At 46.1% G+C, this 60,948-nt stretch overlaps 4 protein-coding genes across 6 annotated transcripts; all 4 read right to left on the bottom strand.

Annotated features, from left to right (window-relative positions):
• Positions 1-712: 712 nt before the first annotated feature.
• On the bottom strand, positions 713-4,437 carry si:dkey-21e13.3 (uncharacterized protein LOC100150043 homolog). Of its 2 annotated transcripts, XM_068305798.1 has the most exons (5): positions 4,225-4,437; positions 2,995-3,102; positions 2,330-2,452; positions 2,128-2,253; positions 713-2,046 (listed from the first exon to the last, which is right to left on the bottom strand). In XM_068305798.1, the coding sequence occupies exons 1-5, from the start codon at positions 4,316-4,318 to the stop codon at positions 1,586-1,588; spliced, it is 912 nt and encodes a 303-aa protein (XP_068161899.1). In that variant the 5' UTR covers positions 4,319-4,437; the 3' UTR covers positions 713-1,585. The 2 variants fall into 2 exon arrangements, with proteins under 2 accessions (XP_068161899.1, XP_068161898.1); XM_068305797.1 differs by having other exon boundaries at positions 2,330-3,102; positions 4,225-4,265.
• A 422-nt stretch (positions 4,438-4,859) lies between these two features.
• On the bottom strand, positions 4,860-20,720 carry kif19 (kinesin family member 19). The gene is made up of 20 exons (XM_068305599.1): positions 20,424-20,720; positions 19,567-19,647; positions 11,400-11,510; positions 11,226-11,313; positions 10,984-11,120; positions 9,831-9,956; positions 9,553-9,747; positions 8,320-8,466; positions 8,111-8,233; positions 7,873-8,020; positions 7,613-7,787; positions 7,312-7,510; positions 6,977-7,232; positions 6,772-6,896; positions 6,539-6,702; positions 6,357-6,462; positions 6,098-6,221; positions 5,621-6,009; positions 5,367-5,532; positions 4,860-5,281 (listed from the first exon to the last, which is right to left on the bottom strand). Exons 1-20 carry the CDS (start codon positions 20,460-20,462, stop codon positions 5,160-5,162), a joined length of 3,021 nt encoding a protein of 1,006 aa, XP_068161700.1. The 5' UTR covers positions 20,463-20,720; the 3' UTR covers positions 4,860-5,159.
• A 1,042-nt stretch (positions 20,721-21,762) lies between these two features.
• Positions 21,763-24,927, bottom strand: si:ch73-127m5.2 (uncharacterized protein LOC561202 homolog). The gene is made up of 5 exons (XM_068305555.1): positions 24,801-24,927; positions 23,527-24,066; positions 23,143-23,343; positions 22,934-23,063; positions 21,763-22,861 (listed from the first exon to the last, which is right to left on the bottom strand). The coding sequence occupies exons 2-5, from the start codon at positions 23,921-23,923 to the stop codon at positions 22,405-22,407; spliced, it is 1,185 nt and encodes a 394-aa protein (XP_068161656.1). The 5' UTR covers positions 23,924-24,066; positions 24,801-24,927; the 3' UTR covers positions 21,763-22,404.
• Positions 24,928-25,745: 818 nt separating this feature from the next.
• Positions 25,746-59,092, bottom strand: ttyh2 (tweety family member 2). Of its 2 annotated transcripts, XM_068306008.1 has the most exons (15): positions 58,645-59,092; positions 51,060-51,235; positions 45,137-45,248; positions 38,745-38,965; positions 37,683-37,778; positions 34,388-34,460; positions 31,571-31,640; positions 31,422-31,477; positions 30,300-30,392; positions 30,106-30,198; positions 29,763-29,905; positions 28,647-28,832; positions 28,481-28,559; positions 27,502-27,528; positions 25,746-26,706 (listed from the first exon to the last, which is right to left on the bottom strand). In XM_068306008.1, the coding sequence occupies exons 1-15, from the start codon at positions 58,771-58,773 to the stop codon at positions 26,626-26,628; spliced, it is 1,635 nt and encodes a 544-aa protein (XP_068162109.1). In that variant the 5' UTR covers positions 58,774-59,092; the 3' UTR covers positions 25,746-26,625. The 2 variants fall into 2 exon arrangements, with proteins under 2 accessions (XP_068162109.1, XP_068162110.1); XM_068306009.1 differs by lacking the exon at positions 27,502-27,528 and having other exon boundaries at positions 58,645-59,091.
• Positions 59,093-60,948: the final 1,856 nt, after the last annotated feature.

Below are 60,948 nucleotides of genomic sequence, written 5' to 3'. Positions count from 1 at the left end.
AAGCTCCGACTTCTCCGTTGTCCCCGGCAACAATGGGCCTCGACATAGTCGAGTGGCACTCAGGTCCCGAAATCTTGTCTGGCTCTTGACAGAGGCATCGATTGGCCGATGCTAATCCACAGTCTCTGATGACGGGAGTTGCCATCGACCTGTCAGAGAGCTTTATCATCTTTCCGGCAGTCAATATTTAAGCCGAGAAGACGAAACGAAACCCCCCCCCACCTGACGACTCATCCGTTCACTATTGTTGGTCTATCTGAACGACGCTTCAGGCCTTACGACGGAGGCAGCGATTAAGATTCCAGCGCCGCTAAACCTTAATGCAATTACATGGAGGGTTTTTTGTTGTTTTTTTTTCTGCAGAAAACAACAAGAGGATTAAAGTTGAAATAACTCATTTGCAAAAGACAAGCAATAAAATAGTCCGCAGTCGTATTATCTGGGTTTGAGGGCATAAATGCAAAGTTCATCATGCATTATTAATGAGGCTTATATTAAAACATATGCGGGCTCCCTGCGTTTCCTGCCACTGATTTAACGTTTGCGTCTCATGTTTTGTCACGTCAGCGGTTTTCATCCTGCATCCTGTCAAGTAACGAAACAAAACAACAAACAGAACAACAAACAAAAGGTGAAGCAATTCAGAAGATGGAGAAAACATTGCATTTGTATTCAGAGACTTTTATTTCACTTCAATCTTGATTTTTTTGGGCTCATTTTTCCTGACAGTGATGTCACCGCAGCCCCTCACTTTTCATCCAATCAGATTCATTTCCTCTTTTAAGCGAGCTGTACCTTAGCTTCTATGTTCATGCCCACACTTCACACTTCTGGTCTAATTTACAAGCATGTGGATAATAAGCCAGTTATTATATGGAGCCTGCTGGAATGCCTTTGGTGCTTCCGTCAAAGTCCAAAATCTGCCACCTGAGGACAGTTAAGTCAAGAATAGCTCCATCTTGTCCGCCTGTAAATAATTCCAGAGCCTCATCTGTGTGGCATCAAATATTTAAGCGGCTCCAGGAGTAATGAAGTTGGGATTGATTGGAGAACTTGCCCAGTTTGTACGCCTGCAGGTAAAAGAAACCAATCAGAGAGGTAATTATAGGAAGAGAAACGAAGGAGAGACTGTCCTGGTGTTAGCGTCGGTGTTTAGCGGACAAAGTCAAAGGTCAAGTGCTGGAGGAAAGTCAGGATGTAAATCCCTCAGAAGATCCACTTACATGTAGATAATAGTTTCTTTAACGTTGCATGGTGGACGGGTTTCTATGAAGCGCATGTGCGCCACCTAGTGGTGAGTGCCAATAATTCTCATTTAGGGTCTACAGATGGGCATGAAATTAAAAATGTGTTGAGGAAAACTTTTGAATCAGTCATTTCTGTGCATGAATTAAAAATTACTATAAATTTACATGAAAATAATAGCAATAATAATCGTTTCAAGTGTAGTCTGGAATGTTTGAAGGTCACCCAACAAATTAAAAGTTCATGATGCTAAATTACGGTCCTGCCCAGGAAGGAAATTCCAAGTATTCCAAGCCCTTGCATCTTTAGATGCTTCTCTTGTGAGCATGCTCAGATCGGATCAGAGGAAGGTGTGGAACATGCGAGTCTTCAGGCTTTTGGTTCTGGGAATGTTCCTCTTGGAGAACTTGCACAGATTGGAACAACTTCCCACGCTGGGGAGCGGGAACCAGCGAGCCGTTTGTTTCCGATGGAGGCTCCAGAAAGAGGAGGAGCATCGTTGGACCACCTCGATGCTGACGGCGTACTGACCCGGCGCCCACTGACATACTCGCACCAGGGTCACGGAGGAGGTGAATCCACAGGTGTGAGGAGAGACACCGTGAAAAACCGATTCCCCCGGCCTCACAGATGCACCCCTCTCCCAGGTCACGCCGGCCTCCTCTGACACTCCCATCCCGCTGAGGTTACACAACCCCAGCAGGCACGCCTCCTCCAGGGCCTCCTTATCGGGGAAGCGGAACAGGATGGCGACGAGGCGAGGAACCGCCCCTCGGCGGAGCAACAGTTCTTGCAGCTTAGCTAAAAATGGCAGAAATCAGATGGTTGGACTGAAACATGTAAGTCCAACACAGATTTATCAGCGTTTTTTTTTTGACCTACGGCTGTCGTAGGACATGCATGAGACGGATCTGACCACGTGGAGGAGCAGTTCCTGGTCTGGACTGGTCAGCACGCTTAGCAGAGCCGTGACCAGACCCGCATCGCCGAAACCTTTACGGACCACAGCTGACAGGAAAGAAGATTGCTCTGATGAGCTCAATGAAGAAACGACAGACGGACCAACTTTTCTTGAATCACTCACATTCCTTGGCGAGTTCGGCCACTAATTTTGCAGTGATCAGCCTGAGAGCACCTGTGTGTCTGAGACACAGGGACAGAATCGGGAGGATGCCGCTGATCACGACCTGCTCGGCAGCACCTTTGTCTGCAAGAAACCGTAGATGAAAATGTGAATAATGTGAACAAATAGCAGTAAAATATGCAAGTATGGACGACTCCTGATCTCTTTGACCCTTCTTTGGCTCCTCTTGCCTCGCTATCCTCGTGTTGCAGGAGACACAAATACAGCTTAGTGTCTCGCGAGGACTTACGACTGTCATCCACCTGATCCCTCCAGAGACTCTCAGCCCCCGGCCCCCCCATCCCTCACCAAGTCTCCCACTGGTGTTATCCTTCCAAATATGGAGGCTGAGTGGGAGGCATGATGTCTGAGGGTATACTTTATGACAAGACATGAATATGTACGTGGCATGTGGCTGCGTGACATTCAGTATTTTCCAATTCAAATGGCGTCAGATGAAAGGCGACAGAAACAGAAGCGTGAAGCCCTCGCTTTGCATGAAGCCACCACATGTTGACATGTGTTTAACGCTGTCAGGCAGATAGGAGGAGGAGACTTTGGGGCGTCGTAGTTGATAACGCATACTAATTCAAGATATCATAATGCACTGACAGGATTGAACTCACTCCTGTCCTTGATGCTGATGAGCACCGTGTTCAGATGTGGCACCAGTTCATCCGCAATCAGCTCCAAACCGAGGACTCTGATGGCGCCCAACGCGTTGTTCAGGTTGTCTGGATGGATAAAACATGTATGTTTAGCAGCATCAACACGGCTAGAGGACCTTCAACCCAAACCTGTATGCAGTATTAATATATTACATATTATTTATATTAGTTATGATTTATAGATAGTACAGATTTAATTATATTTCCTCAAAGGTACATATTTGACAGGTATCTAGTGCATATCTGCAAGGACACACTTTCCAGAACATATTATATTTATAGACTATATTAGATGCATCATGAAGACAATATAGTTAACATATGATAGTATAAACTTTATGGATCATGTATATTGTGTATTTGATACAATTTACTGAACAATATGTACTTAATATTACGTACATTACAAATACAAATATAAACTGTGTAATGAGTATAAATTTTATAGAGACCATACTTGACAGTATGTTTCAGATATTGAATACTTGGCATTTGATACTGTCATGGGTGAGGTTAGGAACCATAAGCAGAACACCTGAGGGGAAGTTCTCATTCATATTTTAACTAGAAAAGCAAAATACAGGAAACACAAAAAATCTGGAAAAGTCCAACAATCCTACAGTGTAAAGGTAGAAACCAAGCTAGCACAGAAGCAACGGAAAAGCTGGCTTAAGAAGCCTCAGGCTAATTAGCCTGATGAGGTACAGGTGTGGAGATGAGGCACAGGTGTGTAGACGAGGCTCTACCCACAGGTTTGGCCCCGCCTCCTGCCACGGTCCGGCAGGGCAACACAAACACAGATACGTTGTCATGATCTCCGATAATATGTGCTATCAAGTATGCTATTGAATATGTACATAATAGTGCATGCTTGATAATGTGTACTTGATAGGATGTACTTTTATTTTACATACTACCAAATATGTACTCGATATGACCAAGTACATACTATCAAGTATATAATATCAATGACATATTTGCTAATACTATCAGATCGTTTCATCATGATTGTAAGTCTAGTATGTACTATATAGTATATATATACTATATAGTATATACTACAGTATCAACTACATGTTTGATAGTATTAAACTAGATAGTACACACTTCTCTAGTCATGGTTGTTGATTACGTGCTTGATAATATGTAGTATAGCATCTACTTGACAGTATGTACTACTCTACTCACCGTTGGTTGTGTAGGGCTGCAGTCGTCTGGATCTGTGTTTATCCCTTGGGGGCCGTGTGTACCTGTGCATCAGTGGAATGTTGGGGTGTCCCATTCTGCTTCGTTCACTGGACAGATGGCGTTGGGGTTTTTTCAGGTTGAAGTCTTGTTGTGTGGCGTTGCTGCAGGACACAACTGTTGTCCATGTTGTGGTCTGGTCCGTCTTCCTTGTGCTCCAGCCGTCTCGTCTCAGAGTTAATACATAGCAAATCCTCACTAAAGCTTCTCTCTCCCCTCCCCAGGGGGTGTGTGCGCAAGGGGGAGAGAACATTAGCACTTGGCTGACTCTGCTTGGTATGTTTCTATCACCTTAAATTTCCCACAATGCCTTTCAGCATCTAGCAAATATAAAACGACAGACAAGTGTGTGGCTGGAATTGTGTTTTAAATACATGAATGTCGATAAAAACCAGCATAGAGACAATAAATCCTTGTTTTCCTCAATTTATCAGCTCACGATCACTTTTTGTTTGCATTTCCAGACTTTCTAGACATCTTGTGAACTACGTGTGGCCTTCAGCTACACAGGGGGTTGCCATGGGAGCCATTTTTAACTGGGTTTACACAGAACACCAAACATTGAGCACATTTCCTCAAATTTTATTTTGTGTCTTTTCACATGAGAACAAAGTCATGAAAGTTTATTACAAATAGAAAGAAGGAACTACATTTTTGAAAACTTTTAAATCAGTCAGATTCGAGTTGAGAGTTGAGACCCTGGTCCGTCCTGGGAGCAGAAACATAGGTTTGATATTCTTCAGAGTACTACGTTGGATTCAAAGTGAACTCGACACCATCCTGACTGGATGTCGACCCAACCAGCTGACTTCAAACCGGTGATGTCACTGAGGTCTGGTGTTTCAGTCTCTCAGTCTGTGTTGTGTTGGGGGGTAACTTCAATGCCGCCGTGGGCGCTGGCCTCCAGCGACGGCGGTGGTGACGTAGAAGGGGGGCTGCTGCAGTTGGGTTGCCCGTCTCGGGTTGTTCGCATGAACTGTGGAGGACTCTGCTGTCGAGCCTGTAGGGAGAGAAAACAAAGTCGACGTTAGGATGATGACGCAAGACGGAGACTCTATCTCCATGGACGGCGAGAGCGGTTTCACCTGTTTGCTGTCTGTTGGGGTGCGGCCTGGGTTTGTTGAGAGGGGGGACCCCTCTGTGCTGGGGGCGGAGCGTGGGCGCCTGCGGCTGGTTGTTATGCAGATGAGTGTCTGATGTGCTGTCCAGAGGACGTAACCTCAAAGCGGCGGTCGCTTTGGCTTGGAGGACCTGCGAGTGAGAAGAGGAAGGGATTGTGAGACCGGAAAGCTTTTCCAAAACCCAAAGACAAACAGAGGTGCCGTGATTTCATACTGACTGCATGACCGGTGACCTCGAAAGAGTGCGAGCGCCTCTTCTTGTGGTGAACCTCAAAGCCCACGTCTCGGGGAGTTTGGTTTTTGGTGGCGACCTGTCGATTTCGCACTCGAGTCCAGGTCGATTGCTGGTTGGGCCCCTCGGTCGTGCTGCAGGACAGGTTATCATCCGAGGTGGCGTGTCGAAGCTCTAGGTTTGGCTGCCTTCCACGTGGCATCGGTAAACCTCTGGGGGGGCCCTCGTTCTGAGAGAAGCCGCTCTTTTGCTTCTTGTGGTCCAGAGGAGACGGGGGGGCCGGTAGCCTCAAGGCATCCTGCTCCATGGCTCTAGAGCGGAGACAGGCCGCTTTGACCGCGATGTTCTGGACTCCCTTCAGGATCTGCTGCTGCTCTGTGGGGACAAAGGACACCCACGTTCTTCACTCACCCAGGAACTTAGACGGTCCCACCGCCAAAACCGTCCCTGCTTAGAGACTCACCCCTTCGTGACAGGGGGGCATCTGCCCCGGCTTCGCTGCTGTCTGACGACGAGTTGAGGCGGCTGCTGACGCTGTGGCTGAGGAGGCTGCAGCTCAGAGAGCTCTCAGTGGTGGGGGGCTGCAGCTGCAAACACAAGATGTAGAGCTGCATCTGCATCACTGCCGTCTCCCCAGAAACAACCCCACCCCCCAATGCTTAAAGTGAAAACCAAGAGCATCTCTCCAGGATAGCTAGACTGCCCATTGGACATGTCCTCACCTCTCTGTTGCCCTTCCCGTTAATGTGGATGGGGGGTGGTGTCATCACAGCCAAGTTTTTCATTTGTCTGGTCAGAGGACTATTCTTGAATACTCTGTCATCGTCCCTGACAGGGAGGAAACAGACAGTGTTAGGGTAAGTGAATCCAAGTCTGAACTGCAGACAGAAGGAGACGTCCTTACAGGTCGGGCTCGGGCAGAATGGGGGGTAAGATTTGCTTGCAGTTCTTGACTTGACTCCGTCGGTTATCGGAGCCCATGTTGCGGACGCTCTCCTGGTCGGAGTCCGTGTCCTGCATGCTGTCTTGAAACTGATTGCGAAGGGTGATCTTGGGTAGAGAGCCCTCCTGGAGATAAGAGCACGTTAATAACAGCTAAAAACATCCACCCAGACCACCTTATGAAGCTCCACCCACCTTGATGGCGTGTCTGTTGGTCACCTTTTCCAGGACCATTGGCCTGTCCGCCTTCCTCTCGTCCAGCTCCCTGCTGTAGGTCTCATAGAGCTCCTGGAGGTGTGGAGGAACCAGCAGACTGTGGTCTGGAAGGACAAACATCCAGGTTAACCCTGAGAACATGACGACAACGGAACTATCAGTGCCGTGGTTCTGACGGACTCACTGTCGATGAACTGTCTCTGCTGCTGTATGATCGCGTCACACAGGTGCCGGTGCTGCTTGAATCGCTGCACCACCACGTTCTTCTGCAGGATGACGTTGTCCTTCAGCATCTCCGCGTTGGTGATCTCCAGCTCGTGGAACTTGCAGAGGAGGTCGAGGACCTCGCGTTGCTGTTCTGAGCTGACCCGCTGGGGCAGCAGCTGCTCCAGGTGGCGCGTCCTGTCCCGAATCTCCAGAAATCTGCGCTCCAGGAACGTCTTGAAGATAAGCGGGAACAAGAATTCAATAAGAAGCATAAGAAAAGCAACGACTTCCTTCTTGATTCTAAGATCTCACCTTCTTTTTGTGGATCTTCTTCTGTTTATACATAAGCGTGTCCAGACTTTCTCTGGCCGACGCGACTTCCTGGCTCTCTGTGCTTTCTGGAGGACAATCGAGGGCGTCTGAGTCCAGCTCACTTTCGTCTTTATTCAGACTTTCCTTCATGTTTTCCGCCCGCCACTTCTTTCTACGTTTGTTCTGCTCCTGCTCCCAGCTGGGAGGAGAACGAGGAAATGAAAGCGATAAAATTACGACATGTTGTTTAGATCTGAATCAAGGTCATTGCGTTTTAAGAAAAAAAAACTCAGTCACTTACTCGACAATGGTCAGCAGGTGTTTGGATGTGTTGATTTCGATCTTCATGTTGCTGTTTTCCAGCTCCACCAGATTCTTCCTGATTTCCATCTGTTGGCGAAAGGCGTCCATCAGCTGCTTCTTCAGCTGGTCCATCTCCTCCCGGGTCTGCTGAGTGGAGTGGGCCTGGACCTCCGCTGGAATAGTCGAAAAACAGATGTCAAGAAATAGAGGAACAAGTTGTCGTTGCATTGGATGAGGCAACGTGAGCTCAAACGTTACCCTGGACGTGTCGGATGTCGGCCCGATCTGCGTGACCGGCCTGGTCTGCGATCTTCTTCTTGAGTCGTGCATTCTCGCAGCGCAGGTCTGAGATGATGTTGGTGTACTGAGCTATGTGGTGTGTCACATTGACCATGTTCTTCCTCACCTGAGGCGCAAAGAAAACAATGCTCAGATTTCCAGTGCTTAGCACCCAGGACGGGACGCTAATTACAAGCTGACGGCCTTCAGGACTTACCCGTGTTCGGATGTTTTTGGCACGTTCAGCATACGTCAGCGTGTTACGGGACTCCTCGAAAGCAGTGGAGGCGGGGCTGATGTGGGCTATCATTACTGTCCGGCTGTTGCCGCACAACGAGTCCTGACAGAAACAAAGGTAATAAATCACGTGAATGGAACGCCAGGACCGCTTCACGCGGCGCTGAGCAAACCTGAGAACGGCTGTACCTTCAGTAGTCGAGTCAACTTGCTGTCTCGAAAGTTCACATACTTTGCGCCATGCTTGTCACTCAGAGCGTTGATGCAGTTTCCCAAAGCCAGGAGGGACAGATTGATGTGGGCCCCCTCTTTCAGACGCTGACCCCTGTTCTGGGTCTGGAACCAAAGACACATTGAGGTGTGTTTTAATGCTTTGACTGCAAACTTAAAAGACAGCTAAGAGAACGAGAATGAGGAAGCTTTTACTATTAGTTTAACTCCACCTGGACATTTTTGATGTGATTTATTTATTACTATTTAGTTATTTTATTTCTGTTTTGTATTCTCTGAAGTGTCAGTGAACATAAACGACTAATTTTCATGGAGGTCCCATCCCGTCCTGCTCATACAGGCAGTTACTTCCCTCTGTGCTTCCACTCCCGTCCAGCAGATGGTGTTACCTCCCCGATGGTGAAATCTCTCCCTGTCGAGTATCTCTCACCGACTCATGGACAACTCCACGGGCTTTCCATCAGAACCACGGCTGTGAACCTTTCACACAGCCTCCGTGGTGAACTAGAGCTCCAGGAGTGTCATTGTTAGAATGCGTGGTAACGACTAGTCCTTCATGATAAAAAACTGACTGAACTTGAGCAAACACTTTACAACAGCCTCACTTCACTGGTAAAAAAGAGAAGGTCTGATATTTATCAGCCAGGATTTATAAGATTAAAACGTCCTAATAGGATAACGTCGGTATTCCACATCGTGTTTAAGTACAACAACGACAATGTCTCTAGACTATAGTGGTGACAGTCAGAAACTCAACCCCGTGAACTAATGTCTCCATTTAAGTTGAGGTAACAGACCGTCTAAGCTCTAAACATTAACATCATTATATTGTGATGTTATTTTCAGGTTTTGCTGACTCCTAACCGCGGCCCTCAGGTAAATGTAGAAGGAAGTCTGGAAATATCTACCAGACGACCATTTTAACTTTGAAAAGGTTGGTGTAAGACTTATAAACTACATGGGGCCATAATGACACACATAAAGAGGCTTTCATTAAAGACTCCTGAGGTTTATGGGAACCTAAATCCTCTGGACTGCTGGAAAGACTCTCTGCCAAACATCCCCAGTGAGCAGACTGGACTTCAGAGACGTTCACAGAGCAGACCCTTGGACGTTTGACGCTAACAAGCTACCAGACATCAGCTAAACTGTAGAACTTCAGGTGATCAGGACAGATATGGATCCACACACCTGCGCTGCTCGCTCCGAGCCAGCCAGATCGATCATGAAGAGGCGCGCGAAGCGGACTTCATGTTCGATGTCTCGACATCGGTTCTGCTGCTTGACGGTCACCTGCAGCACGGCGTGGGAGCGAGACGACGTCTGATTGGCTGCTGTGGGCTCTTGGGTGCGCTCCTTGTTGCCCCTCTTCATCAGTTCCATGATCTGAGGACACAGGTAGAGACTTTATCCATGTGGAGCCCAGGAAAAGAGAATAAGGGTATGAATTGTTGGGGGGTTTGTCTAACCGCCTGTGCGTTGATAGTGGACACCTCTGTGATGCCGGCCACCTGAATCACTCCTTTACCGTCTTCTCTCAGGTCCAAGAAACCCGACGATGGATTCAGCAGGTCGAGGATCATCTCGTTGTAGATCTGAAAGGATAAAGAGAAAAACGTTTCACCCTCACCTTCATTTTCCAGGATGCTTGAGTTTCTTTTATGTTTTAGACGTAATTCGAAAGGATAGGCTGTTTGGAAAAGGCCACATCCAGACCCGCTAAGAAAACATTACATGCTGTATTTTCAGAATCCTCAACTTGCTGGGTGGCGAGCTGTCGTTGACGCTGGCGTCACTGCTTCTCTTTCACAAAGACAAAAATCTCCGGACGACCACTGATGGCGCAACGAAAAAGCAGCGAACCGTCGTGGAAGAAGCTCAGGGCAGGAAGCGACACCCTGGAAAGTGACCGCTGGATGACAAACCACCAGGAGGCTGGAGCTGCAAACACAGCTCTTATTTAACGTCAGAGAGGTGGGGGCTTTAATTGAGGCTGACAGCTGGATGTTTGGCCTCTTATTCTTAACATCAGGGTTTTTCCACGTCTTGCGATGCCATCCTGTTGGTACAACGAGCTCTGAGCCCATATAAAAGGTGAAAGTAGCTAATAAAGGGTTTTTCTTTCCAGTCTTAAATGAGACAGAAGATGAGCAACCAATGAGCACGCGAGAGGAAGAGGAGGAGGAGGAGGGGGCAGCGCTTCAGCAATTCAGGTCGGAGAACATCCAGACGCCAACTTTTCTGTAGCTTTTAAATCCATTCTGAGTGATGATGTCATCACATCCATTCACAGATGACTCAAACTAAAAGCAACCAGGACTGAAGTGAAAACAGACGGAGTTAGATTTAAAGCCTCACACCTATTTAAAGTCTGTGCGGCTTCATTTCAGCTTCTAAAGTCTTGCGGACCGTTCTATTTGTTCTGCATCGACAGTTCGATCTGTTCCCGTTCTATTTAGTGTCTCCAGTGAGGTGAACGAAACACAACAGGCTGCCGTAATGTCCGCTCCGAACAAAAACTGAGTCTGACGTTCCTGTTTTTTCTACATCTGGAAAAGGAAATGAAGGGAAACTGCTTTTTATAGATGTTTTATAGAGAACTTGTGAAGAAAAGTTCCTGACCTCCAGATAGGACATGGAGATGCTGTACAGCATGTCGTCACTCGTCTCCTCCACGGCAAGGAACAGGTCGTTCAGCATCCGGACGTAGATGCCCGGCTCCTCGTCGGTCCCCAACATGGTGTATGTCTTCCCACATCCTGAAACCGGAAAGAAACGCTCAGAAAAACACACGTTTGTGCGTCTACGGCTGAAGATCAAACTCCTACAGCTCGCCGCGTTGTTGTGGGACACAAACACACAACCTGTGGGTCCGTATGCGAAGACGGTGGCGTTGTAGCCTGAGATGAGGCCCTCGATCAGGCCTTTGGTCGTGGCTCGGTACACCTCCTCCTGCAGGAGAAGAAGAAGAGGAAGAGACGTGAGCGTTTTGGAGTAGAACACATCTCCACACGTCCGAACTTCTACGTTTGACTGACTTGACTCGCTGCTTCGTCCAGCGCCACGTCAAACGTGAATATCTTCTCCCTGTTGCGGTTGGCACGCAGGATGTTGGCCGGGTCTTCCATGGGGTCCATAAGAACGATCATCTGTGTGAAGAGGAGGACAAAAAAAGCACATAGTTGCCTTGGGTGTTAAATGTCTATGACGTGAGAATACAAAAATACAACCTGACACAATTCTGCTAGAGTTTTACGGAAGTATTGTTAACATTTATAAAGTAAAAACAGAGATGGGGCGAACAGGAAGTTCCGACGGTGCAAACTATCTGGAAATTTTGTTCAATATCACTTCTGATTTTCTTCTTCTCTTGTCTGAGCATCAGCACCAATATAATGTCTGTATTCTAATCCCACTCAGAGCAAGAGGAGCTAAAAGACGGGATTAACACAGGCAGTAATGACCACCAGGTCCACGGACCCTTCAGTTCCCTCCACACATGAAGTGGGGCGGCGACCCGTCGGCCGGGGCGATCAGCTGATTGCCGGCGTTCGCCGCCGGACCTGGGGAGTCCTCACAGGCCCCTGGAGCTTTTTGATGAGCCCCTCGACCAATGAGCCGCTCACTTTGATGCCCTTGATTTGAAATTCAAGAGGGAGGGATGGTGAGACAGAGGAGGGACTGAGAGGAGGTGGGGGGGGATGAAGGCAACACCGCTTCTTCCTCCGCTTTGAGTTTATTATTATGTTATATTATTATATATTATTGAGCTCAGGAGCTGATTTTCAAATACGGTTGCAGGATTGAAGATGTGAAAGGAGAGATTCTCTCTTAAGAGTCTGAGGTACTTTGAGCTAATCTGCGCTGTTTATCACCTCTGAAGCGAGTGACGTCAAACACACACGTTCACACTGTCGACGGGACATCGGATCTGGATTCCTGATCACCACCCGTGAGGTATTCTGCCCAGCTGAGTGTGAACGTTATCTGCCGCTCCACGCTGCTGCGTGAATGCGTAATTGTGTCCTTGATAAGGCTGATGGGCCGTCGACAATGCTCTCTGTTAGTAATGTTGCACTCTGGGTAATCATAAAAGCTAAAGGGTGTGGATGACACCTCTGGTGCCATCTGTCGCCTTCCTTACGTTACACTATCTTCCTCTCAGCATCCTCACCCGGCAGCTGCTGCGCCGCTTAATGTTCAAGTCTTCTGATGAGGTGATAAACAACACGCCGTCTGCACCTGTGCCTCAGGGTACTGGCGCCGTGACGCCGTTGTAAACTCCAGGTAACCCTCCTGAGGCGGGATTGCCCCGCTGTAGTCAGCGGCCCTCTGAGATCCGATTAGAACGCGGTCAGACGCGCCGGTCAGTCTGAGACGACCGCTGGTGACACCTGATGCACGGAACCGGTTCAGGAGCGTTTGGAAACACGGCGCCGCCGTGGAAACCGCCGTCCTCTCCTGTTCTCACACAGTGACATGGAAACATGTCGTCATGAGCGCAGAGAGGCCAACAGGTAGGCATTCTAGATCCAAGAGTGGCCGGTTCAGGACCGACCACCTGAGTGTGTTCAGGTGTGTGTGTGTGTGTGTGGGGGGGGGGGGGGGTCGTGTGTTTGTGCATCATTCAAAAAAAGAACTCACCTGTTGCTACTCTCATCTACAAGTGTTCACGGACACGTGGCAGCAAAACCGTGTTCGAATAAAGTTTATTGATCACTTCATTGATCTACATTTTTTACTCTTGTAATAAAGGATTATTGATTGAAAAAAACAGCAAAACAACCCGTGTTTGTTAATGTTTTCTTAGCATTTTATGCTGGATTGATATTTCACACAACAGATTATTCAGTATCTAAAACACACACACACACACACACACACATCAGCTGATCGGACTCAGCTGTACACTCGACGGATCCATCCGTCTTATTTGCTGTTCCTGAATGCTGCATTGAACATAAAGCGAAGCGGCAGCTGCACGGCAACCGCTCTGCAAACACAACGGTACAGCAAACAGAGGAGCCGATAACGTTACCAGTGGCGTCCGACTGGTTTCTGGCGTCTCTGACCAGCTGTGAAAACGATCAGGACTTCAGATTCAGGAATCATTTAAACAATTATTTCCTTTTAATAAAGTCAGAATCTGTCTGAACTGTTAGAAAAGATCATAATGAAGCTTCAGCTTAGAATTCTCTCTTCTCTGGTCCGGTTCTTGTTTTACAGTCCAGTTCTGCCCCCCCCCCCCCCTTCATAGTGGACTGATTCATGGTCTGGTTTGACACCAGCAGGCCAGAAAACCTGCAAAACCACTAAAAGAAAACCAATTTCCTGGTCCACAGCCTTTGGACACCCAGTGTCAGTTTTAGCGGTTTTAATCACGCTGTCTCTTTTTACAATGGACGTCACAAGACGTGTCCACTTTCCTTCTGTATGCATGGACATAAATCAATTTAATATGACCTCAAATGGTCTGGACATAAATTTACACGCTGTTGCTATGAAAGAAAGAGCTCCTAAAATATTAATTTCCTCCCAGAGATCAGCCAGAGTCAAACAACAGCTTGCTGATGCAGGGACATGAAACCAATTAGTGTGATGGAGTCATTTAAATGCCATATAAAGCAGTAGATGGGGGGGTGGGGTGGGACAAAGCCCTGGCCCACACCTTTTGTGGCTGATGGATCTTGTAATCAGGAGACCTGTAGCTGGGCTTGTGAAAACAGCGGGGCCAACTTGTTTGGCAGTTTTACTGATGAAGGCGACGCCCCCCACCCCCGTAAATGGAAACACAATCCTGTGCCAAGGGGGCAATGCTGCCAAGACGCCTAGCAAAAGTCAGTAGTCGTCGTTTCGCTGGAGAAAAACCCAAAGAGGTGTTTTGAAGGAGAAGGAAAAGAGTTGATCGCTCAATAGAAGAGAAATAAATAATCAATGATCATAAAGGAAGAGCTGGAGGGAGCAGATGGATGGAGGGAGGTGCTAAAACAACACCCTGAAGGTGGGCGGGGGTGTGGATGAGAGTGATAGGGCCGGAACACGTCACCTGAACACATGCGGCATTTTTATGGCCTGGGTTCAAAGGTCACGAGGGTTTTATGGGGGTCTTTTATCTGTGGGTCATGTATCAGTGAGTCATGTCTGAATGACATATCAGTCTATGCAGGATGTCTGCTTTCCCTTTCACCCGTGGTCAAGGGTCAGGGGTCAGCCTGAGGGTTTTGTTTAACAAAACTAAAGGGAGAATTAAACCTCAAATTTAAACAGGAAGAAGAAACACTTTAATATCCTTTCGGGGTTTTTTTTGTGCGTGTGTGGTTGCACATGTGTGTGTATGAATGCGTGTGTGTGTGTGTGTGTGTGTTTGTGTACATGAGGGCTGGCCTCTCTCTCCATCATTCCCTCATCCCTCCCATCCTTTGCTTTAAACTGGTCCATACCCATAAAGAGGTTAACCAAACACGAGTGTGAACCCAATCCACATCCGGATTCCGATCCGGATCCACCCTGACCTGGAGACGACCTTTCAGGCGACCTTTGAAGCTGATCTTTCACAAAAAGGCAATCGAAGCTCTGGAAAGTCCAGCAGACACAACTGTGACTGTTATCTGATAGAAACCTCTCTGCCGCCTCAGATCCTGTTTCAGGGGCTCCTGGGTAATGGGCGGCGCTTGGCGGATTGGTGGTGGTGGTGGTGGTGATGGTGGTGGGTGGGGGGCACCTGATACGGACTGACGGATAGTGGAGGCGTGTCTTCATCTGAGGTTACATCAGAGCGATTGTAGTCGAGTTCAGCCAAAGTCACGTTGCTGCCGCCATGACTCACACACTCATTCATGAACACGGGTAATGCTGTTACCTGTTACACAACACGCTGCCATCACACTTACATCAACATCTGTGGGTTCGCCAACTCATGTCCTTATTGGTTCACTGTTCAAACAGTAGTGAGTCTTCATCAAAGTCAAAGCTTTGTTTCTGCTGTTCAAGCGATTCAAGTTCAATCTAGATTAATCTATTGATCTGGTAAGAAAGTAGCATCCAGACTATCAAAGTTCTTTTTTGTTTGTCTCTCAGTGAAGCTTTTATGACGTCTGTGATGTCAGAACAGTGTTGGATCTTTGTTTGGTCATGACGATCCTCTGAGAGGATCTTTTTAGGAGGCAGCGGTGTCACGTTGACTTCACACGTGAAGCAACACGCTAGCAGAATGCTGCTAAACAACACGCTATTTTCAGACATTCTGCTTCCATTAGACATGGAGTGTGAGACCTGTTCTGTGTGGCTCACGATGCATCATGGTCCTAACCAGGAGCTTCACAACACAGAGTCCAAAATAACCAAACTGTTAGATTAATGATCCCCTCCCCATCAGAATGTAAAGGTCCTCACACAGAAATGATAATAATAGTACTAACAGTGATAAATATAATAACAATATATTTGTCACTTTAATTACTATAGTAATAACGATAGTAATTATGATAATAAAGATAATAATAATATTTATGATACTGTACAGTTTATAATTAAAACTAAGAGTAACAACAATAACAACAACAGGAATAATAATCATAGTAATAATAATGGTAGTAAGAATTATTATAATACATATGGTGATATTATTATCAATAATAACTATTTGTATTAATATAATTTTTATAATATTAATAATACTGATAGTAACTATAATAATAATATTTATTATTATAATAATTATAAGAGTAATAGTAGCTGTAATAGTAATAATAATAACTATCATAGTAATAATAATAATGGTAACCATAATAACAGCAATAGTAGAAGTAGTAATATAATAATAACGTATACTACTACTGCTACTACTTCTACTAGTACTATCATGTATTAGAAGTCATTTCTTGCTACTCACATGACCTGTGTCATGTCGACTTCTACCGGACTGGATGTTGTTGTGGATCAGGTGTTACACCTGAGAGACTTTCTCCCTGTGGTGTCAAAAAAAGAAAACAAGACATGTGGGGGATGTCTTGTTTGACGCCCTTCATGTGCTGCTGCCTCCCTCTACATTTTTATTATGTTCTAACTCCGAGTCGACCTGGACAGGTCGACCTGTCAGCGATGCCAGAACAGACCGATCAGAGGATAGAAGCCCGATAAAGACGGTGAACTGACAGCCCTACGGCTGTCCTGCACTTCCTGCTGGTGTAGGAGGTATTAGGTAGCCGCGGGGCAAACAAGGGAGCGCTGCACTCCTGATTCTGTTACACAAACACACACGACAGCACAAGCGCCCGTCACCAAGGGAGGCGTTTTCACCACAGATTTGCTTTTCTTAAAATGGAAAAGCTTGTCTATCCTGTCGCGCTGCGAGTTGACGGGGTAACGCTAACATCCCCTTAGCAGGTGCCGGCTTTTGTCACCTGGTGCCGGACTACAGAATGACCCAAGTCTAAGGACACAAAATGGGGTTTAGGACTCAGACCTCAGGTTCTTCATTATGAAACACCCTGATTGCATAAACTGTTTTAAAATCCAATTGTGTAACGAGGTCACGATGATTCCTCGGTGGCGGAGCAGCCGTCTGTTTGCTTTAGCGCTAAAAGAGCTAACAACATGGCCTCCTGGTGTCTCGTCTCCTCCAGAGACTCCTGGTGGTGAGCTGCCAATCCCTGACCTCTCATTGAGATGGAGGGCATCAAGAGGGCTCGAGTACGACACACACACACACGCACACACACACACACACACACACACACACACACACACACACACACACACACATAGACATAGAGAGAGAGGAGGTCCAGAAGGTGAAGGGGGGAAATGAGGAGAGTGAGGATAATCCCCTTCCTGTGGTCAGACGCAAGTTTGTGTTGACACCTTAACACACCTGTATGTGTGTGTGTGCGTGTGTGTGTGTGTGTGTGTGTGTGTGTTTTGGGAAATGTCAAGCGAAATGACACTGGTCCGGTCGTCTACGACCGACTGCAGCCCGAGTGGCTCTTTGTGAGACGCTCCCACCACAAAGGAAGAACTCCTTCCTGTTTTCAGACCGGTTCCTGACTGTTAAATGAGTGCTTTGACCTTGACAAACAAACTGTTTGTCTGCCTGTTGACACTCTCCCGGGGTTATGAAAAAACTGCATCAAAACCGTGTTTGCAAGAGAAAATTCATGCAGCTACAGGGAGAGAAAAGAAGAGAAGGCGCTTCACCCCTCGCAGCGTTGCTCTGGTCTCACATATGGGACCGTGAGGACCAGAGATTGAAAAAACAACAACACAAAAACAAACAATGACCCTGACCTTGTCTACCTGTCACCATGGAGACGGGGACTCACTATAAAGAACTCCCCACTGTGTGCTCCTGACAGGCGTGCCCGGCCAAAGACGAGCCCAGCAGGTCTGAATGCTTAGCTCCAATGCTAACCTGAGATTAGCATGAAAGGACCACCTCACCAACACACTGGTGCTAAGCATCTAATTACATTATATATAATATATAGATAAAACATTTCAATATTTTTGACTGTTTTATGATATCAACTTCTATAATAAACAGCGATAAACTTTTCCTATGAACCTGAAACAGACGTGATCTCCATGACAACAGCAGCAAAGAGATGAAACAGTCATCTCAGCGTCTCATTCATGAGGCCGAGCAGCTTAAGGCAGGATGACATCACCCCTCCTGGGCTCACGCTCCGGTGGGGGCTGGATGGCAGACTTTAAGGAAAATATGACCCAGTTATCAACCCTTAAATCTGAGATAAAATAAAATAAATAAATAAATCAGCACCTGTTGGATTCTGGTATCTCAGGTAAACGTCTGTTGGTTCCGTGGCTAAACTTTTAAGTTTATTTCACATCTCATTCATAGATCTCGTCACTCAAGGACAACTCATCGCCTGACCAGCGACAGGTGGTCCACAAGGGGCGGGGCTTGATCCCCCTGCAGCTAATGCCAGGGAGACGGAGGAGGGGCAGGTGGCCAGGGGGTAAAACCATCCAATCAGCTCATCCCTGCAGGCACGGCTCAGCCTCAACTCGTCTGCTTTCTACCAGGAAAGCCTGATCTGGGTTCTCCCGCTGAGTCGGCCAAGTCAGCCACCAGAACTGGCTAATCCGTCTGAGCGTCTGCCTCCTGGACATATGGTCGCTGCCCATTGGTCTGCCTTATAAACAACACAACAACCACACGTATATGTGGTACAGCACACACGTGGAGGGACTCAGGTGATGATAAAACTAGTTTTTACTCAGGAATAGACGGGACACACGACAGGAGACTTCTGTTTGCTGTGTCAGCACCGCATCTCCCTGCCGGCTGCGACGCTCTAATCTCCTGTGTACTTTAATGATGTCATAGCAGGAAGAAGTGCTGATGTCGTGCTCAAGACTTGGTGTAATTGAATTACTTCTTACAAGCAGAGGACAGACAAACAAGTGGCGTTGAGGATTATCCGTCTGCAGCAGTGTTCTGGTGCTACAATCCCTCAGGCGGCGAACAAACAAACACACACGTCTGATCGCTTCCTTTCGTTTCCATACATTAACACCAATTAATGTGGAAGCAAAGTTGGTTACCCCCACCCCCACCCCCCTCCCGCGATCGGCTCCATCGGCATACGGCGAGCGAGGAGATGCCGGAGCAGAGCGGCAGCCGTGATGCTCATTTGCGCCAGTTCCTTCATCATCATCCTCACACTCGCTGCTGGTGCTGCTAAACGGTCTCCACCAGGGACCGGTTCAAACGTCTACTGGTAAACAACAGCATCATTACCTGGAGCTCACATTGGCGGCGCACTAAGACTGCAACCCCCCACCCCCACCCACCCCTCGCTGTGTGAAGCCAATCAGAACCCAGAACCCTCTGGTGTCGTTATTCTATCAATCCGCGTAATGGATCCATTCCAAACTATTTATCAGGTTGGTTCACGCCAGGAGAAAAAACACAAGACAGGTGTATGATGTCAGCAGAACCTTTGGGGTTTCTGATGCATTGTGGGAAATTTATATAGCAAGTTTTGACTAAGGATGCATGGAATATAAAGGAAATGGATCGAATCCTTGAAGCTGATTTCTCTTGGAGGCAAGTAAAGGTCACGACCTTCACTCCAGGTCTGACCCATCAATTAACAAAAATTAACCACTGTCAAGGCAAACATTATCTACACACACACACACACACACACACACACACACACGACGGGGGGCTCGTCTCACCTGGTCGTCCATCCTGAAGGCCACGGTGGCGGCCCCTTCCTCCTGCTCAGCCTTGCTGAGGGGGCGGATCCTCAAAGCCACCTGTGTGTGTGTGTGTGGGGGGGGGGGGGAGTTAATAAACATCCTGTCAGGATTAATGTTTTAATTACTTCACTGTCTAATTCTTGTGTATTTGTGCAGGAAAACATCACACAATCACACACATATAAATATGATGATGTTTTCTCCACTGTAAAGAACCACCTGCAGCATCGGGGGCTGATTTTACATTTTAAAAGTCTAATCAGAGGATTTTTAAGATGTTAAACTCCACTGATTAGCCTGCAGTGTGAAGACACACCAGGATGAATTATTGATCGCTTGATTTCATGCATATTTAAAGAGTATTTTGACATCACGACACAAAGGAGGCGTCTGGAGGGCCACAGTGAACCTTCAGGTGAGTTGGCTGGGCTTTGTGCAGGTGGTTATAGCGTCTCTTATGAACACTCTTATGAACACGCTCACACCACACTGTAACACCGTCACTTAAGATGAAAACAGAGGAACGTCTTATGATGGTTAAAGGGATGGAAACCCACGACCCACAGGGAGATGGGTGATGACAACCAGCCTACTGATGCACTTCCTGTTTGTCCAAAGAGAACCAGGGAGCAACTAAGGGGGGCAACAGGGTAACCCAACCCACTGGGGTAGGTGGACTTCAGGTGGGACGCAGCTCCTGGTGCCTTTTACACCCAGCTGTAACGTCAGTGACGTCACACTTTCAGGTGGACCTCAGGTGTTCCTCCCACACATACAGCTTCTAAATAAGTTGGCGTTAAAATAACGCGTCATCAGGTGGGGGTTCAACTCACCGTCAGCTGGTGGTCCTTTAACTCCCCCGTGTCCTTCATGGTCTCTTCCCGTCCGAGCGATGAGCGTCAGCGGCAGCTGGGACATGGGAGCGGGCTCCTCCGTGGGGGTACCTGCATGCCACCTCCTCCTCCTCCTCCGAGGAAGCCGTTATCCTCCCGCGGTCTCCGGCCACCGAACTCCGGTTGGCTCCACCGAAACCTCCTTCGTCTTCTCCCTCCTCTCCAGTTAGAAACACGGAGCGCTGCCGGAGGGGTGACGCCAGCCTCAGCGTGTCGCTCCTTCTTCTCCTCCCTGTCGTCCTCGCTCCCTCCGCGCGCTCGACCCGAGCTCGGCGTGCACGCGCGCGTCGCGTTGCCCCTGGAGACGGAGCACCTGTCAAGCTGCACCGGGAAACCAGAGAGGCGATGCTAAAGGTAGCGATGCTACCTGCGTTTCATGAATTAAATGTGATTTTACAAAATAAGTACAACCGGGAAACTTTTAGAATTTTATTTTATTCCCTACATTCTTATTTGTATTGTTTTATTTTTTTATTTATTCTGTTTCTTTTTTTTTTTGGATCGTAAATACATAAATATGAACTGAAACTATTTTTAATCACACAAAAATGTTTTGCACCTCTTCCGTATAGCTTTACTAAACGGAATATACTGACACCTGGTGGAGGGATTAAAAATTACATTCATTAAAAATATTAAAATGAGATCTTTGTGGAATTCTGTCTCTGTTCTGAGATAAATAAAACAACTAACAACTGTTGTTATAGGCTAAATGAACAAAATTTTCTCTCATGAGAATCTATAAAAATCACGATTCGACCATCTATCAGTGTGAGGCTTCCATGACAGAGGAAATGATGTCAGAAATGGATCTTGGTTCTGGTTGGACACTAGAACCCTATCGAGTGTGTCACAGAGGGGAGAAGATGAACGCTTGGCTGATTTTGCTGCGTGTGTTTTTGATTCTTTCACTATCACTACTGAAAGACGTGAGCATCTGGAGTCTGTTTTTACACAGGTGTAAACTATTAGATGGGATTTATCAACCAATCAATGAAACTATTTCAAATAGTCACAACACTACAACACTTGAAATGGTTAGAAATTATCTAAGCCTTTCTTTTGTGTTAGGAAATAGACTTTTGGTGTTTTGGACTGTCAGGTAAACAAAAGCGTGATTTGAAGATGTTTATCTTGAAATCAGGAGCATTTTCCACAATATTGTTGATTGACGACTACAGTAATTAACTAAGATTCATTGATTGGTGACTGATCTCACATCTTATGCACATTTATGACAAGACAGAACGGAATCAAAGCTGATATGAAAATTATATCTTTATGTAACTCAAATCTTGAAGTTGCAGAACAAAATACATTCATGTCAACATCTAAACAATAAATACATCAGTGAGAATCTATCAGGTTCTCTGTGTTTGCATCAGCATTTGTTTTTTTTTTGTCCCTTCACTGAAAACATAGTTTAAAATAGTAAACGGAGACTTGGATATAAAGCCTGCTAGTAAAGAACACAGACACAATCGAAGGAACACTTTGAGGTTGTGGGAAAGATGCGGATTCATTCTCTTATGGAGCTACAACATGATCCAAACCAATCTCACCTCTTACACTGAGAGTGAACAGCAGCCAATTAGCAGCTGGAAATGAAGGATTTAGTTAACCTGGTTAACCAGTGAGGTAATTAAAACTAATAACTATCAGAACCCTTGCAACTCAAAACACATTAAATTCTATTTTAAAAATAAAAAAAATGTAGAAATGTCGATTCCATACTGATTTGGGTTGAACAAATGAGATCCATGGTGGTGTTGATCGGTGAGTTTTTACGCTGTCTTTGGACAAGGTTAGCCGTTTCCCTGTTTTCAGTTTTGATGAGCTCACAGGAGCTTAATCCAATTTAATATGTGTAGAGTCTACATCCCATAATCTGGCTCTACGATGGTTTTTTGGACCTGACCCGTCAAACAGGCCCGGCTGCAGTGAGGCCGCTGGAAACGGTCTCATATCCGACAGAAACCAGAGTCAGGACGTTATTCTCCACGTCATCAGGCTTGCCTTGCTGTTCATGAGTCTCGACCGGACACGCGGCTTCCTGCCTCTTCTTCTTGCCCCTGCCCCGCCCTTTTCCTTTCAAAATGACCTTCCCCTGTTCATCCACCCCTCCCTTATGAAACTTTTCGTTGTCGGCCGGATGGGCTTTACGGTGGCGTCTGCGTATACGCCGCTTCGGCGGACCAGAGTCGGGCGGGTCTGATGCCGCCGCGCCAGACAGGATCCGAATCTGCTGATCGATCACCGTGACGATCATGTCCAGCGCGATGTCCAGCATTCCCAGTCCCAGCCCGTGGGTGACGTTGTCGAACGCGCCGCTGTTGACCGGGTCCTTGAAACACTTTCTCATGTCTTCCAGGTGATTCCTGAGAGGACAGGAAGAAAAGAGTTATTCAAAGTTCAAAGGTCGTGTTGCATGGAGAACAACCAGCACATACTTGGTTTCGATAATTTTGGACCAGTGTTGAACTGTATTCATCTCAGGGATGAGCTGTTTGGCCATGTTGGCGTAGTCGATGTAGTCGTGGGCGAAATCCTTCATATCGTCACACAACGTGCTGGTGTCGCCTAAATGTACGCACAATATAACAGTTACGTTTCATGCTATAATATTCCAACTCCACGAAAGTGTGAACCAGCCTGTCACCTTCTGTGAGTTTGGAGAAGGAGGACGACACTGAGGTGGTCGTGCTTGGCATGAGGCCCAGCACGCTCAGCGACTCCAGAAGGGTCTTCTTGCTGGCCGGGCCCCTGCTGACCCGAGTGTAGGCAGCCAGAGAGCGAAGGGACATCTTCTCTGGGGCCTCCAGGCGCCGTTTGATCTCATCGTAAGAAATGAGATACTTTCCTGAAATATAGAAGGGTGGGGCGAATTAGCACAGCGACACTCAGATTCAACAGTCCAACATCTGGTTCAGCAATCTAGATTTGAGCTTATTGGGCTAAATTGCACAATTATGTCTAAAGTGTTCTTTCTTAATTAAAAAAATGACTCATTAAAAAACAAACAGATTTATAAACGGACACTTACGAGCCTTAGATCCTTTCATGTTGGGATCCAGGAGTGATGACACCTCGGCAAACGGCATTTGGCTGGTGGACTGTGGATTTGTGCTGGAATTTAGTGGCTGTAGGTCCTGGTTCTGGGACACACCCTGAGTTTGGATTGGGGCAGAAATCTGCATCTGGGGCTGGATATGAGGCTGTATGGTGTGCATTTCCACCTGGTTCTGGTCCAGCTGAGCCTGGGCTTGCACTTGAGGGATGATCATTGTGGTTTCAGACAAACCCTGGAGCCCCATGCCTCCTGGTCCTGCACTTCCTGTTTGCTCTGAAGAAACCTGAAAAATACTCATGACTGGCTTCACCACAGTGAAAACCATGTTTCCCTGGGCATCCAGACCCATCATCCGAGCAGATGGGTCCATCTTCACAAAAAAACAAAACGTTTCCAGCTGAAAGAGGAGGCTCAAGAAGTTGATGTATTCCTAGGGGTCCATCTAAGAATGTCTTCCTCTGTTCCCCAACAGAAGGAACCTACAGGAACCTGATCATCAAAGCAGGCGCTTAACTGTGGACAACAAACAAAGTATGGTTAATGTTTAAGCTGCTGTTTAGTTCTTGTTTACAATGACGAGACTTTTATAATTTTTAAATAAATCATCAACTTTATAATAGTGACGTCACAGTTTGTCACACGTGACTTTTACAACAAAAACAATGTTTAACTCGGTAGGTTGTAACACACGCAGCAGGAACGCGCGTCGTGACGCACAAACGTTCATGCGCTTCAGCAGCTTCACAACAAAAGTGAGGATAGTGAAGCCAGGTTTGTCCTGCTGTGACGTCACACGGGTTGACTACGAGCCAATCCGAACCATCGCAGCAGAGCCCAGTCTGACACGAGAACCGGAACCCAGCCGAGGGCGCGCGCCAAACAAAAGGTCCGAGTCTCGCGCTCAGCGTGTGATGTGCAAACTAACTTAAAAGTGAACTTTTCGTCATTACGCACAGATAACCCTTCACGCTGTGTTTCACAAAGGCTTTTACATTCGCGATGAATGAATTCTGATTCGTGACACCAGAGATAAACTAACTTTGACGCCACCGACGGACGGTATTAAACGTGTTAACAATATCGACATTAACATTTATCATGGCTGCCAGGCCGGGCTGTTGCTCCGTCTTTCTGTAACGTTAAACCAGGCCTGAAGCGCTGTCCGAACGGGTGAATGTAGCGGATGGGAGCGGCTACGTTTGGACAGACCGAATAAAACCGCTACTCGTGACGGCTGTCCCACTCACCGAACTGCGGAACGGGTCTCCTAAAATGATACTGATCCTAGAACGGTCAGCCTCGAAGCCAGCGACATTTTTCCTCCTTCTCTGCTGCTCCTTCGGCGGGTTGCAAATCAGCTACATGTTGATTGCCGCTCGAGAGCGGTAATCCTGTCTCTCATTGGTTAATAGAGAAGTCAATCACGTAACTTCTGGTTTATGATTGGGTATGGACGCTGCCTCTAAAATAAAGGAGGCGGTACTTCCGACTTCCGTTTATCTCAATACAATAGCGCAAAAATTCTGTATTTACGCTGTTGTTTGTTGTTTTCTTTGTTTTTCGGTGGAGTTATGGGTCACAATAAACACAAAGTACACAAGAAAAATGTAATATCTTTAGATAATTAGGATACCGTTATATATTTTTTAATAGTTTTACAATTTTTACGGTTTTTATATATTAGTTCATTGCACATACCTGTTTATATTATACATTATTGTGTATTTTACTGTTATGTGTTTCATTTTATTTTCTTTTGATTTATTATTATTATTATTTTTTTTACTGCTTTATGTACTTTCATTGCCCATTGGGGACAAATACAGTTTATGAATTAAATTTAATTGAATTATTGATTTGCACTGTAAGTAGACTTGTTGTTATTTAAAATCTGCTTATACTTGTATAAATCTCTATATCTGCCAGAGGTCAGAAGAGGTCACTCAGTCACAAAGATCCATCAGTCACTTTAAATTAAAACCCGACTGGGTTTGATCGCACTCTCTCCAAGGTCTTAATCAATCTTAAGGTAGCCAAAATAAATAAGTTGTAAGTGGAAACCCACTTCTGCAGCTTTTTCTTTAATGATCATATTTAATTTTGATATGGAACTGTTTGTTATCCACCCATCTATCCATCTTTCCATCTACCTATTGAATACTGTGTTGTAACACGAGGGAAGACACTTTCAGTTGTACTCAAAACTCATTTATTCAACTCACAATGAGACCCCAAGTCTTTAAGGTCACACAAAAATTAAGCACCACTCACAGTGCCTGTACAGTAAAACATGCTGAGAGAAATGACCCTGAAGAAAATACTTGATTAAAAAAAACGTGTATTAAATCTCTACAGAAAATCATGTTAGTCAGTAAAAACAAAGGTTGTCTGGATGGTTTGAATCTATGAGAATTGAATACCTGAATATTCTCATTAGTCATGGTTAGAGCAGCAGAGAAGAAACAACTATTTTTAAAAAATATTATCTGGATTAGATGAGCAGAAAACAAATGCAAGGACGTTTTAAAAACAAAACAATGACATCATGTGACATTGCCACACAATATTAGAAAAAAATTATATGAAAATGGCACATTTATCCAAAATAAACCACATCAGAAGGAGACAACAGCCCGTCATTGTACAAGACGTCTCTGTGTGAATGTAAATAGATGTTACTCCTGCTGCCTTTGTGCTTCACAGATATCAAGCATGACACACAGTACATAAAAATAATGTGCATTTTTCACTTGGGGAAAAATGTCTTTTTCTTACCATATTGTGAACATGTTGCTATGGTTACTGTCATTAAAAAAACAAAACAATCCTCAAAGTTTCCTCTGTCACTTGTGTTTCATCCAAATTACATATCATCAGCTTCCTCATCAACACTCACAGCTTTGTTATCACACAACTGACAAAAAAGTGTGATGGATCATATCTGGGTGGTAGGAAACAGTCCTCACACCACACAACCTGCAGTGTGCATGTGTGTGTGTGTGTGTGTGTGTGTTTGTGAGTGTGTGTGGGATGGGAGAGACGCCGTTTCCTTCCTCCAACACATGAAGAAGTCTACGCTCGGAAGTCGTTTCCAAACTGTCTCCTCTGCTCCTCGGTCATGGACAGGTAGGTGGCCCTCATGCTGGGGGAGTACTGAGGAGGGAGGGTTAACACACACAGGCACCATTAGCAGCTAATAAACAGGTTCCACAGCTGTTAGCTAACACTAAACATCAGATAAAGACTAATTATCAAGGGGGAAATTAAAGGAATAGCCCCCCCATGGGGCTGAAAGGCGGCTCTTTAAAGACTGGAGCTTGTGCCTGTCCTTGTCTGCTGCTATTTGAGTCAGATTTTACCGCTATCGTCCTATTTGTATATCCCGACTGAATACTTCAGACTCTGGGTCGCCACTGGCTTCCATTCTGACGGCGCTGCGCTCCAAAATTTGCAAGAGCCACCTTGAAACCAGCACATGTTGAGGTTAAGCTCCGAAAGAGGGATTATATGCAGCAACAAATCAATCCATCTCTCAAAAAAAAAAAAAAAAAGAAGAAGTAATTTTCATCACAAGAGCGACTGTGACATCACTCCAAATCTATCAATACCTGGAAATTATATCTACAGCACTACATCACACCTGGTGCTTGCAGTAGAGGTATAGATTTGAATGAACTGCATGCACAGGGAGGAGAACTGAGGACACCCAGGGACAGAACTACAGGAGCACCCTACGAACACCAGGGGGCAGACAACACCCCCCCACTAACTCAGGACAGAGGTCCTCAGGTTGGGAGTGAGAAGCATGCTGAAATAAAAAATGCACACAAAAAAACAAACAAAAAAAAAAGGGGGGGGGATGTGTGAGGTGAAGGAGAGGTAAGATATTGAGATGCCACAAAGGAAAAGTGTGGGAGTTAGTCCTGTGGAAGAGTTGAAAAGACTTACTCGGTTTCTATACGGCTGAGAGTATATCTTCAAAAGTTGATAAAAAAAACAAACAGAAATGGAAGATACAAACACGTAACAAACAAACAAACAAACAAACAAACAAACAAAAATATATAGAGGAGAAGCTGTTAGCTGAGGCCTGCAGATGAAGTCACGTGGAAGAATTGTGCATCACTTACTGGTTTTAATTAGGAAAGGCGTCAAGAGGTCGAAAAATAGTTTTGGGTGAGGCTAAATGAGAATGATGGGTTTTTTTTTTTTTTTTTACGAAAGAGAATGTGATATCGCTATGGCAACACGCAAGAAATGTAACAAACATATCACAACATCTGTTAAGAAATTATAATAAGCAATCTATCATAAATAAATCCGTTTACAATCCTTTGAATAGAAGATTAGAAAACACTGATTTAAACACAGATACCTGCAGAGAATGCAGCTACTTGTATTCCATCACTCGTCCAGCTTCTATTAAGAGGCGGCGCCGAAAAGAATATTTAATGTGAAATGTTTCTATTTTTATCTCCGTGATGTAAAAGTCATAGGAGATAAGTTGCCCTGCAGGGAGTACATTTATAAACCATAAACTCATCCGACAGTGAATGAACGTCTGACTGAAGACCTGCATCCCTCTCCCTACCGGGACGACGGCCTGGAGGAAGCTAAATGATGTTCAGCTTCATGATTAAATATTAACTACATTACTGCTCCTCTTCTTGCTTTGGCACTTAAGAAAGCAGAAAAAAAAAAATGGCGAGAGTCTGTCGATAGGAGCTTCAAAAGTTAAATTAATCAAAGTCAGGAAACACTGGAATGACGGAGGGAGGGGGGAAACTTAAGAAAGGAAACGAGCAAACAGAAAAAATATGAGATAAATGATCAGCAATTATTTTTTAATAAAACTGTTTCCTGTTCTTGAAAGGGTAAATCTGTCTAAATGGTATAAAAAAGACGGCCTCTGGGACCCCAAACGCACCGACGGCGGCGGGGAGCCTCGTCCGATCAGGGGCACGTTCTCGTACCGCGGCGTCCCCCCGAACAGCGCCGTCTGGTTCCTGTAGGAGAACAAAACACTGGACTCAGACGCCTGACGGGGGAAGACGGACGCGTCTATTACCAGGAACGACCTCAACTCCACTCACATGTACTCAGACATGGGGTTGTTGGTGACCGTGGGGGCCGGGGGGTGCAGGCTGCTCTGGCTGCCCATGCTGCTGCTGTAGCTGCAGAAGCTGTGCATGTTGGTGAGGTTGGGGTTGGGAGAGCCCATCCTCCTCGCCCGCGGGTTGAAGGGATCCTCCTCGTCGATGTCGTCGTAGTCCTGTTCCCTGCAGAAACATTAACGGCAGGCGAGACGGACGAAGGTTTGGATTTATTATCCCCTTATTATCTCCTCGTCCCCCACGTGCAGAAACAAACAGCAAGAGAAAAAACAACAACACCCATGTTGTATATTCCACAACATGCGCCCGTCGATCATCGCGTTTTTATCTTTCGTTCCCTGTCCATATAATCCAAGGATAGCATTCTCTAATAAATGGGAACAAATACAAACAGGAACTGCTAATGGCTCATTTGTCATAGTTTTAATGGTTCCATTTAACCAGCATGGAAACAAAAGGACTAAATAAACAGAGTTCGAGTTCCAGTTTCATGCATGTCTCAGTGAATCCAATTAAATTTCCTCTTTATAAGATGTGAAGATTCTCTTTTTTTTTTTTTTTTAGAGCAAAAATAATAAAAGGCGGTGGAAAAAAAATCCACTTTGTAGACACATACACACACACACACACACACACACACACACACACACACACACACACACACACACACACACACACACACACACACACACACACTCACACACACACACACACACACACAACTTAAACTTGTAGTTTTAAAAGCATGCCATTAAATTTTCAAATTATTTCCTGAATATTAGTTCAAGACAGTCTTGAAACTTTCTTAGCTCATCTGATCAACACATCTAATGAAGCCGTGAATACGTCAAACTTTATTTATTTATTTATTTTTGTGTTTCTGCAGTGAAATTAACACCGTACGCTTTTGCTGTAAAGGTTTTCTGGGAGCTTGAACGTGTAAATTGGCATTCGCAGCGTAACGTCAGCGTGCTTTTTAGCAGCTGGAATTCATATGCGCGCCGGTTTTCGCTCGTCACGCTACGTGAAGCTACAAGCATTAGCCGTGATGAGATGAGTGGCGTGCGGGGATGCCTGACGAGAGAACGAACTGACCTGCAGGCGATTTGTCTCCACGCCCGGGGAATGGCGCACAGCATGACGGTAAAGGCACAGGCCGCCAGCGTGGAGAAGAGGCAGAGGTAGAGCACGCCCTCCACCCCGTCATAGCACACCCCCACCATCGCATCCAAGTAGTCCTAAAGAGGGCAAACACATGATTGGAGGCATTTAGCGCATTAACGCTTAGCGATGGAGTGTGTCGTCTTCCGGAAGACATTCAGGATTGTTTGGAGCAGAACATCCAGGCTCAGTTTGATCCTGCACGGCTGCTTTAACTCTCCTGTTGACCTAGATGTGATGCTGCGATGCCAGAGAGGATGCTGGGAATGAAACTAACCTTGTTGAGTCCCCTGCAGTCCAGCAGGGCGGTCAGCTGATGCAGACCGGCCTCCGATGAGTTGAGCACGTGTTGGATGCCCAGAAGGTCTCTCTGGGGGGGGGGGGGGGGGGGGGATCAACATACGTCGTCACTGAAAAACACGTCTGTACGTACATCACATGACACAGCTGACGCGTTTGATTGGGCGATACCTCAGCTGTAGGGAACAGAGGCACAGCGAACTGCAGCAGACCCTGGATCTGGATCTGCATGGTGGTCAAAGATCTCTGGAAGATGGTCAGAGGCTGCAAACGAGAGAGAGAGCCCAGTAAAGAATAGGAATACAGGGCGGTGAAGGGATTTAAAGCATTTTATTACCACATGCAGTTGGACTAATTGTGGTCAGAGGTGACGTTCCTGCCAACAGGGGGCAAAGTAAGCCTGGACATCAGCGGATAATCACATCCGACCGGAGAGACTCTCTTTAACTCACATTCAGGTGTAACCGTGGATGATTCCATCTGCCACGTCTCCAGAGTCAAATTCTACCCTCCTAACAAGAGTAGCCTGAACAACCCCCCCCCCACACACACATACACCCCAACCCCCGCCCCTCCCCGCTGGTGGCACAATGGCAAATTGAAACAGGATATGGTAAATTACCTCAACCATCCATAAATGTAATTGCTTTCCTTTCATCTGACTTTTTTTTTTTTCTCACATTTGCACGACTCTCCACGGTCCGACTGCTGCTCTTTTCATTTTAGCTCGGGTTGAGATTTGTTTTTTTTGTTTTTTTTCCCGATCCAAAATGAAGTGGGTAAGAGGAAGCAGATGGAGGAGGACAGGTGGAGATGGAGATGATGATGATGATGATAAAGAGTAGACGGAGGCGAGCCCGTCTGGGTTTAGAGTACTTTCATAAAAGAGACGGGAGAGAAAAGGGAGCGCTTGTGTGTTTGCCAATCAATGCCACCGCCAGCCAGCTCGTGACCTTTGCACCCCGCTGCTATCTGCGTGGAGGACAAGAGGCGACCGGCTCAGTTTATCAGCCGGGTTCATCCTCCCTCCAGTCGCTGGGCTCTCCTTATCCTGGGGGCGCGTCTACAGGAGGCATATATTCAGAGGTGAGCGCCGGCTCGTCGGTCAGCGCTATTATCCTCACTTCCTACTCTGAGGAGTGACCTCGAGTAGCCTCTGAAGACGGTGGGGGCGAAGAAGAGTCGCCGCATTTTTTGTGTCTAGTCTCCGATTTCATCACCTTTGTTCTGTGCGGCTTTGCGTCTGTCGCGACACGAATACCAAAACGAAGGCAAACCTCTGACGTTTCCTACCTGCTGGAAGGGGTGGGAGGTGGTCTGGTTGCAGTAAAGGTAGTAGTGAAGGATATCTGCGACACACACAGGAAGAAGAATAGCGCGTCCACATCAGAAATCCGCTTTTAACGCGACGACATCCGTCGTTTTCACGCGCCGAGGCTCACCTGAACCGATGATGCCCTTCGTTTGGCTCAGGATGAACTTGTCGGGCGAAACGCAGAAATCACTCGTACCCTGGAAGGAAAGAGGAGACGTGTGAAGCGGTTTTCTGTGTGACAGGTTTAACACGGGGAATGCTGGGTAATAACCACCTGCCATTATTAGATCGCTCACACCTAGAGAGTCTTATTACTTTTTTAGACACGAGGGATGAATGTCGTGATCATTTTGGGGATGCTTGTCCTTTTAGTTTAGATGTTAGTCGAACAAGAAACCTGGAACACAACTGAGAATGGATGTTTTCTGAACCGCCGTCTGAATGTTAAACGTCCCCGGAGCTCTGGACAAACTCACCCCGAGCAGCTCAGCACTCCTCTGGGGGGGGTTGGGGGGTGGGGTGGGGGGGTGGCGCGCTAATGAGCCCAGTGTACAGACGAGATAAAGAAGACTTCCTCCGCAGAAGAACCCGAGGTCATTTGTTTGAGGCAAACGAGGGAGGCAGACAAATCCAGGAGCAACTCTTGTGTTCCCGGAGATGGAACAACAAATCTGTGAGAACGTCTGGAACCAAAAGCGCTGCTTTTGTTTGTGAAGCAAGTCACTGATGCAACGGTAGCCTATGCACACACACACACACACACACACACACACACACACACACACACACACACACACATACACAGACACACACACACACACTAAATGACTAAATGACCGAAGGAAGAAAACAGCTGACTGCCCAGTTTCATTCATTACGTTTAATCTGCAGACCGAGTCAAAGAACAGCACATCCTGCAAACACAAACTGTCAGGATAACCTTCACGCCAGCCTCACACACTCCTACAACACTAATTACCACACACACACACACACACACACACACACACACACACACACACACACACACACACACACACACACACACACACACACACACACACACACACACACACACACACACACACACACACACCTAAAGAGATGAGACACACTTTAAGTCCTGAGAACACAGCAGGTTTAATCAAAGCTGGGTCTTGTTTGCTCTCAGGCAGAGAAAAAGGCAGCGTCAATCAAAGGGGGCCGGTTGGGTCGGGTCGGGTCAGGCAAACACCGTCTGATAGACGGTTACATAACACGGCAAAGTAAATGTGATTATTATTTAACAAGCGACCAGAGGATAAAGTGTGGGAACGATGCCTGGAGAACCACATGATTCAACAAGTGGATGTCGGGACGACGGGAACGTCGCTTCACGACGAGAAACTCCAGTTTAAACCGTCATCTCAACAAGATCCTGATTAGGGCTAGGAGTTAGGTTTAGAGTCCGGGTTCGGCTTAGAGTCGGGTTGGGTTTAGGGTTAGATTTCAGAGGTTAAGGTTAGGGGTTTGGGTTAAAGTTAGGGTTGGGGTCAGAGTTAGGATAGGAGTCAGTGTCAGATATTACAGGTTAAGGTTAAGGTTATGGCTGAAACTAAGGTTAGGATTAGGATTAGTTTTGGGTTTAGATTTGGGGTTATGCTTGTTGCCGGGGTTTGGTTTAGATTTCAGGGGTTAAGGTTAGGGGTTTGGGTTAGGGTTAAGTTTAGGGGTCAGGTTTAGCATCAGGTATTAGGGGTCAAGGCTAGGGTTAGGGTTGGGATTGGGGTTAGGTTGAGGTTAGGTTGAAGATTAAAGTTGGGGTTAGGGCTAGGATTGGAGTCAGTGTCACATATTACAGGTTAAGGTTAAATTTATGGTTGGGACTAGGGTTATGATTAGGATTATGGTTGGGGTTAGCTACCTGATTATATTAATCCTTGATGTGGACATTCATGGTGTCAAGATGATCATCTACAGTGTAGATGATCTACTCAGCCAGGCCGAAATTGTCCTGGATTAGCACCAAGAAAAACCATTTACAAAACTAATGATTGCTGCAGGATGAATTGTTATATTTTATTTTCCAGGACTGCTAAAAAATATATTGAATTTTTACACTGTTAGCATAAATTCTTAAATTTTTTACTGAGTATTCATGAATAGTCATTTTCCCCCTGAGGAGGAAGCCCTTCTGATGTTGGTAATCCCATTTTCTCTCCTTCTATTCTACCCATAATGAGCCGACACACTTCCTACATGTCACACATCACTGAGCCCCACTTCATTTGAAAGTTCTGCGTCGTATACAAAGTTACCTGCGTTTCCTGCAATTCGCATCGCAAAGGAAACGTAGATTACAGACGGTGTAGAAGACATTAAACCGCTACAAGAAACAAGGAGGATGAAACTAGAGTCTAATGCGTCGTAACCGATCGTACCCCCCGCTGTGTATTAAAAGGAACCCCTAACAAAGAGAAAACACACACCTGAAGCAGGTGAGGCAGCGCTCTATGTCTGATTTCGAACTTTTAAAGGTTCAATTCTTAACTCGGTCGTTTAAACAGTTCATTCTGGGGTAATACTAGAGCACAGCATTGAAATCAGTTGCCTGCTTGGCAACTTAAGGAGCTGTCTGACGCCTGCTGTCACAACCCTTCACCTCCGATCGAGCTCTTTAGACTTGCGGAACAATGCTAACACAGCAAGTATTTAGTTCTTGTGTATTTTTGAGCTTATTTCACACAATAAAAAAAAAAAAAAAACCTCTGGGATGACGGAAAGCTTTTCGATTGCCCTGCAGGGATGGAATGATCAACAAACTTCTGCTGCATTCTTTAAGATTCATTCACACCCACGCCATGTGTGAACATATCAGCACCAGGAATCCATCACAGGCCGGTTTGTTCCGGTTTATAAAAGGCGTAGGAGCGACAGGAAGAGGTGCAAAGGCAGAGCGACTCACCACAGCCGTGGCCAGGTCGGCTCCCAGAGAAGTCCAGCTCAGGATCAGGGTCAGAACTCCGAACACCATCATCCTGCAGGGACGCAACGAGACAGTGAAGGTCATGCAAAGGTCACGTCCAGCTCAAGTGACCAGCTGGGGGTTTATGCAACACATCATGACGCTCAGTTCTACAGAAACATCATTCGAAAACCGACATCAGCTCCAGCTTGTCATTCAAACACTGACTCTTGGCCACTAGGTGGCAGCACAAACAGGATGTAATCAACACAGCTGATATTTTAACATGTCAGCAAACAGTTGTTGACTGTGTTCAATGGAAACAGTGATGTTTACAACATAAAACCCCCGTTTGTTCCCATTCAACAGAAAAATGTCCTTTTTAGCTGCTGACTAATGGATGCTAACTTTGTGCCGGGCTTGTCTGGCCTGTAATCAATTAACATCAGATCAATTCAGATGATATTTAGGTAATAATGTGGTTTTATCAACACGAGCGTCTCCTTTCACGCAGGAAAAGTCATGTGATCAAACTTTAGAATAAAGATCTAAGCAGGATAAAATCTAAAATTCACCATAATGGCAATGTCAGAGCTGAAGCGTCCTGCTTTGCTGTTCATGAAGGAAACCATGTGAGTCCAAAGAGTAAAGAGGGGTGTGGTGTGGGGTGGGGGGTGTTAACAGACCACGTCAGCGGGGGTGTTTTCCACCGTGGGAGTTCATTCTGCAGCCATGCCATACAGCTGGAGCTTTATGAAATATGAAACATCCGCTCCGCTGGCCCACATTTAATTACAGCTCCCCCAGGGTGGACGCCACCCCCCCCCCACACACACACACACACACGAGAATAATAAAACCTGGTCTTGTTTTACAGTGAGCCTCCTCCCCTGCTGACCTCGTGTTATCAGAAGATGACATCAGAGACATGTCACAGTGAGGGGAGGGGGGTGAAGGGAATGGGGGGGGGGGGGCGAGAACATGGAGGGTCGATACCCATTAAAGGATGAACACATGGATCAGCTCTTGTTAGGTGAAACAATCTATAGCAAAATCCAATTGATTTGAGGCGTTTTTCCGGATATTCTGCTTTCAGTGCGACACCCAGGCTGAAATATAATTCAGGTATGCATGAGCACCCCCCCCCCAAGAACACACACACACACACACACACACACACGCTTATCGCTCTACTCTGGCCAGCTCCCCAGCTAATCCAATTCATAAGGTGCTAATACACCACGCTCCAGCCATCGAATTTACAATCCACCTCTTGTCCACACTGATGCGCCCTTTATCTTGCCTCCCAGCTCTTTGCACCCCCCCCCCACCTCCCATCTCCATTATTCCTCACCCTTCTGCCTCCCTTTTTTTTTTTTATCAGCTATCCACTCTTCTTCCTCCTCACAAGTCCTGACACTTCTCTCGGAGTCGGACAGGATCGAACGCAGGACTTCACAGACTCCTTATCTTGATTTGAAAGTGGAACGCTGGACTCTCTTCCTGCGTCAGTGTGGTTCACCACCACATAAACGTCTGTATGTTTCCCACATGGTGACACGAGAAGTTAAAAATACCCTTCAGAGCCTCTAAAGGCTGCTTGTTCTTACTGACTGCTTGCATCGATGCACAAATCTGAAAGATTCCTGCTCCAGATAAATGTAAGGGATCAAAAGACCTGGATTAGGTCCTATATGTATGCTTGGACACGGAACAGAAAGAAACCCCCCCCCCCTCATGATTTATTGTAAAACGACCCAAACCCGCCCTGCCCTCCAGGTAAAAAGAATGACTGGCGGTCTTTTGTGTTAATCCCATCATTCACCAACTACAAGAGCAGCGATGTGGCGAACACGATCAAGCGGATGGATGAAGAACTGGTGCCCCTGGGGGTCCGGCGGCTCTGGTTTTTGCTTCTCCTGTCGTCTCCTCCTCCGCTCCCATGGATGTTTTTGAAAATAGGAAATCAGTGAATCGCTCTCCTCATCCTCGTCTCCAACTCTTAAGCTTTTCATCCATGTTTCCTCTCTCGACTTCTTGTCGGGGGGGTGGGGGGCATGTTTCCAACTAGAACACCCGGTTGGGAAATGGGCTAATAGTTTAAGGTTCAGTTCACCTGCTGAACCCAGGGTTAAAAATGTCAGATTATGAGACATTTGAGGGGAGGGGTGGGGATCTTTTATCTAAGCCGTTGCTGTGGGTCATGTTAACCAGAGCCAGCCACTTATTATCACCAGGATGAGCTGGTAACCCCCCCCCCCCCTCCCCGGACTGTAATCTGCTCCTGAAAGCCTTGAACCACTTCCATTCTGCGGGAAAAGAAGAGAGGCTGCCTGGGGAGTCAGTCCCGATACTGACTCATGTTCTGCGAGGGTGGGAGGATGGAGTTGGTCCGGAATGCGGATGGGGGAAGCATCCTCCCCCTCCCAACCCCAAGTGACTGATAGGGAGAGACGGGGCAACGCTCGGACGGATGAATGGATGCTCGGGTGGATTTCATGCGCTGTGAAAGCTCCTTTACAGTAAATATAGAAAAGCCCCACTACAGGGGGAGGGAGAGGGGTTGGGGGGGGGGGGGCACGTTTAAGCTTCAACACTGGAAGTGCATCCACAAAAATAGATTCAGCTTCATCGTCAGCCAGCGTGGGTTTCTATTGGCTCACACCAACATCTTGTTTTTATTTGAATTCTTTTCCACTGCCAGAGAACATTTTAAACGTCCAGAAAAGTAAAAAATGGTGCAACGTTATTGTTTCCTATTGTTTCCTATTGTTTCATAAAAAGGGTTAAAAACTGGAGCTGAACGTTTTGTGACCACGGCGGAGGTTCTGGGTGTGCAGTAACGACGCCTCTTCATCAAACAAATTCACGTCTGAGGCCATTTGAAGCCGGTCGACTGTTAAATTGGAATAACAATCGTCAGGAAGTTGTAGGGTTGATAGCATCAAACGGCGCCGCTCATCGTCTCCGCTCCGGTTTGTGGAGCGCTGCCATCGACACGGCGGCGCTGCGTCGCCCGCTGGCAGCGCTGAAAGGCAAACGCTGAAACACAACGGGACTAACTGGGCGGTTTGCGGAGAGATGTGATCCAACACTTCACTGGCATTCACCCAAGGCAAAAAGAGCAGCCCCCCCTCCCTTCCCATCCTCACCCAACCATAGCAACGCTACACAAATCTAAAAACCATCACATGTTTTACCTGTACCTGTCTGGGCTAAAACAATATAAAACAGCAGTTTAAAACACGCTTAGGCGCCGATGGTGTTGGCGTGTTTTTAGGGGGGGTGGGCTTACGTGGTGAGCAGCCAGCGGGACTGTTTGGCCAATCCCAGGCAGGCCAGGAGACAGATGATGAGGTCAACGATGAGGAGCAGCAGGTAGGCGAGCCACCTGCAAAGAAACGCGCCAGATGCACAAGTCAGTCGCAAGCGTGTCGAGGTCGTAACCTCCGTCATATGGGTGAATATTTTCCTGAATAAAAGCAGGTGTGATCTTTTTTTTTTTTTTTAAAAACATGTTTTAAATGTGTAAAAAGTGAAATAACTGGTGTGTTTTAGCTCAACCCGCAAGTGCTTTCTAAAAAGAAAAGATTATATTCACAAATGTTCTGATCAGGCAGCACTGGGACACTCCAATCCCTCATCATAGATAACAAAGGTCCTGACAGGCAGACAGTAAGACACAAAACTGAATTATTAGCGAGGAAAACAACGCCTTAGAGAAAATAAGTGGGAGTCAGAAAAACCAGAAGAGGAGAGTGTGTCGTTTATTTTCACCTCAACTGTGTGTGTGTGTTTGGTGTGTGTGTGTGTGTGTGTGTGTTGACGATCAGCAGAGCAGAGTAGTCACATGACAGATCGATACAAAACACTCCAGCCTCAGCATTGAGAGTTTGCCGTGGAGCTTTCGTTGCTCTCCGACACGACTTTAATGGCGTTGAGCTCTTAGCATAACGTAGCTTTGAAGTCTCCTGCATCATTGAGGTGTGTGTGTGTGTGTGTGTGTGTGTGTGTGTGTGTGTGTGTGTGTGTTTGTAACGCATTACATCATCTAGCAGATATCATGTGATGCATTCAGGTCATAAATTACCTCTCTAGCCGCTTGTTCCGCTAACAAATGACTGAGTAATTGCAGCCCCACAGGAGACGTGATATTATGGGCTTAAGTCTATCCTGTATCTGTAACAAGCAAATTTATGAGGGCTGATTGAAAACAGTTCTGCCTGGGGTGAGGGGGGGGGGGGGGTGTCTGGGTGATTATTTATGAAGTTATTTTTGTGGTTTTTTTTTTTTTTTTTTTTTTTTTTTTGAGAAACCGTGGCTGCAGGTTTATCGCCCCCTGGAGGACGGGAGGTACCTGTAGTACTCCACGTTTGCCGTTTGGTCAGCGATGGACGCCAGGTCCACTTGGGCGTCGGCCCAGTCGGGTAAACCCAGCAGCTGTTTGATCACGTTGTCGGCCATCTGTTGCATGAACTGAAGCGTCTGGACGTAGTCGCCCCGCGTGGCGAAGATCTCGTCCAGCCGCGCCAGGTGCTGGTGAAGGCCGGACCGCATGCTGCCCATGGTGCCGGTCACCTGAGGGAGGAAGAGGAGGAAGATGAGGACAGGGTTGGAAGGGGAAAAGCAAGAATGAATGCCAGGGGAGAAGAATCATATCACCATCTCTATAAAGAGGCTCCAGGAGAGGACACAACCCCAAAAAATCAAACTGCATGTATTTGCATGAATCAAATTTATCAGCTTGTTGGGAATAAATATCAAAAATAATGCAAATGAAAACTGGAATGGAGAAGAATAAAATAAGACATCGGCTGGACGGTCTTACATGTTGCCATGGAAATGCATAAAATAAACATTAGGAAACAGCAAATGTCAGAAAAACAAATGTTCAAATTCTCCTGTGCCTCTCTTCAGATCCGAGCTCAGAATGCTGCTCATTTATTTGGCTGCCTGAGAAAGTTTAACTAAAAAAAAACACAAAAAAAGGTCAAAGGTCAGATTAGCTAGGCTAGTGTGTGCTGTAGCTAAGCAGTGAGGGAGGGGGGATGGACAGTGTGGGGGCGCTGGAAGAAGGAGAGGAGTGTGGGTGAATAGGTCCGTCTGGCGTAAACAGATCAGCCTGGAAAACGGCCAAGCCTCGGCGCCCAGAGGTGGAATACGGTGCGCTTTTTGGGTAGGCAGTCACGTGATACCGTACGCGCATTCTATTGGCTGACGGCATCCGGAAGTGCGCTCCGTTCCGTGAGACATAAAAGTGCTTTAAACAGTCGATAAGAGTGTGGGAAAAGGTAATACAGATAGAAGGTGGTTCAATATCAGCATGGGGAGGGTTCATAAATGTTTAAATTACCGTAAACGATAAGACAAATAGTTCGTGGAATTCATTCATCGCAAAGAACGAGGGCGCACTGCACTGCGGTTTGTTTTCCAGCGCCGCCGCTGCTGTTTGTCAAGTCGATTTCCCAAATTGATATCTGGCTGATGAGTGTAGTTTGTTTACTCGTTCTAAACCACGTAATCACACGGAAACTAATCGATTTTCCCACGGGGGGGTGGGGGTGGGGGACCCTGGAAGGCAAAACGACTACAAAACCGCTGCCGACGCCATCGTTTTATTTTTAAATGCAGTAAGAAAAGATCAAATACTGCATCCTTGGAATGAATTCCTCTTCCCCTTGCTGGAAGGGAGGGTGGGAGAGGGGGGGGGGCTGTTCACATGGAAACGCCATTCAGAGGCGTCCCGCCATTCGTTCATTAGAAAAGGAAAATAAATGCGTTCATTCAGCTCCGGGGGCGTGACGTCCATCAGAGAGGGAACCCCCCGTTTGTGGGTGTGTTTGTCGGGTGTTGCTGGTTTCTGTTCGCTGTCTGGCCCCCCCCCCACCCTACCGGACACTCACTGACAGGTACGAGTCCACAGACACAGCTGTGTCTGAAGCTATATGCTAACACCACAATGCTAACACACTACAGGTGTTTAGCAGGGAAGGTTTAGCAGGTGATTAGCATCATGAGCTACTTAGGCTAACGTTTGAGGCTATTGGGGGGGCGTGGCTTCTGAAGGACAATGATCAGTTCACGCCGTTACCGACATTCAGGTCGCTGAGGTTACGGGAAGATCGTCATGGCAACGGTTCATGCTTCAATGCACACACTGGACACACACACTGGAAACACACACACACACACACACACACACACACACAGTGGACGCACATATTCTAGAAACACACACATACTGGACACACAGACTGAACATGCATGTCCTGGAAACACACACACACACTGGACATACATAAAGGACACACACACACACACACACACACACACACTTGACACACACATACTTGGCACTCATACACTGGACACACACAGTAGACACACACACACATGGGACACACACACGCGCACTGGAGAAACACGCTAAGACAGATGCTAGCTGTATGCATACGTGTCCAATGTGTGTGTGTGTGTGTGTGTGTGTTTGTCTTGTTCAGCTCATGTTTGGTTCTCTAACCTTTTACCTGGTGAATGAAGGTACTAAACGCTGGGGCACTGAACCCCCACGCCACGCCAACAGGACGTTCTGGACGACTGTCCTCCTGCTCCAGAGACATGAACACATCCATCATCTCATGTCCAGCATCACAAAGACGCTGAACCGAGTGGATTAGGAGCAACAGATTGGACCAATCACGAGAGACGGACTCCACCGACACGCCGTCCGTCTCCAGAGGCGACCGAAACACATTAAGACGGTACACGGCGACGCTTTGATGTTAACATCGGAAATAAAGACCCGCTGCTGTGATCGGCGCCACGGGCCCGCGGCGCTCTGGAGTTCTGTTATCTGATCACCCATCAGAACGCCTCCTTCCTGCGCCTGAGCTGATGAATGGCTGAGGAGGAAGAAGAAGGAACGTATCTGATGGCTGCCTCCTGAGTGACGATCTTATCTCAAACGCCGGCGGAGACGTCCAATCCGGCTCATCTCCCCTTCATCTCTGCTCTGATCCTCAGTCGTCAAGCCGGTCGCACCAATCAAGAAGATAAGAGTCCCACCCCGGTCCCCTTTTTTTTTATTCCTCCTTTTAAGGCTTCCAGGGAACGTTTCTCTTTGAAACAAATAAAAAGTTCCTTTATTACACCAGATGGCTTTACGAGAAACATCAAAACCCAAGAAATCAGGCTTGATCGTCTAAATGTGGTGAATGAGGAGAAAAAGGAGAGGATAAAAACTATAAATACACATTATGTAAACACATCTTGTTGTGTACTTATTTTTAAATGACGCGAGTGTTGCTCATTTCTTCTTTGGCTCTTCAACAGGGGTGGACAAACTGAGGAGCAGATGGAAGGACTGTTTATTTCTACTCATGCAAATGACATTTAAAAAGCATTATATAAAACTAACATCACCCTCGCTGACTGCCAATGATGTCTGCAGACATCAGTGATCTTTTTTTTTCAACAGGGGGGGTACGGGGACCGTCTGGTGGAGCTCGTCAGTGAAAATCAGGCTTCTATCGTGGAATTTAGCGTCATGACGACTGATCCAGTTACAGAACAGAGGGATGGCAAATCGGAGGAAGTTGCGTCAGCCTACGATGCAACCCGGAGCGAACACGGCGTCGCTCTTGAGCCAAGCATCTTCTGATTGGTCGAGAACGTCAAGAAAACACCGATAAATGTCCAGAGCCTTGAAGGAAGTCCACCGAAGTGGATCAACTGGTAATAATTCTAATTCTATTTGGAAATAATTCTATAATTTAAAAAAGTTTGAAGGGCCGGATTACAAGGCCTAATGGGCCGAACATGGCCCTAGGGCCGTAGTTTGTCCATGTCTGCTGTACAATCTGATTAACAAGTCAGAAAAAACATAGTAACATCAATCTTAAAATCAATCAATGACTTCTGACTAATTTTATTTCCCCGTTGGGGGGCTTTTATATCACCTTCGCCCAGTCGCGTGACAAAACACGTCTTCCTGCGTGAGAATGTTTGCGTTCGTCGACATTTCGTCATCTTAATTTCCAGACTGTGACTAATCAACGTGGCTGAGAACAAACGTCTCCCGTCCTTCCTCTCCTCTCTTCTATTCCGATTCTTCTGCACCACATTCCCCTTCTGAACTCACTGGGAAGCGGGGAGCTCAAGGCGTTGGTGGTGGTGGTGGTGGTGGTGGTGGTGGTAGGGGGGCCCAAACGGTTAGCGAGTCCTTCATTGTCGATGGTTTCAATGGCGATTTCAATCTTGACACCGCCAATCAGACGGGCCTCGCATTGGTCCTTGTTCATCGCCGTCAAATGGTTTTGTCTCCCGAGGGTCATGGTTGATTAGGTGGGGGGAGACTGGGAATTGTGTGCGGGACACTGGGCTCTTTGTCCCAACTCAAGAAGTGGACTCCTTAGCAGTCTATAGCTGCATGCAGCGGATTCACTCGTGCATGCACAAAAGGCGAGCACACACTCATGTAGGGGATACTAAAATGAGGGTATTTTAAATTAGCAGTCCCAGAGGGACATGCTAGTAAAGGTTCAGATGAGTTAAAGGATGTTTGTTCAAATGTTTGTGAGACTAATACCAGAAATGAAAAGTATTTCACCTGATTAACAGCAGCGTCTAGAGAGCTGTCCCTCTGAGAGGCGATAAAGTTGAAAAGTCAGAGTGGGAGTGTGTACATCAATGTTAACCTCATCACATGACCACTAATCCTCCACCACAAGCTGACCTTCAACCATCGGACAGTTTTCTTTGACATGTTTATCATTTATAAAATGCATTAATCAGAGCCGGATGAACGAGCTCTCCATTAAAGTGTGACACGACTCTCCGTCATACGTGTAAAAGTCCACAGACGTGTAACGCATCAAGCGTGTCACGGGCTCCAAAAAGCCTCTCGGGAAGTGTTTATTACATTAGGTTATGTCAAGCCACCACACTAAGTGGATCACATAGCAGCACATTAATCTCCATTTGCACAGATGGAGACGTAATCCCTTCTTCTCGGACAGCGAGTCACCGATACGTCACATGACGCGCTGCAACGCATCGACAACAGGAAGCTGGCAGCGGGTTAGATTATCATGTTACTGTTTTACATGAAGGCTCAAGTCGGTTTGGGGATTTCTGACATCAGGTGGACTTAATCTACACCGGGGGTGTCAAACTCATTTCCACCGTGGGCCACAGCAGCATCATGTCTGTCCTCAAAGGGCCAGATGTAACTTATAAATGTAAGTAAATGTAACTCAATTTAATGTAAACTAAATTTAACTACTCCTTAATGTTAAATAACTCTGAATGTATTACTTATTCAAGTTACAAACATTATATTTACAAAGAAAAAACATGTTTGTTTCTCTGTTGTAAGATAAATCCTTTAATTTTGTCAGGTGATGAAAAACAGCAACACAGAACTCCATCAATCAAGGATCAAACTATCCAAGAGAATAAAGAAAATTAACATCAAATATAAGATAAGACATCTACTTTGTTCAAAACGTTTTTGTAAAAGTTAAAATGGGCTGAAATATTGCATTGTGGGAAATGTAGTTTTGGTCAAAGCACACTTTTTACCTTTTCTATTTTTAGACACTGATCTTTTATACTCTTGCGGGCCACATAAAATGATGTGGAGGGCCACATTTGGCCCCCGGGCCTTGAGTTTGACACATGTGGTCTACACGTTCAAGTGACTTGTATAATAGTCCAAGTCCAACGTCAGGTCAATCAGAAAATCTCATGAATCATCAGAGGACGTTCAGAAGAATTCAAGTCAAGACAATATATTAGATATGAACAAGTCTTTTTCAAGTCTCAGTAAGAATCACGTCAAGCCTCAAGATAACCTGTACGAGTCTAGAGGACATTCACGTCATCGTACGCAAAAACGGTCTCTGGTCAGGCTGCACACGCGTCACAAATACCCCACGAGTCTCAAGTCGAGTTCATCTGCAGTTCACGTCAAGGCAGCACCCGATAATTAAAGCAGTCAAGAGAAGCGCGAAGTATTTTAAAGGCTTTTTGGTCCGACTAAAATGACTAAAATAAGTTTCGATCTTCGTTCGACAACATGGGTTGGCCTCATTATTCTTGTGGAGATACTTAATGTATTTTAAGACTCTGACATGTGGAACATAAAACCCAAACCAAACAAATACGCTCAGCTGGAATGTGTAACCAAACTTTAACTTCAACCTTTTATCTGGAAAAGAGCGTTTTCATTAAAAAAAAAAAAAAAATCCAGACAGAGGAAATGGGAAACTTGAAGTATGAAGTCTTGTTAGTGTGATGATGGTTGTTAAGATGGGGAGGGGAGCAGATAAAAATAAAAAGGCTCATGCACACAGAGGGAGCTAAAGTGAGCACAAGATGACACTTGGATGGGGCTTATGCAACCCCGGCTGGGAGAAGGTAGCGAAGGGAGGATGAGAGCGTAAGAGGATTTGTGTTGAGAGGCTGTCAATTTGTGTGAGGCGTTAAAAAAAAAAAAAAAAGCTGAAGAAAAGACCATAAAAACATTTAAAGTCGAATAAAACGAGTCCTCCGGGGCGGTGAATGCAGGTTTCTGCGTGTTAATACATCACAACCAGTCAGGGCTGCTTCTCTCTCGCGGCTCAGAATTTCTGTGAATTAAACTTGCAGCATTCAAACCCAATCCTTTCAAATTAAAAGCATGAATTATTCATGGGAAACACTATGAGATGTGTGCATTCATCATGTGGAGGTCTGTGTTTCACTTACCAGACTTTCCACACCGCCCAGCGTGTGATTGGCATTGTACAGGGAGTAGGTCAACTGGTACACCCCATCATTGGTCTCGCTGTTGCCATAGAAACCCACACCCACCGCCACGCTACAAGAGAGAAAAGAGACAGGTAAGCCTTTGTTGAATTAATGAGAGGAAAGAGAGCGAAGGCTGGTTGGCTTGATGTTCTGTTCAATCCGAGGATCCAAACTTTCAAACACATCCTTAGAACCCCCCCCCCCCGAATTAAAAAAGAACGCGCAGCAACCTAAAAATAAGGGCCTGCTTCCTGTTTGGACGCTCTGAGACGGACCGGACTCCCTACAGGGAACAGAACGGTACCTACACCAGCTCACATGAATATTTCATGTCTTATTTTTCACCACAGGCGTCATTAAAAAAAAAAAAAGCAAAGTCATCTATTTCTATTTTTATTTTTTCCCATCCAGTCTGACGAGACGAGAAAAAGACGAGGAGCGCGTTGGGACGACGCCTGCAAGGACTGGCAAATCTTATCTCTTGAGATCATTTGCATAAGTAAACAGAAGCACAGACAAGGATGAACGGAAGGAATGCAAGGGCAGAATTGTGGGGGGGGGGGGTCACACAAGATTGAGGTTATGGGGGAGATAAAATTGTACTCATCTGGCGTTTGCACTTCTTCCATATGTTTAAACAGAACATAAACTCCTGCACCATGTGATCAAATGTTTGAAGACACGCTGATGGTGAAATGTGTGTGGACCTCACTGCACCCACACACACACATGCACACACACACACACACACACACACACACATGCACACACACCACAGGAATGGAGGAAAGAGGCGGCGAGAAAGCGTTTGAAGTTCTGCATTCATTTGCATAAACAACACTGTGAACCAGAAATTATACAACACACTTCAGGAATGTTTGCACATCATCTGAAACGGCTCCGGCAATATTCAGCCTCCCAAGGATTTCACCGTCGACTCATCACGAAAACGCCGCCACTGCTGCACGCCCATGTGACATCAGCTGTGAAACCAGCTCAATTCCACCATCAAACTCCCCAACACCCATGATACGCTTGTTTCAGCTTCATTCTTCACCTGTTACATGAGTAATAGATTACCTGACCAAACAACCCCAACAGTTCACCCATCGCTTTAGATCCACGCTTGTTTTTAATGCAAATCTTTTACATATTTTATCCATTAATTTAGGTGTTTTTCATCTATTCGACATTATAATTTTAACTTAAAGAGTTAATCCATAATAAAGAATAATTTATCCAATACTTTTAGTTTACATGAAGCCATTGATGCTTTTATTTACTTTAAGGCAGGTTGATCTATTAGTTTTATCATTGCATCCTTTAAACAGCGACTATTATCTAAACTTAAAACTTCACTTAAACTTTATTGTGAAGGTTTTGATTTCTTTTCTTTTGGTTTTCATGAGCTACTAGTATATATATACTAGTATATATATTTACGTACTAGATTAAGACTACTACTTTTTATTCAAGCTAACAAAAACTACCCGACTGTCGACTTTCTGGGACTAAGTCTACCAGCGTGGAATCACAGAAGCTGCTCTGGATCAGGGTCAGGTCAGGTTAATGAGCGGGGGTCGGCCTCACCGAGACCTAGAACGCCATCCGTGACCTTGGTGAAGCCTCCCTGATGCTCCAGATAACCCAAAAGCAGAATTCCTGCAGCAAACAGGAGCTTCTTTGCTAATGAGTCCGCCAAGGACCGCCCCGAAACCCTCATGGCGGAATGAAGGACGAGATGAAACACACAGGAAAAGTGAGAGACAGGAAGTGACATAACAGCATCAGCTATAAATCATCATCATCATCATCATATGAGACTAGAGTAAAGAACAAAACAGGAAGCAGCAGAACGTTTTCATCCATTCACACAATTTTAATTACAACCCCCTGATGATGACGCAAACACTGATATGTTTTATTTGTTGGATGTTTTTTTTTCCATTTCCTCCTAAAAAAAAAAAAAAATGCTGCCAACAAAAGACAGCATCCCATGATAATTGTTCTCATTTAGTCCGTCTAACAAGATCCTTTCATGCAACAGCTGCAGAAAACACAATGAATGAAAAAAAGCCGGGGGAGTTGTGGATTTATTTGAACCATGCAAATATTTAAAGGGTAGAATCTAATGAATATACGGAAGCAGAAAGAACAGAGAGAGAGTTGCTTCTATCGCTCTGTTTTTCTCGATTCTTCACTTCCCTCAGTAATCGTGCTTGAAATATCTCATTCGGTGAGAAAGAATATCTGAGATTTGAGCTGGCATGTTCCGAAGTAAACGTCCAAACTGTCATGTTGATAAATGACAAACTGGACCGGAGACATGGAGAGGAATTTCAAAAAGAAGCCAATCTTTAAGCCTGGAGCAGAAAAATGTTCCCAACCACAATGAGCGGACTCGATTTTTGAGATGTTTCCCTCCACGTGGACTTGTGTGTGTTTAAATTTATATAAATATACACACACATGACCTTTTTTTTTAAATCTAGAAAACGCCCAAAATAGCCAAAGCTTTGATGCTGTAATAAACCGAGCCACCAGAAAGCGACGGTTTTTATCACGTCTACTCTCGTGAATTCATTTCTGTATGGGATCCAACGGAGGACCATCAGATTGCTCTCTTTTTATTCCCTTCCTTCATTCTCATTTTTAAATTCGCAGCACGCAGAGATCACTACAATAAAACAAACAACATAAATAAACTTGACGCATTATCACATCATTAAAGGAGGAGAGAAAGAACCGGTAAGACGCTGCTTCCACCTTCAGATCCTTCAATCCTGGACCTGCTTCAGGTTTCTGCCTGTTAAAAGCCAGGTGCACTAATGGCTCTCTACAACAAAGGGTTAAAGTACATGTAAATAACTTTTGCTGTGATTTGGAGTTCTATAAATCAAATGTGCTTGACCTCATCTTGACCTTTAAAAGTCTGAGGAAACAGGCTTGAAATCTGAACTTCGCGATAAAATGAAATCTTCCGCATCGAAAGTGCGTCCAACAAGTTAATAAGATCGGTAACTGAATTTGAATCATTAGGACGGCAGACACCGATAGGAATCAGGGCAAATTTTTTTCGGCATCCATCCCATAAATGTTTGATTTGCTGATGTTCAGATGGACGGATCGGGTCAACTCAGCTTCAGATGCTGTCAAGTTCAATCAGAGACGACAGGAAGGAGAAACGAGGCGACGGGGCAGAGAGACGAGCGGGAGAAAGTGAAGCCGGGGTGAGAAGCGGTGAGGGATCTAATCCAATGACATATCGCCCTGGCATATCCTCAAGATGGACGTAATCGAATTTGGGAGTCACATGAAGGAAAGTTTATTTCCCTCAGGACGTTTCCTCCCACTTCATTTATCTCGTAGCGTCGAGTCTTACGACTCACCGGGTCGACCCATGAAAGATATTTAATTGCGCTGGAGACTAAAATCTCATGGGAACACTACGGCGTTCTTAAGTTGAAACCACCAAACGGAGTTCTGCAGGTTTCTTTTTAGAGGGTAACGATCCTGCAGGCAGAGGTCGTCCGATTCCGATGTTTTTGTCTCTCCTGGGGGGGGTGAAGGGGGGGTGGTGGTTTCACCTCAAACGCTTCATGACCGCCATGATTTATTCACCAGGTGCGATTCCCTTGAATTGTTATCACATTATTCCTGCATTGATTTCCAGACAGAACCACCTCAAGTCAAGTGCAAATACATTCTTCCTTGCAAGTCCACCTCTTTCCATTTCCTGTCTCATACCTTCAACATTTTTTTTTTTCATTCCCCCCCTCATATGAAAAATGGAAATGCTTAAAAGAATGTGAAAGCAGTCTCACGCTGAAACACAGCAGTCTGCGTTTTGAAGGTTTTTTGTTTTTTTTAAAAAATGCAGCGGTTTTAAATCGACCAATGACAACAGTCAAAAAGAAAAGCGGTCAAGGAGATAGTCTGAAACTTTTGAGAAACGTGTTTTCATGTCTGTTTGACTGCATTTAAAGTTAGGCGGAAGCCCGGTTTATCTTTGGATTGGTAATTCTTCTCACTTCCTTCCTTTATTAACACATTACTGGTTTCAGGGACGTTTTAAAAGCACGAGGGTTTTGGAGGACGTCCGATCTGTAAATTCAATATTCAACGGGGCTTGAATGCACGTGAAAATGCTGGTCGTTTTCCAGAATCGAACACTTAAAATAAAAAACCGACTCGGTGTGAACGGAGGCCGAGTGCTACCTTTACCAGAGAGAAACCGGGTCCAGAAATGTGTTTTTTTTCCCCTCCTCTTGTGATTCAAATGTACAGAAGGTCATCTTCATGCTGTTCACACCCCAGCGTTCAGATTGAAACTGAAGGCATGAAGAGGAGTATTTTTAGAGGCTTTTATTCTCTGTGAAAAGCTTTTTCTATTACGCTTCACAGCCACCGTCTTAGTGTGGGTGTATTACTGATATTCCCATTTACACTTTATTAAACTGCGTTCATTCGCTGGTGGGCAGCGGAACAAACAGACGCCAAAGAAAAAGAGCGATAGAAATAATCAGACAGATGGTCCAGATCCAACATGTTGTTACCGGCATGTCCAGCAATGCAGCATCAGTGTGTTGGGGGGTGGGGGTCCAGCATCCCACCCCCCCCTGGAAAAAAACTAACTAACTAACCAACTAAACTAAATCAGAACATTTTTCAGATTCTGGACCATCTTCCGGTTAACAATGAACCTCTTCTGAAATGTCAGATCATTTTTGGGCCTTAATTCAATAACGCCCACTCATTCCAAAAATGACTGTCACATGGCTGGCAGAAGAATCTACTGGTCTGGCAACAAATTCAATTAGCTGGTGTGTGTGTGTGTGTGTGTGTGTGTGTGTGTGTGTGTGTGTGTGTGTGTGTGTGTGTGTGTGTGTGTGTGTGTGTGTGTGTGCGTGTGTGTGTCATCGTAATGCCTCTTCTCGACGGGTTCGGTTCTGATGATCGATATCTTTGCCTCTCCAGGTTTTGTATTTTCTTTATAAGACTCTGTTAGTGCTCCGTCTCCTGATGGTTCCACTCTGCATTTAGGAATCTGTTCTTATTGGAACAGGAAGTTTGGCCTAAGAAGACCGGCTTACCGGCTTCTCTTGATGTCGCTTCAGGCGAGTCGTTTTAAAGTACAGTGAAAGAATCTGAGCTGTTTGATTTTTCAGACCGGAGATATATTCCTGATAATTAATAATTAACATTCATGTTAATCAATCCAAGTTGATATGTCTAATCCCTATATGTTAGAATATTACTGTTTGATTCTATAGGTTAGCATTCGTGGAACTCAAGGGAGGTCACAACGGTGCCACCTAGCTGCCGGAGGTTCAAACAACACAACACCAGTCACCGCTTCAAAAATCTGTTCATGCAAACTATAAATTAATAATCAATACGGTGGTACGAGGACAATAAAAACAATACAGGAATAAAAAACTCTGCAATACTCGGGTGTGTTAACTGAACTGGGAATTGTGGGTAAACTCTGGTGTGTCCCCGGCTTCAGGAAACACCGACTAGACAGAAAGAGAAGGGAAGGAAATGACCTTTACTTTTGTCGAGCCGACACACAAGTATATAAAGAGTTAGGGTATTCTGAAGGGAGGTGTGAGTGTGTGTGTGGGGGGGTGCTGAAGTAATCCAAGTGGGTCAGACTGGGGAATAAAAGATGAGCAGAAGATGATTGGACGCGTTTCCCGTGTAAACATGGAACAGTTAAAGTCTCCATCAGGAATAACTAACAACCAATAAAGACAATTGGAAAACAAAGACTGTGGCGGACATCGACAGTGTATGTGTGTGTGTGTGTGTGTGTGTGTGTGTGTGTGCACTTTAATCAGCAGTTAGCTTTAACGGGTTTAATTCCCGCCTCTCTCACCAGGTGATGAGGCCGGCGGCGACGGCCGACCAGGTGACGCAGCAGGAGTTGGGCCTCTTGCTCTCCTCCTCCTCCTCGTCTTTGCGGCAGCAGCACAAACAGCTCAGGTAGACGGCGAGGCAGAGCAGGTTGAGGCCGAGGCCGGCGGCCGCCACGCAGCCCAGGAAGATGAGCGACTGTAGAGAAAAAAAGGGGGGGGCACACCATGTAAAAAGGGCCCCAAGTAGGGATCAACTGGTTTGAGAAGCAGCAGATCAGGGGTGTCAAACTCATTCTCACCGAGGGCCACATCAGCATCACGGCTGTCCTCAAAGGGCCAGATGTAACTAATAAATGTAACTAAAGGTAACTCAATATAATGTAAAATAAATTTAACTAATCCTTAATGTTAAATAACTATAAATAACCAAATAAATAATTTATTACTTATTCAGGTTAGAAACATTGCAGTTCCACAGAAATATAAATGCTTTTAATTTGTTAGGTTATTGAACCCACAGAACTCCATCAATCAAGGATCAAACTATCGAAAAAAAAGAAAAGAAAAATAACATCAAACACAAGTCAAGGAATTAACTTTCTCCAAAACATTTTTTTCCCCCAATGTTAAAACGGGCCGAATTACTGCATTGTGGGAAATGTAGTTTTTGCTCAAAGCACACTCTTGACCTATTTATTTTTAGACATTGACCTTTCATGCTCTCGCGGGGCCACATAAAATGATGTGGAGGGCCACACTTGGTCCCCGGGTCTTGAGTTTGACACATGTTCGGTAGAGGGTCACATGATAGCAAAGAAGACAAAATGATGACATCATAGGTTGCAAGCATGTGACTAAAATCCGATCAATTAACACCGATCATCTGTTCAACGTCTCTTGTTGAGCGTCACGATGGAAATAATTCTGGGCGATCCGTACGGTAACACACACAAACACACTCCGCGTCTCCACCAGCTAACAAGGCCAGCTGTACCTTCTCCTCCAGCTGGAGAGCAGATGCCTCCTCATACATCTCTGCATCGACCCCCCCCCCCCCCCCACATCCCACCTTCTGCAAGAAATGTGGTTGCCGCGACAAAAATAGCAACGGCACTGTCTTAACAGCCTCCAATGGATTCTGCATCCATCTGTGAGCAGATGGGTTTATTCCAGCAAACCCCCCCCCCCCCCCCACACACACACCCCTACCCATGTTCGCTCGTCCTTTTTAGTAGGTCTGAAATCTTTTTGGTGCTGAGCCATCTGTTCTTGTGCTATGATGTTTGAGCCCCCACAAGTCAAGTGTGGGGGATTAAAATAAAAAAAATAAAATAAAAATGGAAGCGTGTGTGTCGCAGGATTACGTCCACCATCGCCAGTTCCAATTGAAAAACCTCCACACACACACAAAAAAACAAAACAACCCGTGACGAACCACAATCAGACCAGACACACACAAAATATATCCGGTTCACTGGTTTCACACTTTATTTTGTTAATTTGCTCCATTTCCTTCAAATTAAAACTTCCTGCTGTGGCTCCTCCCCCTGGCGTCACGCGTTTGGGGAGCATCTTGTCCCATTTCACGGCTACATGCCCTTCAAATGGACATCCACTGACCCCCCCCCGCCCCCTTCCACCGACTCAATGTGCATCCTCCTTACCCCCCCCCCACTCAATCTGCAACCTCTGACCCCCCCCCCCCCTCACCTTGATGGCCTTCTCTTAAAGGAGGTGATTGTAAATGCGGTGGCCCTAATGGGCGTGTCTGGACAGATGGATGGAGGCGGGGCTTCAAGGTGAGACAAAAAGGAGGGGGAAGACATGTGGTGGTAGTGGGGGGGGGGGGGGTCACGCCGTGATGGTCGCCATAAGTTGGATGTACATGGTTAGGTGAACGTGGTAAATGAGACGGAGCTGAGGGACGCAGGCGGAAACTACGGGGGGGGGACGGACACTGGACCACAAAGAACCCCCCCCCCACCCGACGATGTGCCGGTTAGTTGGTCTGGGGGGGGGGGAGTGAAAGGACGAATTACCACAGCTCATTTGGGGCTCGCTGCATGTGAGAGGCCTGCTTAAACCGCACAATGAAGAGGAAGGAGGGAATGAAGGGGGGGGCAGTGTGTGTGTGTGTGTGTGTGTGTGTGTGTGAGATGGGGGGGGTGGATGAAGGACCATCAAAAGTTTGATTTATCCTACATTTGCGCATTTCACTGTGTTTGGGGAGAAAAATCAAGGCTGGGGAATTATTCCAAGGCTCCTTTTTCTCTCTCTGTGGGGGTGGGGGGGGTAGTTGTGGGGGTGAGGGTGAGGCTAGAGGCTCACATAAAAAAATAAAGGAAGATGGAGCTGAGCAGGAAGGGGGGCGGGGGGGGGAGATGAGAATAAAAAAAGAAAGGAGAGGGTGAGCGTTTGATGGAGGGAACAGCAGGGTACGGGTGACAAAGTGTGTGTTTGCACATGCAGCACACACACACACACACACACACACACACACACACACACACACACACACACACACACACACGCGGCCCACTTTCTGTCCTCGTCGTTCTCTTGGCCCCCGAGGCGCCGACTCTGCATAATGCTTCCATTTCCCCAAAAATAGTGAGCGGACCAGAATCTCATTTTTGTGAACACACACCAGCGCTCAGGCCCCAAAGCCATCCGACCGACGACACACAAGTGAACCGAGAAAAGTCAACACACGTCAAATATCTTTTCAGAGCAGTGATTGAGCCCCCCCACCCCCACCCCCATCCCTACCTCCCCCACTCCCACCCCTACCTCCCCCACTCCCCTGCTCATGAACTATATCCAATGTAATCCTGTTAGGGCTGCAGATAATTAGCATTTTAATAAATGCAGTTTTTTTTTTCTCTTTTCACTTGAGGAGATTATTCATTTTTGTCTGTAAAATGCGAAACGTAATTAAAAAAAAATCAAAAGTCTGGTAATTAACCGACGATGTTATTGATCAACCAAATTGCGTTGGGATTGGATCCAACACAGAGGCAATAGATTATCAGTCAGGTTCCAATAAGTTCTTTACCCAGGAATGTAGAGCTCTATGTAAACATGTATGTAATAATAGGAGTTATAAATAAATGTAAAAATACACCGTATGTTCAGAGAGCCGTCTAAGTGGGTTACGGTCTGCGTCTCCTGCCGAGAACCCTTTAAAAAAAAAAAAAATCAATTTTTAAAGCGCATGCAGGGCCTATAATTAAAACATAGGTATGAAAAGCGTCCATCTGTTACGTCTGACCCGGAGACGAGAAGCTCCGCCCACTCAGAGGGCCTCTAAACGCACGCTAAGCGACGTGAAGCGTCTTCTGTTAGCAGGCGGCTGACAGCTGTGTGTGTGTGTGTGTGTGTGTGTGTGTATATGACATTCCTTTAAAGATGGGTTAGGGTGAGGTGATTCCTTGACTACATGGAATTGTAAATTCATCCTTTTCTGCACATGAAGACTTCATTTTCCCGGTGATGTAATATCTTTTTTAATTCTTTGACCTTTTCCGGGCTGATTCGATCCTGATAACTGATCAGATGTTCCAAGTATAATAAAAACTTCCTCCAATAAAGTTTGTCTTCAGTGGCAAATAGTAACAAAAATAAGAGATAAATAAGATTAAAATCATGCATGAGGATAAAGATCAAACCCAGAGATCTTTTGTGGAGTCATTTCCTCAAACACGATTATTTCATTATAAATGTCTTAACATGATTAGACCTCCTTGTTGTGGAAAGTCGGAGTTCCCCCTTCAGAAGCTTATTATTTTCTGAAGGGGGCATCTTATTATAATCTTATTATAATCTATAATCTATCTTGTTATAAGATTTATCAATTTTTTGTTTCTTTTTTAAAAAAGATTCAAAAGATTTGATCAATCTTACAATAAAGGGGGAACTTTATTGTAAGATTGATCACATTTTTAAAATAATTAAAAAAAAGGCTTTAGATTTATCAAATTTTATCAAATTTTTTAATTTAAAAAACAACAACAACAACTTTATAATAAGATTTATTATAAGACATTTGTTGTGTTGTTTAAACCCAGGAAAGGTGGAATGAACGCTTGGAAGAAGAGCGACAGTCTTCCTCCACGTCGCTGCTCATCCTGCTCTGACTCCGAACGCCCTCGGGGAGGGGGGAGGATAAGGAGGAGGAGGGGGGGGCGAGGGCTGTTTCCGACAGAGTGCACTCGACTGGGCCCGTCCCCGTTCGCAGCTGGGACACCATTAAGTCCCAGTAAAGCGACCAATAGGTTATGGATGAGAGGAGGAGGAGGCTGGAGGATGCTCTAAATCCATTACGCTGTGTGAACCTGGAGGCCTTCCCTAAAAGGAGATGGGGGGGGGGGGTTGGGGTCAGAGGTCAGGGTTCTGATGCTACCATTGAAACAAAAGGAAGCCCACCCCTTCCCCCCGTTCCGTTCCAATGGAAAGAAGACTTTTATTGTTGTTTCCGCTGGAGGGGAGTGTGTGTGTGTTCTGTGTGTGTGTGTGTGTGTGTGTGTGTGTGTGTGTGTGTGTGTGTGTGTGTGTGTGTGTATGTGTGTGTGTGTGTGTGTGTGTGTGTGTGTGTGTGTGTGTCCCAGATCAGGTGAGTCTGGACTCTTGGACTAAAACTAAACTAACTAAAACCCCGTCATGAGGAACTCCACGGCTGAATGTCATGACATCAGGATGGGGGAGGGACACATCCAGCCAATCAGATGATGCTAATCACAGGCTTCAAGCCCCACAGAGACAGATTGGGGTTAATGACCTTCTGGATAGTGGGGGGGGGGGGTATATGTGTGTATGCATGACTCCAAGGAGTAAATACACGGTTTGGTGAGAAAACAAAGAGATAATGGATGAAGCAGAGACAAATAACTGCATTAACAGTAAGCTACAAGCAAGTGTGTGTGTGTGTGTGTGTGTGTGTGTGTGTGTGTGTGTGTGTGTGTGTGTGTGTGTGTGTGTGTGTGTGTGTGTGTGTGTGTGTGTGTGGGGTCAGTAACAGATTGATTTTCTGAGGGAGTTGATTCATCTCCAATGCAATCAGAGCGGCAGGAGAGCCGATAATGAAACTGTTTCCCTGGGTATGCCTGGTACAACCGTCTCCCATCACGCTATTTAAAGCTAATACAGCCTGAGCAATTATAAGTGAAGTGGTATTATGGGATGGCTGCCAAAGAGAGAATAAAAGAAAATCTGATTAGAAACTGAACAGCTGTGAGCGTCGGACTTGGAAAGGCGGTGGTGAGGAAGGAGGGGAACGTTTCCGGAATGCTGCTCCCAGGGAATCTCTGGTGCAGGAAGAGTGTGTTTAGAGTGTGTTTAGAGTGTGTTTAGAGTGTGTTTAGAGTGTGTTTAGAGTGTGTTTAGAGTGTGTTTGTGATGCGGTTGAAGACAATGTCCGAGGCTTGTTATTCGGATGCACTGATAGTGGGATAAAAGCTTTCAGTGCACACACACACACACACACACACGACCACGCCATCGGTCGAGGTCAGACTCCACAGATCTGCACGCCAGAGCTCCACTTCCTGTTTCTTAACGCAGCACAAACTCATGCTCCAGCACAGCAACACATGCGAGTCTGTTTTCATGCTCCGACGGGCAGCAATCACTGCGCCGAGCACAGATAACAAACACTGGGAAGCTGAAGTGTAGACTTTTAGCATTTGTACGTTAAAGATTTTCACGGCTTCCATCAGTCTGAGGCGGCGCTAATCATCTCACGCTGCTCGAAAAACAAACGAACAAATAAAACTAGAAAATATTTGACCCCAAACTGAACAAACTGACTTTATAGGAGGGATTAATCCAAAGCCCACATCAGATGTTTTATCATCCTGGAGGCACTTTTGTTTTCTTTACAGGCTCATTTTTCAGGTTGGCGTCTTTTAAATTTTTTTTATTATTTTTTTACCATTATTTTTGTTTGTTTTTACGTTTTTCTGTTTTTTACAGAATGACAAACAGAACTTATCGTGCATTTAATTCTTTTCCTCAGCTAGGGCACAGGCCTTCATTGTCATTGGACTTTTTATGCTCTCGCGTGCCGCATAAAATGATGTGGAGGGCCACATGTGGCCCCCGGGCCTTGAGTTTCACACACGTGATCCAGAGGCTAGACTCCTAAACAAGGATGATAGACCCTCATATTAGAATTAACACTTACATGCACTGATGTAGATAAACTCATCTACTGTCACTGACTTTATGATTATCATTGTTGTTATGACAACAACAACAACAACAACAACAACAAGAACGTTCGGACAGTCGGAACGCCGTCACCGGACGAGGGACAGGAAACGAGAGGGGAAGTCAGGACCTGCTGACTTACACGTGATGTCTGTCTACACACACACACACACACACACACACACACACACACACACACACACACACACACACACACACACACACACACACACACACACACACACACAGAAGACAAGAACACCACAGCTTCTGCATTCCATCACTTTTCTGGCCCGGAGCCCACTGAGGAATTCCGGAGGACTGCCCCCCCACCACTACAACTAATTATGATTCCTCCCTCCCAAAGGCACGTGGCTGGAGTCTGAGGCACGGCTCCACGACTTAACCCCCCCCCCCCACAACAACGGCTTCAGTGATGAAGATCTGGGACAGCGGAAAGGCTTCTTCACCGCTGATTCGTCCAAGCGTTTGCCGTTGTAGAACATATAGGAGTAAGATCTGTGCAGCAGATGAGATCCTCCACCCTCACTCCTGCTGAAGTGGGGGGGGGGCAAGGTGTGTGTGTGTGGGGGGTCCTTCAGTAACCCTTTGGAAAAGGGTGGGGCACCACAGAGATGCACTGTCATGAGTCAGAACCTCCAATAATTCAACTTTCCAGCTTTGGCTGCTCATTATCTCAAGTGCTGATGGACTCATGGGGGAGGACTGAACCCCCCCCCCCCCCCAAAGTAAAAAAAGGCCTTTTCTATGAGGATGAGAATCACAACCAGAGCCCAGCAGAGCTTAATGTTTGTGCTGATGATGATGAAGACGAGGATGTTGAACCTCTGACATTTAGTGCTTCTCTCCTGCAGAGCCCCCCCCCGCCACCACCCCCCCATTCTGTGACCCTTACTCCACTTCAATAATGAAGACCCCCCCCCATCTTTTTTTTCTTTTCAGGAAGCATTATTTACATCACTTGAGTTGCTTTTATTTCTCAGTTGCATCCAATCCCCCCCCCCTTCCAAACCTAACCTGAACCCCCCCCCCCGGGAGGGCAAAACCCCCCAAACCAAACCAGAAAGCTCTGCAGCACTGAGGTGAAGTGACATTTATTCCACGGGCTAAACTGTCGCGTTGAAATATTAAAGAGTGAAATCATGAAACATTCACGGAACAAGACATCCAGGAGCGGGTCGACCCCCCCCACCCCACCCCCTACCCCCCAGGACCGACCCGACCCGGCGCACCCCGGGGGACTGGGATGGAACCCACTTTAAACCCCCAGTTTGGATGAGACGCATCACATCCACACAGGTGTGCGCCACGGAGAACTTCTCCCCATTCCACTGATAAATACAACCCCCCCCCCCCCCCCGACCCCCCAGCACTGACCTGCTGGTAGTTCTCCTCCTCGGGCTGGAAGCTGTTGTCAATGGGCTGAAACCTCAGGTTGATGTGGGGGAAATTGTGCAGCCAGTAGGTCCACCAGGGCGCGATGTAATCCACGCGAGAAGAAGACATCCCTGCCCCGGGAAAGAAAAAGTTAGGCAGGCGCCTCAAGTACCCCCCCTTTCTGCTCTGTGGTCCTCCCCCCGAGATGTTTTTAATCCCGTCTCATGTCAAACAAAAGCCCGTGATGAACGCATCGTCTGTGGGGGAAACGCTCTGATCCACGTCCGTGGAGTCCCGCAGTCACGATCCGATGGCGACTTTTTCAGCCCCCCCCCCCCAAAACCAGGAAAGCAGGAACGGTCACAGGGCGTCCATGTCTCCACGTCCGGCCGGGTGGAACCCACGGATCGTCCGAGCGTCAGCTGCTCCGGGCGCACAACAGTCAGCGGCGGGAGCGCGCACAGGAGGACACAAGGAGGAGGGACGGAGACGCGCGCAGACGCACCCCCCCCCCCCACACACACAGAAGAGTCGGAGGAGCGCAGCTTCACGGTTCAAGGAGCGGGTGGAGCTGACCGAGGCTCTGGTGTGTGTGTGTGTGTGTGTGTGTGGGGGGGGTTATACGAAACTTAGTGGGGCATGAACCCCCCCTATAAGACCCGTAGATGTTTGATCATGCCCTTTTATTTAGGACTATTACACAGGTGAACGTGGAACTGTGTTGGGGGGGGGCAGGTGGGGGCTCGAAATTAAAATAATCAAAAAACATTTTTAAAAAAACTCGAAAATTCTTGAATAATTGAAATTTAGATTTACGCACAAATTAAAAGCGACTCGAGCTGAAGTCGCTCCAGAGGAACTCTGGTCTGCACCGCCACCTAGCGGCGGCGTGGAGCTATTACACCCCTGAAGAAGTCGGGTTATAAAGGTTTATAAATCCATTTGTCAATCCAGTCGTACTAACCAGGTCAGACCAGTCCTGGTTTTCATTAAAAGATGTTTGACACTTTGTGTTCCTTGTTCTCTAGTTTCCGTCACCTGGACAGGTGAGGTGTATTTCACACCTCCAGCTTTAGAGGAAACATACCGTGACCTCATGTTGAAATAAAGCTGCACACATCTGCTGTGTTACAACAGGGACACCCATTTAATTCAGTTTGCACCAACTTTGTTGGAATAAATGACAACACACAACCACAGACATCTTTTTTTAGTTTTTATTACAATTATCTGTACATGGTGGATTTACTTGAGCTCCTTCACAGCCAGACCTGAGGAGAGGAGAGAGAGAAGCTGGTTAGAAAACATCACAGCAGACGCACTTAAGTCTGTACCCAACGCTTTCATCCGACTCGGTCTACAACTAATCTAAAATAGAGGCTCGAGGATCGCTTGAAATTATTCTGTCAAACTCATCACCAGTTGCGCTTGAAGGCCACTGAAAATTCAATTCCAAACTTATTACAAAGAAATGAGCGGTTAGAATGGGTCGGTCTGGCTCGGAGCTAAACTCATCCACAGTGGAGATGAAAACACAACACTTTAAGTGTACAAACCGAATGTCATGACAACAACAGTCAATCCCATCATGCCTCACATGTGACCCCTGAATGCAAGAGGCATCAAGGAGATAATATTAACACCTTTTTTTTGGACGTCTCTGCCAACACTCACTTCAACAGAGGCCACAGATGACATAACTAATGTTAGTATCTGAACGGCTCTCATCTCTCTGCTTTCTTTTATATCCAGAAGCCCACAGGTGATTCTGACCTGAGTGGTTCTTCTTCTATGTGGCATTATAACCAACACTACAAAAGTCCCCGACAGCTCTACTACAGTTCATAAATTCATTTAAAACTGATCCAAACCCTACTTCCAACATCAAACCAAATGTTTTATACTCTTCTTTCTTGAAACATCTTTTATTCTTCACTTCATACAAAGATTTACATCCCATAAAGACTGGTCTACAGGCCACACAAAGGAAACCCCTGGACTGCCATGCAAACACAACATAAACCCATAACCTGACACACGACTGACTTCCTTAAACCCAGGAAAAGCACACACTGAGGTTTCCATGTGTGTGTTTTAATGTTATTTGTGTTGCTTCTCATCCGGTACCGACCTGGGGGCAGGGACTGCTTGAGCTTCTCAGCCTTCTCCTTGTCTGTGATGACCAGGGTGTACAGGTACCTGCTGCAACGCACCTTGAACTTGACATTGTCCTTGTTCTTCTTGATTTTTACGGCTGGGGGACAAACACACAACACCAACAATAAAAACACTTGGATCCAAAAT

Source organism: Antennarius striatus, chromosome 21 (genome assembly GCF_040054535.1).
Source record: "Antennarius striatus isolate MH-2024 chromosome 21, ASM4005453v1, whole genome shotgun sequence".
Lineage (NCBI taxonomy): Eukaryota > Metazoa > Chordata > Actinopteri > Lophiiformes > Antennariidae > Antennarius > Antennarius striatus.
Note: the sequence above shows the minus strand (reverse complement) of the source record. Positions and strands in the feature narration are given on the sequence as shown.

Bases quoted from the DNA above. Each gene is read 5' to 3' on its own strand.
- si:dkey-21e13.3 (XM_068305797.1), bottom strand. From the start codon at position 2,762: ATGTCTTGTCATAAAGTATACCCTCAGACATCATGCCTCCCACTCAGC. The intron at 2,254-2,329 runs GTGAGTGATTCA...CTTTCCTGTCAG, and splicing joins GGCCGAACTCGCCAAGGAAT to CTGTGGTCCGTAAAGGTTTC. The intron at 2,047-2,127 runs GTAGGTCAAAAA...TGCCATTTTTAG, and splicing joins ATGCATGTCCTACGACAGCC to CTAAGCTGCAAGAACTGTTG.
- kif19 (XM_068305599.1), bottom strand. From the start codon at position 20,462: ATGAAGGACACGGGGGAGTTAAAGGACCACCAGCTGACG. The intron at 19,648-20,423 runs GTGAGTTGAACC...ACACACACACAG, and splicing joins TAAAGGACCACCAGCTGACG to GTGGCTTTGAGGATCCGCCC. The intron at 8,021-8,110 runs GTAAGTCCTGAA...TTTGCGCCTCAG, and splicing joins CCAAAAACATCCGAACACGG to GTGAGGAAGAACATGGTCAA.
- si:ch73-127m5.2 (XM_068305555.1), bottom strand. From the start codon at position 23,923: ATGGACCCATCTGCTCGGATGATGGGTCTGGATGCCCAGGGAAACATG. The intron at 23,344-23,526 runs GTAAGTGTCCGT...TCTATATTTCAG, and splicing joins CATGAAAGGATCTAAGGCTC to GAAAGTATCTCATTTCTTAC. The intron at 23,064-23,142 runs GTGACAGGCTGG...GCGTACATTTAG, and splicing joins CTTCTCCAAACTCACAGAAG to GCGACACCAGCACGTTGTGT.
- ttyh2 (XM_068306008.1), bottom strand. From the start codon at position 58,773: ATGTCTTCTTCTCGCGTGGATTACATCGCGCCCTGGTGGACCTACTGG. The intron at 51,236-58,644 runs GTCAGTGCTGGG...TTTTCTCTACAG, and splicing joins AGGAGGAGAACTACCAGCAG to TCGCTCATCTTCCTGGGCTG. The intron at 45,249-51,059 runs GTGAGAGAGGCG...TCTCTCTTGTAG, and splicing joins GCCGCCGGCCTCATCACCTG to CGTGGCGGTGGGTGTGGGTT.